This window comes from Alosa sapidissima, chromosome 14, assembly GCF_018492685.1.
Source record: "Alosa sapidissima isolate fAloSap1 chromosome 14, fAloSap1.pri, whole genome shotgun sequence".
Lineage (NCBI taxonomy): Eukaryota > Metazoa > Chordata > Actinopteri > Clupeiformes > Clupeidae > Alosa > Alosa sapidissima.
In genome coordinates this window covers 26,056,788-26,128,299 of record NC_055970.1, presented here as the reverse complement: position 1 = coordinate 26,128,299, position 71,512 = coordinate 26,056,788, and the positions used below count along the sequence as shown (strand labels likewise).

At 42.4% G+C, this 71,512-nt stretch overlaps 5 protein-coding genes across 9 annotated transcripts in view; 4 read left to right on the top strand and 1 right to left on the bottom strand.

Annotated features, from left to right (window-relative positions):
* Positions 1-17,434: 17,434 nt before the first annotated feature.
* On the top strand, positions 17,435-33,050 carry aga (aspartylglucosaminidase). 2 transcript variants are annotated; one of them, XM_042062032.1, is made up of 9 exons: positions 17,435-17,664; positions 18,886-19,039; positions 19,925-20,037; positions 21,444-21,556; positions 28,921-29,035; positions 29,708-29,783; positions 30,139-30,246; positions 31,229-31,362; positions 32,819-33,050. In XM_042062032.1, exons 1-9 carry the CDS (start codon positions 17,556-17,558, stop codon positions 32,917-32,919), a joined length of 1,023 nt encoding a protein of 340 aa, XP_041917966.1. In that variant the 5' UTR covers positions 17,435-17,555; the 3' UTR covers positions 32,920-33,050. The 2 variants fall into 2 exon arrangements, with proteins under 2 accessions (XP_041917966.1, XP_041917965.1); XM_042062031.1 differs by having other exon boundaries at positions 29,708-29,804.
* A 113-nt stretch (positions 33,051-33,163) lies between these two features.
* On the bottom strand, positions 33,164-48,441 carry neil3 (nei-like DNA glycosylase 3). 3 transcript variants are annotated; one of them, XM_042061994.1, is made up of 11 exons: positions 48,211-48,441; positions 46,000-46,133; positions 45,449-45,555; positions 41,469-41,603; positions 40,326-40,539; positions 39,842-39,916; positions 39,163-39,329; positions 36,996-37,162; positions 36,105-36,486; positions 35,520-35,694; positions 33,164-34,463 (listed from the first exon to the last, which is right to left on the bottom strand). In XM_042061994.1, exons 2-11 carry the CDS (start codon positions 46,102-46,104, stop codon positions 34,281-34,283), a joined length of 1,710 nt encoding a protein of 569 aa, XP_041917928.1. In that variant the 5' UTR covers positions 46,105-46,133; positions 48,211-48,441; the 3' UTR covers positions 33,164-34,280. The 3 variants fall into 3 exon arrangements, with proteins under 3 accessions (XP_041917928.1, XP_041917929.1, XP_041917930.1); XM_042061995.1 differs by lacking the exon at positions 48,211-48,441 and adding an exon at positions 46,758-46,802; XM_042061996.1 differs by lacking the exons at positions 45,449-45,555; positions 46,000-46,133; positions 48,211-48,441 and adding an exon at positions 43,680-43,943.
* asb5a (ankyrin repeat and SOCS box containing 5a) lies at positions 46,770-55,442 on the top strand. Its single transcript, XM_042062025.1, has 7 exons — positions 46,770-47,115; positions 50,093-50,172; positions 50,613-50,720; positions 50,921-51,074; positions 52,768-52,902; positions 54,508-54,699; positions 54,885-55,442. Exons 1-7 carry the CDS (start codon positions 46,770-46,772, stop codon positions 55,010-55,012), a joined length of 1,143 nt encoding a protein of 380 aa, XP_041917959.1. The 3' UTR covers positions 55,013-55,442.
* On the top strand, positions 55,397-61,193 carry spata4 (spermatogenesis associated 4). Of its 2 annotated transcripts, XM_042062053.1 has the most exons (6): positions 55,397-55,611; positions 55,860-55,989; positions 56,185-56,303; positions 58,815-59,035; positions 59,403-59,507; positions 61,042-61,193. In XM_042062053.1, the coding sequence occupies exons 1-6, from the start codon at positions 55,511-55,513 to the stop codon at positions 61,113-61,115; spliced, it is 750 nt and encodes a 249-aa protein (XP_041917987.1). In that variant the 5' UTR covers positions 55,397-55,510; the 3' UTR covers positions 61,116-61,193. The 2 variants fall into 2 exon arrangements, with proteins under 2 accessions (XP_041917987.1, XP_041917988.1); XM_042062054.1 differs by lacking the exon at positions 59,403-59,507.
* Positions 61,194-71,498: 10,305 nt separating this feature from the next.
* The window catches only part of gpm6aa (glycoprotein M6Aa), a 20,575-nt gene continuing 20,561 nt past the window's right edge, over positions 71,499-71,512 (top strand). The window contains exon 1 of the mRNA XM_042062051.1: positions 71,499-71,512. This exon is cut by the window's right edge and continues 242 nt beyond it. The gene's annotated coding sequence lies outside the window, so the exon portion shown is untranslated.

Genomic DNA, 71,512 nt, shown 5'->3' with positions numbered 1-71,512 from the left:
ACAATATAAAATATTAAGAAGAGCTCTTATTTCAATGAGTTAAATCGAAACAATGTATTCTATTGTTTGTGCATTGATAGCCCTACTGGTAGGCAATTATTAGGCTACATCGCAGTGTTTGCAGTGAACTAACGTTATCGTTTTTTAAACGATAAAATGGTCCCACGCAACACTTCACCGTGAACTCTTCATAAATCAAAACGGAAACTTGTAGGTAACTGAGTAGCCTATGGCGTAAAATATTGTCCCAGGGTGGTATAATGTTTAATTGCTGCCACACAGTGAAATTCATTTAATTGCTTCAAGACACACTATGTAACGCAACCTACATTAGTTTAATCGACAACAAATTAACGTGATCGAACGTAATTCTTAATAATCAACTATCGATCGTCGATTAATTATGCCCATCCCTAGTCAGGGCTATCTACTGTGATATTGAAAGTCTTTTGAAAATCAATGGAAGCCTTAGCGCACCTTTCTAGGTTAAAAGAGGGGTCAGACAGGTGTGTCCCATGTCAGGCATGCTGTACTCCATTGCAATTGAACCCCTGCTACATAAGCTACGTAGGCCTACTGGTCTGAGGGGTGTCTCTTTACCTTTCTGTGCTGACCGTTTATTTTTGTCTATGCAGTTTTTTGTCAGGTCGATGGTCCAGTGCAGTGAGTGAGTCAGAGATGGCAGCACGAGTGTGGCGAGTGGTGGCGACCCACAAGAGCTAGAGGACCCGCCGGACTCTTTAAGATCCCAAGTTTGGTACAACTTCGGTTTCCCAGTCAGTTGGAGTAGCACAGGTGAGACAATGGTGGACAAGACGAGGACTGTGTGTCGGCGTTGCTCAGCAGTTGTTGGGTATGTGAGTGATAATACATCTAACATGCTAACGCATATCCCACATCACTGGAACGAGACGAAAGAAAACTGTCCAACTTCTCTACCGTACAATGCTTAACCAGCCATGCAAAAATACAAATAGGTCCAAACAAATCACTGAAGCAATCGGAAGTTACATGTCATCTTCTATGCGCCCGTATTCACTCGTAGAGGAACCTGGCTTAAAATATTTGCTATATGTACTCGAACCTTGTTACAATATTCCATCCCGTCAACACATGGGTCAAACTATAGTCCCTTCCATATACAACCGAACACGGACGTTGATGGAGCACGAGTTGTCAGCTGCACCCTCCATTTCACTAACGACTGATGGTTGGACTTCTCGTGCTACGGAAAGCTATCTCACCGTGACTGCTCATTTTATTGACTGAGTAGGAAATAAAAAGTGTCAGTTCTACAGACGCTTCCCCTATATGAGCAGCACACAAGCACTCACTTAGCTGAGAGGCTACAGGAGGTTGTGGCAGAGTGGAAACTAGAGAGGCCTGGAACAACTATTTCAGTGACCACAGACAATCCAAAAAATATTGTTAATGCCATCAGAGAAGCAGGGCTGGGTCCGCATGTAGCATGCTTTTGCCCATACTTTAAGTTTAGCCACACAAAAAGCACTAGCAGTCAACCAGGTATCTCGATTACTAGGACAAATCAGAAAGATTGTTACTTTTTTCCATTGTAGCACGACAGCTGCGCATGTTTTGGAGTGTAAACAGGTGATCCTCGACTTGCCAAACACTGCCTCATACATGATGTACTGACACGCTGGAATTCCAGCTACGAAATGGTCGAGCGCTATCTGGAACAGCAAGTTGCCATTTACTCTGCATTGACAGACAAGTCAGTAAAGAACAAGGACGCCTCACATCTGTCAGATCAGGAGATGAGCGTTGCAGAGAGTGTGGTTCAGATTATGAAACCTTTCAAGACCATCGCTACAATGTTGAGCACTGAAACAACACAGTCGGTTTTTAATGATCCTACCACTAAAAACAACGATAATGAAGTCTATGGAACGAAATGACGACGATGCTCCCATCGTCGGGGAAATAAAGCATGCCATCAGAGACATCATCCTCCCCACCTCCTCCAAATAAGTCAGCCATGGAAGAAGTCTTTGGCTCCCTCTTTGCAACTGGTCAGAGGAACCATCCTGATTTGTGTGCTGTTTGTGTTTCACTAATTCAATGATTGGGTTAAATGCAGAGACCAAATTTCCCTCACGGGATCAAAAAAGTATATATACTTACTTACTTATACTTAGTTAGTATAGTATACTTAATAATACTTAGCCAAGGAAAGCACTTCTGTAGAATCCGACCCTCTTGGTTGGTGGAAGTCCAATGAAACAATATTTCCAAATCTAGCCAAGTTGGCCAAATGCTACCTGGCAGTACCTGTCACCTCCGTCCCAAGTGAGAGGGTTTTTTCAACGGCAGGTGACATAGTCACTGCCACAAGATCTACCCTCACTGGTGAAAGTGTGGACAAACTTGTGTTTCTGAAAAGAAATTAATAATACAATGAAGCTACCTTCATTGTCTTGTGATACACCAGATACACTGCCTCTATTAAGCACAAATAGTTATTTTCTATAGTTTTATTTAACTTCACCCATTAGAAATATGGACTATGGCACTATTTATGTTCACCACAGCAAGCAGTGGTTTAACTGTAATGTGGTAATACAAAAAAAGTTGACTCTTTAATCTTTTCTGAAGTTACCAAATTTGCCAGTTGGCAAAGGTATGCCTGTTGCACTTAATAGCAAGAACACTTTCTTATATATTTTGTGGGGGAAGGTCTCGTCTATAAGTAGATTTTTTTATTGCTGATTGTCTTATTTTTTTTACAAGTTACAGATGGAGTCTGGAGATGATGTGGGGTACTTATTATTTACTTCTTACTTTACACACCAGGCTGTTGGCTTCTGCATTTTTGTCTTGTTTTTCTCTCTATTGTACCAAAATCGTACCAAACCGTGATGTCTGAACCGAGGTATGAACCGAACCGTGACTTCTGTGTACCGTTTCACCCCATAGTCTGTAATAAATCCAACTATAAGTGTCATCTGTCCATTTTGTACAGAAAGGCAGACACTTGTTCATTGTTTTATGGAGTGTGATAGGGCAGCCTAACTTCGGGCACAAAAAATGTCCTTGCTTTAAGCCCTGTAATAGCCTAACCTGCATGGTGCTACCAACTGCATGACAGGCCTATAGATATGTTCTAGTGTCTCTGGTAGCTATGTTATTTCATACAATGTTTCAGTTATTTAGGCTACATACTTGGAAAAGGCAGTTAGATAGTGTTGGATACAGAAATCCTTTTTATCAACTAGGTCTAGCGTATTATGACACTGATTCATAAAATTCATCTCGACTTCGACTAAATTCATCCTATAAGGGGTCTGGGGAACACTGTTTGGGCAGATGACTTTCCAAGCCTATGGACTTTTGAATAATATTCAAAGAAAGGTTCATCGGAACGATAAATACTACTAAAATTGAAAATAGCGTTTTTCACTCAGAACAAGTGAATATTAGTTCTGTTCCTGGTTTCGGTTAAGTTCATGCAAACATTTTGTTTGTTTACCAGTCCCTCCAGGAATTGCGAGGATTTTTTGAAATTGTTGCGACCTAAAATGCCTGATTTCGCAACAACTTTTCTAAAAAATTGCGATGGAAGTTGCGGTGATTTTAGCTGTTTGTTGAGAAGAAATTGCGGGAGGAAGTGAAAATTGCAAAAATAGTTGTGATTTTTCTTTTTTTTTTATTGAGGGCAATTAAGGTTAGTAAGACCAAAATAAATCGCTAACTATGTTCGCTAAAACTTTGTTTTATGTGTAGGGCAAGGGCTGAGCAAGCTACTGATGAGGTTGGATGCTGTTTTGAACAATATTACTGGTTAAAAAAATGCTATTTGGGAAGCGTTTCGCTCATGGCCCCTAGCTAATCTACGGTTTGCGATTTGGGGGTGTAGCGTATACTGGAGCAAGCTCTGTAGTGGTTGATCAACGAAAAATACTGTCTCCACAGCTTATTTGATGTGTTTTAATGCAGAAAAACATTATTGGGTCAATTTCCGATGGAATTACACTTTATGTAGCAGCCCTCGGAACCGAAATGAAGAGGAGTCACGAAAACGGGTGCAATGACATTTATTGTCGCTCTTCCAGCACCGTGAAACTAAAGTATGATAAACACAAGAGCAAGTAAATAAAAATACACAAACAGAGTGCATAGTTTTATGCAATTATTCACTGGATACTCAAAATGATAAGTGCAAACTAGCAGTTCATTTAGCTGTCCATTAGCTCCTTGCAGGTAGTTCACAAAACAGACTTAACACGAACATAATATGCTAAAATGTAATCCGTAACGGTGATGTACACATAAATCTTCAAGTAAAACAATGAGAAAAGGTGTTCCTGTGCGTATGTGGTGTATGTTCACGCAAGAGAGAAGAAATGTCTGACTTGTCTAACAAAGCTTGCCGCGCGCTGAATCTCCTTACCCCTGTCCTGTGTAATTTCAAAATAAAAGTCTCAAACTATGGTCAATTACACTTTAAGTATCTAGTAATTTCATATTGATTTAAACTATTAGATACACTTCTCTTTAATGTCATTACATTGGTGGTGTGTAAGTCTAATTGACTGTCTGCCACTATTTAAGGACATGAGAGTAGCTATTTTTGAGTGGACTGGACGGCTTCCATCTCACTGTTCGGCTATGAGTGGTTTTTTTTTTTTTGCATAGTGCTTATGATATGTGGATGCAATTCGGGATTTTCTTTGTCATTAGTTAAAGGAAAATTCCGGTATTTAGCACTTTGAGTCCCTTTTCTGGTTTGTTTTGGATGAACTAGAGTGGTGGATACCGAAATTTTCTGATTCGTTTTGAATCGCCTTTGACTACTTCAGAGTGGCTGCAACAGGCATGCACAAACATGTCCTAAAACAACCCTTAACAGAAGTTAGACTTCTTTTTAGATACGTTTTTGACTCACTTTGACTCACTTGACACACAGTATAATTAAGCAATATAGCACGAGTGAGAGTGGGGTTGGTCATGGATATTCCCACGGGTGTTGTTCGGCCGTAGCCACGAGGCCGGAGGCCGAGTGGCGCAGGCAACAACAGCCGTGGGAATATCCATGACCAATCCCACGATCACGAGTGCTATATTGCTTTTATACAACAATTCTACCACAAACTAAATAATCTGAAAACATCCCGTTATTGTTTAAAAATGTTAATTTCGACATCGTTCTTAAGCACCAAAAAATAATTCCCTTTTCAATAGACAGCGTCTTGGTTGCTAGGTAACCAACATTCCAGATCCCTCATTACGGGTCTTTGTGGTTTACGTGTCTTCTTGAAAGAAAGTAGGGCTGAAATCACATTCATATCTAGGTTTGCTGCATGCATGTTACAAGGATGGGCCATGTCATGTAAGGGACATGGTACTGCAAAAAAACGGAAACATAGTCTACATTGCAGAACCACTCAACTTTATTAATTTATGGTGAATAAATGTTACACTACTGTGCACAGCCTGACGTGACGATGCTAGCAGGTTAGCAGCGGTTAGCTAACTATGCTAACGTTAGTTATCTACAAGTCTCCTCCAAGTGACAATCATATTATACACAATGCTGGCAATGCTGAGAACAATTAGCATCCTCGTTTATCTTACTTACATTGAGTTGACTGTGTGGCTTAATCCACAGATGTGGTGAAGCACTGTTTCGTTATGGTTTGCTAAGGAGTAACCATAGACAGTAAAAGATAGGGACCCATTGCTTGAAATAGTGGAGAGCTGGGATGAGAACATTGTGTCAAATCTTTGCATTGTATCGCGGAATGATTTATTATTAGCTGTGCAAAGTCTGAGTTGAAATGTCCAGGGATATTCCAACTCATGGAACGTCTCTCGGCCAATCAGAAACAAATAAATAGTTCCATAGAACCCAATTGTTGTATAATGGTGTATTTTTGCTACGTTGTAGACAAGATATTTGGACTTAATTTATGGCCCGAGTCTGAATATCTGATACGACACTGCCTCTGTCTCAGACATAATCACTGACACACAGTGAGTTACATGAGATGGTAAAATGGAATGCCAGTCAAATCAGAATGCCATCCCATAAGATGTTTTGTAAATTATAGTCATCCTTTCATGTGCCAGGCATATGAATGTCATATTTTTACTGTTGTCAATATGGGGTGTGAACGATGTAGTTGCCTTTTTCATGTGTGAAATTGATATATGTCCTTTTCATGACAGCTATTTATTCAGGGTGGCATACTGCCAGGGCAGACTTGAGTTTTCTTCCTGATCGATACTCCATCTGTGGTTCATTACTTTAGTGAACTTCACATTCACTGAACCACTCAGAAGGCTGTCCTGTCATTCACAGTTCTCGGCAACCAGCAAATCACTTTAAGAATGATAAAGAATGTTTAACAGCATTCACAACAGGCACAGAGGGTTGACAATCTTTCAGTAGTTTATTTAGTAGCCATCAAAGTTGCTGCTTTTTTTGTCAGTGCACATGATTAGATCACAATGTTTTTTTATTTCTTATTTTATTTTATTTTTTCAGACGATATTCCTCACAGGCTTATGTAGAGATTCTCATAATTTGTTAAGATATGACTGAGACATACTCTGCATCATTGGTCTGATAAATATCTAACACATGTATGACCATACTTGCCTCTAGAGCCAAGGTGTGTTAGTGCAAAGCCACCAAACAACCAGTGTTCTCCTGTCCTTGCTATCTGGTTCTGTCCAAGATCACGGGCCTGTCCTCAGTGAGTTTGTGGAATGGTGTGATAGCTCCTTTTTGGAGTTAAATATTACAAAGACCAAGGAGATGTTCATTGACTGCACCAATCATGAAGGATGCAGGACTGCAACCACAATCCATGGGGAACCAGTTGAAGTTGAACATGAATAGAAATATACCTGGGCACTGTCATCGATGACAAACTGCGTTTTAACACAGAGGTGATTCTTAAAAAATGTCAACAGCGGCAGTATTTCTTAAAGAAGCTACACCTTTGGAATGGACAGGAAGATTCTCAACATATTAAACGAGAATAAGAAACACCTCCAGAGCATTGTGTACACATGTTCTAAAATCATTGCCCACCCTCTTCAGTCTCAGACATCACTGCACGACAAGGCATCATTAAGGAAAGCCAACTGCATCTTAGAAGACTCTACCCATGTCCTACATAGAGTTTTGAATGGCTGCCATCTAGCAGGCGTCTGCGCTGTCCTCTGGCTAGGACTAACAGGAGGAAGGCTACCTTTACTTTTGAGGCCATTCGCCTTTTGAACTTAATATGCTCCCAGCCCCCTCCCTCTCCTGGGACTAATCCCCCTTACACCCCTGTCTGTACTGTTCTTTCTTTTGTCCTGTCTTGTATGTTGTGTTATGTCTAATACGTCACTATGCTTGCATGGGGAAATTGCCCCTCGGAAATAAATAAAGTTTTTTGAATTCAATTAAATTGAAAGTATTATCTCAGTTAGCACTATGCAACCTTCTGTTTTCTTAAGAAACATAGATAGTACAGGTAAGGATGAGTGCAGACATACAAAAGCTATGTGCCCTTTTACTCCATGGCTTGGAGAGGTAGAGGCAAAGAGAACAGGTTTTCATTGAATCATGCATTTGTTTACCACAGGGTAAAGTGCACTAATGAGTTGCCTTGAGAGAACAGAGGGTAACAGAACAGCCTTGGCGCTCAGCAGGGGATGAAAGCGCTCAGCTCTGCCATAGAGTGTGGGTCTCAGTGAGGCTTGTCGTCTATGGCAACACATCTCTGCTGTGACCACACCGAGCAGTGGGAACTGATGGCGGGACACATCCAGCTCTGATCTAGAACTACTGAAATGCTACTAGTTCTGGTCCACCTCTGTCGGCCATTATCAGAACCACAACCTTGACCACTGACATAGCAACACTGATACTTTCATTCTCCATCCGAGAGATCTAAAATACCACACAGCACCTGTGAGGCTTTGGGCTATCATGAATCCTGTGATCACCTAATTTGAAACCAATAGGGGACATGTTGTGTACGGTACTTGGCGCAGAGTGGACGCAGTATCTCGTTGTGTTGTCTTTTAAGTTGAAGCAACGCCCGAGCACCATGTTGTGTGAGGCGAGGCGCATCGGAATGCTGATGAGTCGATCAGCCTGAGAAGCCTGCGCTCACCTTGCAGGGCGGCCTCTCCTTCAGAGGATCCGTGGGTGTGGGTGTAGAGAAAGTTTCAAAGAGCTTGTCTTTCAAAGACCCCCCACTGCCTGTGCTCAAATGAGAAATCTCTGAGGCGCTAGCGCCTAGCCGCTAATCTCGGCTGCCTCTGCCTGAGCGGGGAGGCCTCGCGCACGTTTGACAAAGGCTAGACGGACTTATCAAAGTACATCAGCCATGATCCCGCAGTCTCTCGCATCGCTGTGAAGCTCCGACAGCGTGTACGCAAGAGTTCCTACCCGACCTTCTCACAGACACTCTCAGAATCCCAAGAGGCTAAATCCAGACAAAGAGGGAGGGAGGGAGAGAGAGAGTGGATAGGGAGGGGAGACAGCTGAGGTGAGTGCAGGTAAGAGAAAGATAATGGGAAGTGTAGAAAGAGAGAAGACAGCGTGAGACAGAAATGGAGAATGAAGGAGGGAAAGAGAAAAGAGAGAGAGAGAGACTGATGCGTGGTAGAGAGACACCTGATGGAAGTGCAGGTGAGTGTACATATTCTCCTCACAGTTTAACAAACCAGGCAAATCTCAGCACGACCTCACCTCACCCCGAGCCCCCCGCAGGCGTCACACTGGGCGTCTTCTATACGAGCCATCACTATGGCCAGAAGCCCTGCTGCCTTAACGACATTCCAATTTCCAGCGCAAATCACTTCACTATGGAAGATGGTGGGAGGCTAATGGTGACCATGTATAGGATGGCAGGCAGTCCACAGCACAGCAGCTTTCCTATCACACGATGAGAAGGAAATAGTATTAGCCACATGGAAAGGCATTGGGCTGGGTTGTTTGTAGTGGTGGTTACCATCAAATGTCCAGCTGCAATTCATCTGCTACTGAATCAGTATCTGATGACTGGCTCTGTGTTTCAAAGCAGTAAAAAAAGCCAAGGTGATAAAGACACTCAAATGTTAAGACGTTTTAACCAAAACTACACTCCTCTCTCTTTCAGCAGTAAGACAGGGTGAGCCCTCACTATCAATGCCTTCTGCCTGCCTAAAGCCTGCATAAAATGAGATATTGACCTAAACTCTCATGTGAAAATCACACCTTGTCTCCGCGAGGAGGATTGACCCTCGGAACACTTAATAAGAGATCAAAGGAGACGGTTTTTATGAGGAAAAGGGGGGAATTAAAAAGGCAGGAGATAGCGCTCGGTGCGCGGCTCGTCAGTCGGGGTCTGGCTGCAAGCAGGATGATTTCCTGAGCTCATCAGGTGCGCTACGCCTCTGAGAGCGACAGTTCATGTAGAGTTCAGACCAAAGACGAGAGGGAGAGAGAGAAAGAGACAGAGAGAGACAGAGCAACTGACAAGAGAGAGAGGAGAGAGGGAGGGATGGCGGCGCGAGAGCAGCTGCGCTGGTGAATAATTACTGCCTCTTCTCCTCTGATCCGCATGGAAGGAAGCCTCTGATTTACATGAAAACAGCTAAATAAACAAGCCTCTTGACGTCGCTCCCTCTCAAATAAACTTGTCTTGTTTCAAAAGAAGTGCCACTACCCTGCCAATACTGCTGCCCACAGATTCTACTGGTTTTAAACTCAGAAGTTTGGTTGACAGTTGAGCTAATTGTTGATCACATCATTGGAAGAAGAAATCTGTTGATGAGCAATCGTTATATAAATGTACAAAAGATCTGACAACATGTCTGTGTATGTTTGAATATCAAATACTTTAATGCATATTAATTAACACTGATATAATTTCAACTTCAATCACCATAATGTAGAACGAGTAAATGACTGTTAATTATCAAAAAATAATTATACAGAGATAATTAAGATACTGAGCAAAGACCTTTTCTGAGTGTAGCTTATTAAAGCTGGTAAGGTTTTTTCATTATGTGGTGAGCAGTGCTGCTCTAATTGAATCCGGAAATCAGTCTTCCTCGATTGGCTTTACACCCGGTTTCTAATTGTATCTCTCCGGCTGCGTTGTGCCTCTCATTCCAGCGTGAGCCTGGGAGGACGTGAGCCATCCTCCGCAGAGGAACAACTCACCCAATAAACAATCCAATTTCACAAGGGCCACCGCAGCCGCCCAGCGCCAGCCCATCCTGTCCCATCAGAGATGTCCACTTTACACATGTAATCGCCATGCGGGACGACGTGAGCTTGGGCTCTCTCTTTCTCTCTCCTCTTTCTTTCTTTCTCTCTCTCTCTCTCCCCCCTCTCTCTCTCTCGCTCATCTCCTCTCCTCTCAGTTGCTGTATTCTCCCAGGAAACAACTCTTGTGTTGGACAGACAACACTGCTATTTACTCTGCCACAGTTATTGATTCTTGGTGCAGTCTCTAGAGAGTTGCACTGATGTGTCTCACTGTGTTGCTGGGCTCCCATCGATGGGATGCTTTTATTATGATGATGTGCTAATAATGTATTACAGGCTATTTCAGTAATCATCTTTAGATTGCAATGTGTGGATGATCTGTAGAACATTCCCAGAGAGATTCAGTTATGAAGCAGATGTATGTACAGTGAAAAATTATTCACCCTTTTACTGCTTTTGTAAATGGAATCTTGATCAATTTTAACTATGATTTACAAAAATCCCCTCTTTAATGTCAAAGTGAAAGCAAAGTCATTTTAATTCATTAAAAAATAATGCAAAATAAGCGATTGCATAAATGACTGACTTAAATCAACAGCAGTCCAGCCAATTAGTGCTAGTCTCACAATTAGTGAAATGGAGATCGCCTGAGTGCGATCTCCATTTTAATCTCTAATTTGAAGCATGGTGCTGGTAGCGTCATGGTGTGGGGATGCTTCTAGACAACAGACCCTGGAAGGCTTGTAAAGGTTAAAATAAATTCAGTGAAATATATGGAAATCCTGGAGGACAATCTGATCCAGTCTGTAAGAGAACTACAATTTGGAAAAATATTTACTTTGCAGCAAGACAATGGGTCTCATTTATTCTTCTTAAGAATGTTCTGTGTTCTTAAGAAGGTCCTACGAAAACTCTTAGCCAGATTCACAAAGGTGTTCTTAAACCTCAGAATTGTTCACAGTTTTGTTCTTATCATGCTGAATCCCATTTCTTCTTAGGTTGACAGGGCGTGCCAATTGTTCTTAATTAGCATAGGTAAACGCCCTTTCAATCACCATAAAAGGGCATGATACTGCAAGATTCCATTTATAAAATCAGCAAAAGGGGAAATATCCATAGGGGGTGAATATTTAATAGGGACTGTATGCAAGCAAAGTTCAGTGAGAGGATGCAGTATCACTTCTTGACAACCTGCGTACAGATTAGCAACTTGCCAATGTTATTTGATGTTATTTTGATTTGTTTGGTTGATGTCTTAGCCTGATACGTGTTTTCAGACCCAGCGGTTCAGTTGCCGTTTCAGAGCACACCTACCTGCCCCGTGCATGCTACGCAAGCATTAACATCTGTTCCATAAATGAAACGGGCTCTTTGAGCACAAACGCACTGATGATGTCATGATCGTGTATAATTTTAGGTTAGCTGAGAAGGCTGGATCTTCACCAAGCCATCTGGAGTGCTAATTAGTGTGAATTTATGACAGTGGGGTGGAATTAGGGTCTTGGGACTCTTCATGAGATTCTATGAAACTTCATCAGCACACATACACTAATACACACACACATATCACAGAGAGAAATATGCAACTACATTATCATACACACACAGAGACACAGAAATACATTAACACACACACACACACACACACACACACACAGAGACAAGAGATATTAAGTTCAATACAAAAAGCATAACATTATTGCACTAACCTTTCTTTTTTAGCAAAACATGACAGATATCTATAACAATACATAACAATATATAGCCATAACAATAGAAAGGATTCAAAAGTGAGATGATGTAAAGATTGTAACACTCTTAAAACACATTAGATTACTAAAAGTAGGATTGATAAAGGATGGGCAAGCTGAAAGTTCTGAATTCATACGTTATGGAAGATCACAGTGCGGGGCTCCACTAACTATCTGTCACACTTTTATTCTGCTTTGTGCACCATAGCCTTTGAGGGAGGGTAACATAGCAAACTTCAGGCTGACACAGTGTACTTAGTGCTGTCATACTGCCGTCTGATTTATCCATTGTTTTTGTGTGTAAATGTAAAGATTTTCAAGAGTTTTGTTTCTTTTGTAGCTTATCTGGGTAACAACATATTAATCATCTGGATGCAGCTGAGACATAGTAATTGATATTTTCATTAATTAGCTTCTATTAATTTTGCCCAAGATGCTGTGAAAAGGGAATGAAAAAAATAACTTGGGATACATGGCATTTCAGAATGAATGAATATGCATTTGCATTTCTTTCTGTGATGGCACAATTATATTCAGAACATTTCCTTGCCAACTCCTCCCTAAAACTTCATCTAACTGCCGAGTCTTCGCCAAGCTCATTTAATGGAATTAAGTTCCTTGACTGCCAAGGCAAATGTTCTGCCACAAACACAAACTTTTCTGTTTTTCTTTGCTTCCTGCTGGGATTTCCACCAACTGAAAAGATTTTCTTTTGTTAATTTGTTTTTTTTTTGTGCATCAATTAGGTCAAATTTGCAATGGCTGACCAGATTTTATTTGAGAATAATGACATGTACATAAGCTTAACTGAAAAATCCTGTCCAAAAAGATAATTTTAAAGTATTTTTTATTATTTATCAACCACACCTCCACTATCCAATAAAAATGTTTTTCACTTGTCCTAAAAATCATCTGTGTCTGAATGCTGGGATGGAGAAGACTTAGATAATTGAATCCTCATGCAATGTATACATAGCCCAAATCCTGCCTGTGTACTCCACTCCCATACAGCAGATCACTCATTCCCCTGATCCCCTCCCCCAGCTTGGGATTTACATCCACAATGCAGCCGTTTGGAAGAATAGGATGTAAACATTCCATATGTTGATGTTGCTGCGTCTTATGTCATGACATGTATGTGTATAGTTATGCATTTTTTTAAACCTCTGAGGCCGTTCAAATGTGTTTAAAATTCTACTTTTGTTTTTCTACCATACTGAGCTCATATTGAATACAATTCATTTGTACATTTACTTTAGCCTACATTATACATTTATTTAGTAATTTAATCAGATGATATTTATATGTGAGTAAGGGAGAACACCCTTTCTATGTCTTAAGGATTACATTACTGTATAAGGTCTGGGTTTCAATTTGAGAAACTATTTAACTTTGTCACCACCAATTGGTCTCTCTATCCATACAATACTGTTTGGTATAAGACAATAGTGAGCAAACTTCCCTGAACCAGGGTCTCCCCAATTCTGACAAAGACCATTAGATGGAGTTATTTAATGAGTAGAGTATGAGACCATTATAGATGTTATTTAACGAGTACAGTATGATACCATTATAGATGGAGTTATTTAATGAGTAGAGTATGAGACCATTATAGATGGAGTTATTTAATGAGTAGAGTATGAGACCATTATAGATGTTATTTAACGAGTACAGTATGAGACCATTATAGATGGAGTTATTTAATGAGTAGAGTATGAGACCATTATAGATGTTATTTAACGAGTACAGTATGAGACCATTATAGATGGAGTTATTTAATGAGTAGAGTATGAGACCTTTTTAGATGTTATTTAACGAGTACAGTATGAGACCATTATAGATGGAGTTATTTAATGAGTAGAGTATGAGACCTTTTTAGATGTTATTTAACGAGTACAGTATGAGACCATTATAGATGGAGTTATTTAATGAGTAGAGTATGAGACCATTTTAGATGTTATTTAACGAGTACAGTATGAGCCCATTATAGATGGAGTTATTTAATGAGTAGAGTATGAAACCTTTACAGACCATTACAGATGGGGTTATTTAGATGGCACACTGAGTAAATGACTACAAATCTATGAATTAATGCTTGACTTTTATATTGTTGTTCCAAGTGTGTCTAAAAATGTGAAGTAAGCCTGTCTTGATAGTCAATTCCAGAAGGAATGAAGAGATGCAGGTAAAACCAGGTAAGACCATCTGCACAGGTTGCAGAGAAAATATGTTATCTCAAAGAGTTCAGAGAGTGAATTAGACACACCTGAACTGAACTCCAGTCAATAACCATGTTGGACTTGAATTATGGATGTTGTCAAGGCTTCATCACTTCATGGGTCAACTAAATTGATCGACAACTAAAGGTCACACGTACCACAAACACAAACATTACAGTATGTCTGCTCTAAACTTGTGCAAATAGGGTTAGATGAGGACAAAGAAGTTTCTCACCAGGGTTTCTCTCACTTCTCGGAGCTTGCCTTGCCGTAAGGACAGGGATATTATAGTCCCCATGTAGGTTCTCTCTAGTCCACCACATAAGATGGTAAATACAAAGAAAGGCATTCGCAAACATTAAAAATAAATGCTTACACTGAGATTGCCAACACGGGAAACCATCTGGTGGAAAATAAAGGCCCTCTAAAGGGTTAGATTAGTCTCCCCGTCAGTGGTCCTCTGCAGGTGGAGCAGTGGGCTCTAAGCCTTTTACCTTTCTCCATCTCACTACGCACTACTTTAATTGGCCCCCCGGCCTCAAAGGAACCGGAGGGAAACTTCTTCCAGATAAACACACTAGCACACACACACACACAAACACAACTCTTGCAATTAGCTTTACTTTTAGTGTTGCATTGGCAATATTTGAGAGCTAGGAGTCTGGAGAAGAGCCTAACTACCTCTCCATGTCTTGGAGACATCACTGTGCAACTGATAGATGATGCCTCCTTGGATGGGTGGATCAGTCATTTCCACTTCATTTTATCTGTTGGCCATTTGTTGTTGTCACATTCAAACCGTGTGTCAGATGGTTGATCTGTCACGTTCGTCAGCTTGTTCACGTGCCAGTCGGTAAAATGGGACGACACGCCTCTTTCTTCTCGCTCTTTCCCTGGGAGGACATTCTTTGCCAGCGAACCTTTACCTTGGCTTTCCGCGTCGCCCTACCGGTCTCGGGTCGAGTGGCAGACTGCATTTTGGCGTCACCGTGAGCAGGCTGGGCCCCTGCATCTCCCCTCGTACCCTGGCACTACAAAGCCCGGGCACCACTCAAACCTCGCCCAGCCATCTGTTACTGGGTCACGGCAGTTCCACTGGCCTCCATAGGAGCCCTACAATTCTTTGTTGCAAAAACAGAAAAAAAGTCTAAAGAAATAAGGGGAGCTGAGCCCATGCACCTTTTCCTATGTCCAATTCCTGATTTCCAATTAGCGCCATTTCACACCATCTCCATCTGGCAACAGCAATAACTTTTATTAAGGAGGCCAAACTCTGGACACATGAGAAGTTTCACGGGGAAAGTTTTAGTACAGAAGTCGAATTCAGGTAGCCCAATCAATTAAGGAAGATGCACTATAAAAATGAGTATTTATGAAAGTCACTGAAAAACTTATCGAAGCTCCTTGTTGTAGTGGGCCTTTGAAACACCCCTCCAGTTATATGAAACAAACCTCACATCTCACAGACACTGCACCTATACCACAATCATTGAAGACATGAGGTTTATATGAAACAAACCTGACATCTCACAGACATTGGAACCTACCACAATCGCTGAAGACATGAGCTTTACATGAAACAAACCTGACACCTCACAAACATTGGAACCTACCACAATCACTGAAGACATGAGTTTTTGTCAATCTATACATTTAGTTTCCATCATGTAATACTAAGGGCAAGATTCCCAAAGGCAATATATGACTGGAATTTGTTCTGAAGCATTTTTAAACCAAATTTTTCATTCCCCCTGCTGTCTGGTCCCACACCGGCAAACTGGATAGGGTAAGTGATGGGGGTAGAGAGCAATAAGGAAGACATAGAGAGAGAGAGAGAGAGATAATTGCATTATTTTTTGCAAGCCCTGGCAGTCTGCTGCTGGCTCATCCCAGTCAGTCAGTCAGCCAGCCAGTCACGCGTTCATTTATACTTGTGTTTGTTTTCCACTGAAGTATGCTGTTTTTTGCTTGCTTGTTTGTTTGTTTGTTTGTTTGTTTGTTTGCTTGTTGTTACCCTGAACGAAGAGGCAGTAACAGCATTTCCGAAGACAGACCTGATACAGCTTCGCTCTTAAAGGGCAATCTGTTCAGTCACCGTTCCTTACAAAAAAACAGTGAGAGAGAAGTAATCCAAACCTACCGTCTTTCCTGGTAGCCTACTTTTAATGATGCTGCAATCATCTCCATGTACTTGTTTTGTTCTTGGCTCTCTCTCTGTCTGTAATGTGCATTTTCTGCCCTGTGCTCTTTGACTCATTTGTCTTGAAAAGTGATGTTTAAGGACAAACCATGAATAAAATATTGAAGAAAATTGTACCTTTCACATGAATAATGCAACAGTGAAAAAGTGCAATATTGAGGAAGTTCTTTCAAGGTTAAGCTCACACTTTGACTAAGTGCATTGTTTCCATTGGTTGTTTCATGAGAAGTTACGATTCTGCACTTTCTCAGTCTTGCCATTGTAACATCCCTGGAGACAAAACAGTCCCTTGATAAGCCATGGAGACTGAGTGATTGTGTGATTAAAAACACAGCGTGTGTATTCTGCCTTGTCATTGAGGTCAGCATCATTTCTGTTCACAGATTTGAGTTTCAGGTCCGTATTTGTTGGTTGAATAGGTTGCATTGCTGCATTTGCATCAAAGATGCACAACAATAATTTGCCCAAGTTCAGTTGTACAGCAACTCAATAAAAGAGTTTAAAAATCGCATGCAGCCAAATCCATTGAGTGTGGCCTGTTTATGAGAAGTTAATCTAAACAACGTTTATGAATTCTTACTTGACTAATGACTAGACTAGATTGTTTCATTCATTAGGCCAAATCTTGGACAATTTTGGGACAATATTAAGAAGAACAAGTAAAACAAACATTGATTATTGACAATTTTCAATATTTTGAATAAAACATTGTTTACAAATATATAATTCCACAGAAGATAATCTTTACTGTAAGAAATGCTGCTACAGGCTGTGATCACAGGAGGGAGGTCCACTTTCTACACACAGTCAATGAATGCATACACTGGCTAATAAGCTGATTAGCCTACAATGAACAGGACGAAAACTCACCTGGACACTTTCATTGCACCCCACCCCTGACACCCTACTTTAAAAGGCAGCTGGCAGAGAGGGGATACGCGTTGAAAGAATAATTCAAGTTGTCTCTTTCATTCTTTTTTCCTTTTCTTTCTTTTTTGAACGTGGCCCCTTTAATTTGTGTCATGTGTAGTCATGTGACAAAAGTAGGAAGTTATTGAAACCCGTATGCCGCTCTAGTTTGTAGAGGACTTCCAGGTTGATTTTCGACTTTTCTTACATCTACTTTTGCAAACATGCCCTTAAGATAGAAGAAACCTTTGGAAATGCACTATCTACATGTATTTGCCTTGTCTTTGTCTGCGTCGCTGTTTGCGGAAGCTTCACTCCCTCTAGTCATAAACACTTGGCCGTTCCAAGATGCAACTGCAGCAGGTAACTTGTCGTTACACTTAAATCTATGATGACTGGAAAAGTAGATACCCAACTCGATGGTCAGATTCATTTTAAAAAGTAGATACCAAAATCAGTGTCCACGATAAAAAAAAATTTAAACAAAAAAAAAAATGGTCTTACTATGTAAAAATTTGTCTCACTATGTCTAGATGTGTGCGTTTTAACCGCATATGCCGTTTTGACAGCATATTCGTGTGTTTGCTCTGATGCTGTTCTCTAATGATGACAACTCGGCCAGCTTTGACCACCTCTTCGTGATCTTCTCATAATAATGACCAATTAAGCTGCTTCATCATAGCATCAATTCACTGGATGCCCTATACATCTGGCTTTAAGTAGGCCTATTAGTCATGCAAAGCTTGGCTTTTAGGGTTTCTGACAGACAAAGCTAATTAGAAGAGTCAGTTGCCCTTTTAATTGTAGGCCTATAGTTTTCCCGTTCAGCTTTAGTGACTTATCTGTGATTATATGACATAGCCCTATTAACTTACATAATATGTCATGCTTCATGCATTCTGTAGGCCTATCAGATAGTAAGTAGCAGTGAGGAGTGAAGTAACAGGGCTGAGGGATTTAGGAGGCACAGCATTGGACAGGGACAGTATTGCCAGACAGTAAGCCAATATATTTGTGATATTACTAATATGTTCCACGTCCCTTACACAGTTCTCACAATACACTGATAGTGGGCAAACCTGTTAACATGAGTGTTGCTTGTCCTGTCAGAATCAGAATCAGCTTTATTGGCCAGGTTTGCGTAAACAAACAAGGAATTTGACTCCAGTTAATCTTTTTCTCTCAAAGTACAACACTCACTTAACATAAGAATAAAAACAGAAAGGACAGTAAGAAATATAAAAAAATACTATGACGTATACAGTATAACAATACAATAGAATTTACAATAACAATTGAAGAGAGGGAAGGAATAGTGCAATATCAGTATAGTCTGAGATGTAAGATTTAAATATAAACATGGTTATGGTTATGGGATTTGGCAGATGCTTTTGTCCAAAGTGACATACAAATACAAAACAATATAATACTTAAATTTAACAGGGAACAATTTAAAAATATAAAATATAGTGCAAGGCAGTTCAGTGCAATAGTAATTTATGAATAACAATAATATTGTAATTGTAAGATTGAAATATACATGAGGTAAGTGAGCAGAACAGTGTCCTGTGTGTGTGTGTGAAGCGTGGAGCGCCTTGCAGAGGGGAGAGAGTGTGCTGGACGCGGTGGAGACGGGCTGCGCGACCTGCGAGCGGGAGCAGTGTGACGGCAGCGTGGGCTATGGGGGGAGTCCAGACGAGACCGGAGAGACAACGCTGGACGCCATGATCATGAATGGGTGAACACATACACACACACATAGCTGGACGCCATGATCATGAATGGGTGAACACATACACACACACACAGCTGGACGCCATGATCATGAATGGGTGAACACATACACACACACACACAGCTGGACGCCATGATCATGAATGGGTGAACACATACACACACACACAGCTGGACGCCATGATCATGAATGGGTGAACACACACAGTCCCACGGCTTGAACACATTTAACTGTTTAACTATTTAATACACATTAAAACTGTATTTAACCATAGTAATGAGAGAACCACCCTTAAAACTATGTGTTCCATCAACTAATGAAAGTGATGTATGTGTCCAACAACTAATGTGTGTGTTGATAAGTACTTTACATTTGGAATAATGTTGGGGGTATTCCGTATCATTCATTTTTTGTCCAATCAGTCTCTCATGACTATCATACGAAAATGTCAGCCTGATATCTTATTTCGTTGCTTAGATATTGCTTAGATATGCCTTTTCAATTATGTATAGGCATGGCCTAGAGAATTGCCGGTATTTCATGTCTAGAACCTTTTTAAAAAAATATTCCTCTCTGAACAAAACCACAGTTACACAATTAGGCAGCAGCGTGCATAGATTTCTAATCTCGTATTACTGTCCTACCCACCATTGATGTGCTATTGATTGAAACAAACCTGGATAATTGTTTTCAGCGATTGGGAAATAGCATATTTTTTTTAAAGTGTGATTTTGAATGCCGAGAAAATCTGAGATGGTGTCAAGGCTGTTTGAACCGATATGGAATTTGTAATACAAAGCTGTGCAAAACAATGTGTCCATGTATAAAAAAGAAAAGAAAATGAATACTATGGTTTACATGTATGGTGGCATGTTTCCATGGTTTCAGAGACTCAATGGAAGTGGGTGCAGTGGCAGATCTGCGCAGGGTCAAGAACGCCATCAGCGTGGCCCGAGCCGTGATGGAACACACCACACACACACTGCTCGTAGGGGAGATGGGTAAAGTATAGTAAGATGACCTGAGTAGACCACACACACACCACATACATACATACATACATACATACAGTACATACACACACATATACTATGCAAACCTTGCAAATGGGTAAACATTTACATAAATACATTTATTAATTTATCAGATGCGTTTATCCAAAGCGACTTCATAATATCAGTTATATAGCAAGGGCCATTGTGCCAGGAGCAACTCGGGATTAAGTGCCTCGCTCAAGAATGTGCCCTTGTGGGCTGTGCAGTGGAAGCCACGATACCTACAACTTTTCAGGCTACTGCATGCTACAGTAGCCCAGATCCTTAGCCACTACGCTACCATCACCGTATTATACTAAGTAAGTTTATTTTGGATATCTAAACTTGGCCCCCTGTTGTAGTATACTAAGTACATTTATTTTGGATATCTAAACTTGGCTCCCTGCTGTAGTATACTAAGTACGTTTATTTTGGATATCTAAACTTGGCTCCCTGTAGTATTATACTAAGTACGTTTATTTTGGATATCTAAACTTGGCTCCCAATTGTAGTATACTAAGTAAGTTTATTATGGATATCTAAACGTGGCTCCCTATTGTAGTATACTAAGTATGTTTATTTTAGATATCTAAACTTGGCTCCCTATTATAGTATACTAAGTACGTTTATTTTGGATTTAAACTTGGCTCCCTATGTGTTCCCTCCTTATACCCCCTATAGTCAGTTGCACCAGTCCAGTGTTAGAATACCTATCTGGACCTATCAGGAGCCAGCTGAGCTCTCCCTCACACTGGGCCTTAGAGGTGCATTTCAAAACATTTGAATATCGTGGAAAATCCATTGCCCATTGGAGAGATTTAAGGGCTCGGGTGTTTTGACTTAATCAGCTGATTACAGCTCTTCTCAGAATGACATTTCTATATTATAAATTCTTTATTCTAATATTTTCAGATACAGGAGTTTTGATTTCCTTGAGGTGTAAACCAAGATTAGAATAATCAAGATAAAAAAGGCTTGAAATATTTCACCTAATGTGTAATGAATATAGATAGTATGAAAGTTTCACTTTTTTAAAATAAATTATGGGGAAAATAATAAGCTTTTCCACGATATTAAATTTATTTGAGATGCACCTGTATGTGTGTTTAGCACCCACCATGTCATGCTGTCACGTATGGCCCTCAGATCTCATCCAGTGGAAGAGTGCAGGCCACCCTGGAACAGCACATTTATTGCATATGATTAATATGATGGACCCCTACTGCAGTCCTCCATTAAGCCTGATCATATTGTGTGTGTGTGTGTGTGTGTGTGTGTGTGTCTGTGTCTGTCTTTGTGTATCTGTGTGTCTGTGTGTGTCTGTGTGTGTGTGTGTGTGTCTGTCTGATCTTATTGCCTTTGTGTCTCTGCAGCGTCTGTATTTGCACAAAATATGGGTTTCAAAGCCGAAGACCTCACGACAAACACCTCCAAGAGCATATTTGCCAAATGGCTGGGACAAAATTGCCAGCCCAACTTCCGGAAGGTATGTCCACGGACCACCCCCAATGCGCCCTTCAATCATTCCTCCGTCTCAGCCTAGCTCTGTGTCAGCATCCAGGAAATGTTCTCGGTTCTCAGATGCAGTTGGCATTGTGTGGTGGTGTGGTCAGCTGTTAGGCTACTGTATTATGTGTTTAGTATTTAAAAGGGAGTCTTGAGCACTTACATGTGACGCAGGGCGTGGTCAGCTGGTCTTACCAGCCTGGTTGTGCTCCTGGTCCATAGAAGTCAGTAGTGAATAGACTGGCGTGGGGAACAGACTGATGGACGTCGGCCCTTGTTCTCATTCTATCCAGTTCAGACCTGGAATGATATTATCATCAACATAATCAATCATTATCATCAGGCCTATCAACATTATAATAGTAAATAATAATTTTCATCATCCTTATCACCCCCCCCCCCCCCCCAATGACACAATCATCATGATTATCTCCGCTTTAATAAATACACACTCCAAGGAACGTGTTGAGCGTTTTGAGTGTGTGTGTGTGTGTGTGTTTGGTCTGTGTCGAGCATGTGTGTGTGTGTGTGTGTTTGTTCTGATTTGCATGTGTATCCATGCAGCCTTTTCTCTGAACATTTGGAGGGATATTAACTTAATCAGAATCTCAGAAATGTGTGTGTTAAAATATGCACAATGAAAGGATGCCACAATGAATAATGCATTGTGGGTATTATGGGAGAGGACGTCAGATCCCTGCATGCTGCTTCTTCCAAAGCCCCCTTCTCTCTCTCTCTCTCTCTCTCTCTTTCTCTCTCTCTCTTTTCTTGAGATGAGACGGCCAGCCCTCCCCACTCATGATTCACCCACACCGCTACTCACACCCAGCACAGATTAAACACAGTGCTGCCCCCCCCCCCCCCACCCCACACACACACACACACACACACACACTCACACAAAGACACACACATACACAGACAAACACACACACCCCTCTCAGTGTGGATACAGTCACCTTTAACAAATAACACTGCAAATCTCTAGGGGGAGATAACAACAAAAGAGATAAGGAAAAACTACAGCTGTCATCAAGATTCCCAAAAGCCATATGAAAAAGTGATTCAGTATGTCGAAAGTGCTTTGTACACAAATCTGTTACGGAGATGAAGTCATACTTTGAACATCTCTCCTAATTATTTCTAGTAACTACGCTACATGCAGGGGCGGAGTGGCGATCGGGAGTTTTCCCGGTGGGCCGGCCAATGAGTCTGCGCGGTGCGGGCCGGCCCATAGAGCTTTTATCGCGGCCGTGAGTCGACCTGATAGATGCATTGAGAATTTTCCGCGAAAATCTCCGAGATCTACACTTGAACGTTTGGCAAGTCCAACCAATATTTATACCACTCGGTCACTGTCTATATGTCATTCATGGTTACCCTGCACACTCATCTCTCGCATGCTGATTTTTGTGTAGGCTAGCCTTCATTTTTTTATCTTAATTCATTTTTGTCTTATTCAGGCGTTACTAACTTTCATCACAAATAAAAAAAAATGACAATTTAATTTGTTTGTTTGTAGCCTACTTAAATTAACGTAAGCCTAGGCTAGAATGGAGCAAAGCCTCCTGGTAATGGGGAATGTGTTTCTGGTTTATCCAATGAACCGATTGCAGGTCAAGTCTATTTACAGAAATGTATAGGGGGATACATGAGCGGCCCCTCGTTTAATGGCATGACCCTACAAACGATTAAGTTCGAGGAAAACTACAGAAGTTTTCACAGTCGACGGATTTGCGTGGTTGCTTGCTGTTTTACATATGGATGGAAGGCAGAGAGAAAGGTTAGCGGAGCTAAAGCATTGACGTTATACAGTGCATGAAAATGCACTGTTCTGTTATCCGAAGTCTTCTTATTATTATTATTACAGTGCATGAAAATGCACTGTACTGTTCTTCCTAGGCAACAACTTTTACAGTGCATAAAAATGCACTGTAGCCTACTGTTCTTCCTAGGCAACAACTTTTACAGTGCATGAAAATGCACTGTAGCCTACTGTTCTTCCTAGGCAACTTCTTATTATTATTCCGCTTACCACTTTTTCCGTACGCCATTTATCTTGAACAGTTTAACTTAGAAACTTCATTCAAACTTTGTAAGGTAGGTCTTCAAACAGATCGGGTTGCTATGTCTTTTCAACTTTGAAACTTTTATACTTTTTAAACTATTAAAGAAAAACTTTTTAAAAATCCCCATAGACTTAACATTGCCGATTGTGACATCATAATACGGCCGCTAAGCAATTAGAATCCTATGGCAGGTGTTCAGGCCACCTGGATCAACTGCCAGTCTCAGGCTTTAAGCATACAAACTGGCCCTATTAAGACTACACATCCTGTTCAACTGCTTCCTCTGCCAAAAACTGTTTCAAAATAAAAATCCTCACTACAATATTTCACTATTAAACAATTTAACCCTTTAAACTACTGAACTTTACTTTAACTGTTCAGCCATTGTAACTGTTACTTGTCATCAGAGCCATGAAAAGAGAGTTGCGACACTCTTTGAAGTCGCCGCCAAGCGGTCACGTGGTTCACGTACGCTTCAACAGCTCCAAACAGCTCTTTGCGTGTCGTGTTATTTCAATGGGATAGGCAGCAGCGAGTGGGTTATTGAACGGGAAACATTACAACAAACCAAAAACGAGTGTTATTAGTGTTAGCATGCTTGCATTATAGTGTCAATTATATATTGCGAGTATAATTAGTTTGCAACATCGATCTAAAATATGTTCTTTGGTAGTTCTAACAACGTTTGTTTCCTTGCTGGACATTACTACATTTGCCTGTATCACGCTATACTTTACTTACATTGTCAAAACGTAGGCTATGCATTTTGTATCCTTTTTATGTGTGGACATTAGATCCAGTGTCCTTTTCAGTTCGTTTGATGAGATGAAGATGAAGGTGCCCCCCCAAATCTACCACACAACTTTGATCATTGTAAAACTAGCAATAAACGTCTATCAAATATATAAATATTGGCATTCAGTAGCCTAATAGCCTAAAAGTTTGATCAATGCATTAAATCTGTTCAGTTCTTTTAGAAAAATAGCATAAAGGTGGCCACCACACAGCCTTGGTAATATTTTAAGCCATAAACATGTCAAAAACACATAGGCTAAATAAGAATCAATAACAACTTAAATTTGAAAATGTTGATTAATACTGCAAGATAAGACACCCACTGTTTCTATAACACACTTGTAACTCGATAAGCAATCAACTATTTCAATAAAATACTTATAACTTATATTTCAGCCGGCTGGTGAGACTATATGAAAAAGATGACTGATGCATGTTTTCAAAAGAATTTTTATTAAGTTTTCAATGTGTGTTTAATACAAGAACAGGAACAAATGCAAAAAAGACTGGGAGGAAGGTATGGTGACACTGCAACATAAAAAGGAGGTCTGACACTCATTTAGGTTTCCAAAAAATAAAAAGATTTCAGTTTCAAGTTTGAACAACACTTGTGTGTGAACTACACAAAAGACACAATGTGGAAGGGATGGGTAGCCCTCCGACTCTGTACACCTATAAGAGGGACATGGTAAGGAGGATGCAACATTTGGCTGGAGTCGGGAGTGTTATGGGAGGTGTGGAAGATGCTGGATCAACACAACTCCGTTTGTGTAAGGGCCCCATCGTGTGGACCTCAAACCTAAAAAATGATCTTATCTGACCATTCCAGTCATATATCGCACACCCGTCTTGTCCTCTGCATCCTTGGTCCTGGATAAGCAGAACAAGCACAGTGGAGAATGGAGGGAGAGAACAGAGCAGGTAACACTCAGTGGATACTTGGGACAAAACATTAAGTAAGTAGCAGAAACCTAAGCAAGAGGCCATCTCCAGCAAGAGGCCAGCAAGAGTTTTACATACCCATACACAGCCAACCATTTGCAAGGCTGGTTGGGGGTGCCACAAGTCCAAAAAAATATAACAATAACATGAAGAATGATTTTGTTGGGGATTACTTTCAGAGTGATCTATGCCCTATTAACCTGACTACACTTTTCAGTTATCCCAAAAAAGACATTTGTCCTACTTACAAAGATCACTGACCTAATGAAAGGCAATGCCCTCTTGTCACGTCAGTCTCTTCCATGCAAACTTCGCTATGTATTTGACAAATTACTTGGCAGATAAAGCAATCAAAATTATTACACCAAGAACACCAACACGAAATGTAAAATTACTGAAAACTAAATGAACTGAAACCGATCATCAGTTGGAGCAAAAACTCCTAATGTGGGGTACTATACAGACGCTATACTGTCCCACGACCACGCTCGTGCAACACTCGCCTAGCTGCTACTGCTTGTGCCACTGTCCCGTTTGGAACAGTGATAGTGGCACAGGACTGGGCTGGCAAAGGACACAAGAGCCACGCACTAGTAACAACAACAATAACTTATAATAGTCTAGGTTTTGCTCCTACTGCTTCCCCTGAAATTCATAACTGAAATCCCCTCGTTCACGAGTCGTGGACGCTAGCCTACTTCATGTCATGTTCAGCCAACGGTTCAGTTCATAACGCCAAAAAACTCGCCATCTAGCAAGCTAATCTATATCAGGTTTAAAGACAATAATCACATTCATTTCATCCATTTTTCACCTGAAGAGCGTTAATCACAAACCCATTGATAACTAGCACATCTGAATATAGAGTTACCATGCCGTATGAAATGTATTTTATCAAGATAAAGTTTGTGTTCCCCCTCAGCATGTCTAACGTTAACACTATGTATGTGAATGAGCTGACTGCTAGCTAATGTAAGCTAGTAAGCTAACGCAATCAGGTTTGAAAAATATAGCATTATAAACATAATAAAAACCTGTTGACAACCAACCTATCCTATCCTCTAAAGTTGCCCTACTACTAATAGGCTAACCAAATGTGTTTTGTCTGAAATTCATTATTGACGTAGGAACATTATCTTTAAGCTAGCCTCTCTCCACATCAAGGTTTGCAGGCTAACTTTTGGCTTTAAAATTTCTGTCAACATTTAAGCAATAAATATCAGTTAAACAAGCAGCACAAAAACCTCAAAGAACAATACCAGTATCTACTAGTGCAGTTGGAATAGGAAATGCATATGCCAATTGAAAAAACGTCGTATCTTCGTCTACTTACCACTGACAATATCAGGCAGAAAGCAATGGAAGTGAATGGGGCTAAAGCCGTGAATGTCAAATTTAGGAACTTTTGAGCTCTGCATAACGCCGATGTAGCCCTGAAAAAGCGCCGCCATTGTTTCCTATGGAAGTCTATGGGAGTGTCGCCACTCTGTTTTTCTACCGCTCTGCTTGTCATCAACTATGACTCCTACCCACTGTAGCTAGTTAGCATGGTTAGCATAGTTAGCATGTTAACATTTTTAGCAAAACTTCTAAAAATGATTAGCTAAGTTAGCTAAGTAACATGGTTAACATAGTTAGCATTGTTAGCATGCTAGTTAGCATTTTTAGCAAAACTGCTAAAAATGATTAGCTAAGTAACATGGTTAGCATTGCTAGCATAGTTAGCATGTTTAGCAAAACTGTTAGAAAATGTTAGCTAAGTAGCATGGTTAGCATGTTAGCATTGCTAGCACTGCTATAAAACATTAGCTAAGTAACATGGTTAGCATAGTTAAAAATCTTAGCATAACTGCTAGCAAACATCAGAGCCATTCCAACTTTCAGTTATCGTCAAATATCTACCTATACACAGCCATTAAACTATTTGAATATCAACATTCATTAAACTGCTAGAAAACGTTAGCTAAGTAGCATGGTTAGCATGTTAGCATTGCTAGCACTGCTATAAAACATTAGCTAAGTAGCATGGTTAGCATAGTTAAAAATCTTAGCATAACTGCTAGCAAACATTAGAGCCATTCCAACTTTCAGTTATCGTCAAATATCTACCTATACACAGCCATTAAACTATTTGAATATCAACATTCATTTAACTTCCAGTCGGTCAACAACTTTTAAACTATTTACCTTCAACTTTTAAACGGTCTACTTTTAAACTATCATTAAACTATCTATTAAACTAGCTGTCTATCAACAACTTTTAAACTATCTACTGTCTATCAACAACTTTTAAACTATCTACATTCAGCTTTTAAACAGTCTACTTTTAAACTATCAACTTTTATTAAGCTATGCAACCACCATGACTATCCTAGCATCACCGTAGTAACCATCTCTGTATTATCTGTTTTAACTATACATGATATTTTACATCACAACTTTAGCATTTTCATGCACTGGTAATTCCTTGGAATATCATTTCTAGTTAATCTTCCCACCAAATTTCTGTGTCTAATTCAGCTTCAACCGTTTAACGTAGAAACTTCGTTCAAACTTTGTAACGTAGGTCTTGAAAAGGACACTTGAGGAATGTATTTTTCACTTTTTGTAAACTTTATACTTTTGGAGATATTAACAAAAAACAAGCTTATTTTTCCCCATAGACTTTGCATTAGCACTATGGCATCACAATTGACTAATTAACTTGATTTGCACCTGTATCAACTTCCAGCTGCTCAACTAGGACCCATCAAAGGGCCAGTTAAACTGATTGCACCTGTACTGTATCAACTGCTTTCTGCTTAACTAGGCCAACTCTCTCTGTGTCTCTCCATTCTACAAGGATATAAGGCACATTCCATCCAACTTTCTATCCATTCATCCTCTTCAAACCATTCACTCATCCACCCATTAAACTATCCTATCAACATTCATTCAACTTTCTATCTATCAACATCCATTACACTATCTACATTCAACTTTTAAACTATATACTCTGTCTCAGGCTTTAAGCATACAATATGGCTCTCTTAAGACTACTATTTCCTCTGCCCACAACTGTTTCAAAATAAATGTCCTCACTACAATAATTCAGTATTAAATAATTTAACTATTTAAACTACTCAACTATTTAACTGTTCAGCCATTTCAACTGTCAGTTGTTATCAACTATGACTCCTGCCAACTGTTTCCAAATAAAAGTTTGTTTGGCATTTTATGTTAATATACAGTATGTTTATATTTTCATGCACTGGTAATTTCCTCGAATTTTCAGAATTTTCCCGGTGGATTTTAGTGCCTGCCCCTGGCTACATGGGTGCATTGCCTTAAATCATTTTTCTAAAATAACGTTTTTATCATTTCTAGTGTAAATATGCTATGAGAGGATCTCTGACTTACTCTTCAATTATTACATCTATTTTAACTTTGTCTCTGCATAATGTATGAAGTGATTCCACCACAGCTACAACAAAACGCCTTTAGACAGTACAAACAACCAGCTCCTCAACAGAAGTGACCTATTTTCCATCTCTCACAGAATGTGTCTCCTGATCCCAGAACATCTTGCGGGCCCTACAAACCCAGTGTGGAGGTGAAGAGGATGGATGAGCAGAACCACACCAGGCTGGACGTCCACTCGCATGACACCATCGGTACTGGGGCACAGCTAGTCAAGTCAAGTCAAGTTTATTTATATAGCGCCCTTTCATACACGGAGGTCATTCAATGTGCTTTGCATAAACAAAAGCAAACAAAAGCATAGAAGGGCAATAGTCAAAGAATAGTTTAAAAGGTAAAGATCATAACAAAAAAAGAAAACATAAAACACAAGGTAAAACCATTTAAAAAACTAAGAATAATTAAAAAGACAAAATAACAGACACAAGGTAGAATAATTTAAAGGCAGATTCAGAATTTGTGCAGTTAGCAGAAGGCATCTGAGAACAGTTTGGGCTTAAGTCTAGATTTAAAACTGGCTACAGTTGGGGCCTTTTTGATGTCACAGCTAAGCACTCTGGGAGCACTGCCTAATGCATAGTTAAAAGAATACAATATCATAATGTACAATGTAATCTATATTAGATAGATATGATAGATAGATAGTATTTTAACAAATGCAATACAGAGCCTATATATCATAAAGTGTGGCTACTAAATACTCAATCATTAAATTATCATTATATCATTATGTTATGATCTGATGAACTAACTGTCATTGTGCGAGGTGTAAAATCTACCAATTCAGTCAAGACATTCTCTTTAGATAGCTGTGGTGTACTAAGCAGTGTACAGGCAAAGCTGTGATTGGCTTCTATCCTCTGCAGGAATGGTTGTGATTGGTCGTAATAGGAGTGTGGCAGCTGGGACATCCACCAATGGAGCCAGGCACAAAGTTCCCGGGTATAAGCCCATTCTAACTGTGTGTGTACGGGTATAAGCCCATTCTAACTGTGTGTGTACCTGGTATAAGCCCATTCTAACTGTGTGTTTACCTGATAGTATTTTATATAGAGAAAAGAGTGCATGAATATTTGGTGCACTTCTCCCTTTTGTCAGTTGCTCATGCGTGTGTATATTCTTTATGTGTGTGTTTGTGTGTGTCAGTTGCTCATGTGTGTGTATATTCTTTATGTGTGTGTTTGTGTGTGTCAGTTGCTCATGCGTGTGTATATTCTTTATGTGTGTGTTTGTGTGTCAGTTGCTCATGTGTGTGTATATTCTTTATGTGCGTGTTTGTGTGTGTCCTGTCTGTCAGTCGAGTAGGGGACTCTCCTATCGCTGGTGCAGGGTCGTACGCAGACAGTACTGTGGGAGGAGCCGCTGCCACAGGCGACGGTGATGTGATGATGCGTTTCCTGCCCAGGTTTTTGTCGCCTTGATCCCCATCTACATACAGTGCTGGCCAAAAGTATTGGCACCCATGCTAAAGTTGACTGAAAAGAGGAATATAAAATCATCTTTTGGAAATTGATCTTAATGCCTTAAGTGAAAAATGAGGAAATATCTAACCTTTAAGGACACCAATTTTCTTAGTGAATGAATAATGTATCATAAATAAATAAATGTTCTTCCTTAAAATACAGGGGTCATAAGTATTGGCACCCCTATGTTAAATTCCCATAGAGACAGGCAGAGTTTTATTTTTAAAGGCCAGTTATTTCATGGATCCAGAATACTGTGCATCCTGATAAAGTTACCTTGGCCTTTGGAATTAAAATAGCCCCACATCATCACATACCCTTCACCATACCTAGAGATTGGCATGGTGTTATTTCAGTTAGCCTATTAGCTGGTTTGATTTGCATTGAGCTCAATGAGCATCAAACCAGCTAATAGGCTAACTGAAATAACACCCATGCCAATCTCTAGGTATGGTAAAGGGTATGTGATGATGTGGGGCTATTTTAATTCCAAAGGCCAAGGTAACTTTATCAGGATGCACAGTATTCTGGATCCATGAAATAACTGGCCTTTAAAAATAAAAATCTGCCTGTCTCTATGGGAATTTAACATAGGGGTGCCAATACTTATGACCCCTGTATTTTAAGGAAGAACATTTATTTATTTATGATACATTATTCATTCACTAAGAAAATTGGTGTCCTTAAAGGTTAGATATTTCCTCATTTTTCACTTAAGGCATTAAGATCAATTTCCAAAAGATGATTTCATATTCCTCTTTTCAGTCAACTTTAGCATGGGTGCCAATACTTTTGGCCAGCACTGTATCTGTGTATTTTTTCAATTTGTTGTTTTCAACTCTCCCCTCCACAACTACAGTCTGTGTTGTTTTCTTACTCGCTTCTTTCTGACACCTGTCTTTTGTCTTCTCTCCTGTCGTGCAGCTTCCTTGCGGTGGAGCTGATGAGAAGGGGCATCGATCCGGCCAGCGCGTGTAAAGCTGCCCTGACCAGAATCAAGACGTATTACCCAGGGTTCTTTGGCGCCGTCATCTGTGCCAACATCCAAGGAGAGTACGGTGAGTGAGTGGGGCCGACCATATTTTTACGGCAAAATCAATTTATTCACTAGGCTCCCACAGTGAGGAAGGGCTCTGCAAAACCTCTTCATCATAATATGCCCCTTTCTGTCCTGTTGGACCGTTGGAAAAAGCCTGAATTATTGTTTGGTTGTTGATTTTTTCAAATCTATAATAGAGCTGTGATCATAAGCAGATACATGTGATATCAACATTGTAATTTGTGCCAATGTTCCAAGAATCATTAATAGGTTTTGGAATTGATAAATATTATGTAAGGGATAATGTTTTGTCCTGACAGAGCGAACAGGACCCCGACGCACAGCGTTTATATATTTATATTTAAAATGTGAGTGAATACACTGTGTGTATTAGTGATGGGAACACCATAGTCCCGTAATGCTGCAGTAACACCGTGTGTTCTAGTGATGGGAACACCATAGTCCCGTAATGCTGCAGTAACTCCATGTGTTCTAGTGATGGGAACACCATAGTCCCGTAATGCTGCAGTAACACCGTGTGTTCTAGTGATGGGAACACCATAGTCCCGTAATGCTGCAGTAACACCGTGTGTTCTAGTGATGGGAACACCATAGTCCCGTAATGCTGCAGTAACACCGTGTGTTCTAGTGATGGGAACACCATAGTCCCGTAATGCTGCTGTAACACGACTTGTCCCCTTTGTCACCAAGGCTGGCTCTCGTAGGCATGTCCATGTGTTGTAGAATCAGATGATGTCAGCTCAGTTACAGCCAGAAGGCCTGATGATAGATCCCTGTGTGTGTGTGTGTTACAGAAAAAACGGGGGCAAAAAAGAAATGTGTGTATGATGGAGCCCTCAGCCCAGTGTATAAAAGTAAAGCACCTCAGTGTGCATAAAAAAGGAAAAAAACCTTGTGTGTGTAAAAGAGGAAAGTGTGTGCTTGTGAAAGAGGATAAGAAACCAGAGCCAACACGTATAAAACTGCCCTGCAGGCTGGATGTCAGGGAAGCATGTAAAGCCTGCAGTGAGTTCACACAATCCACTGTGATTGCGTGTGTGTGAATGTGAGTGTGTGTGAGAGGGCATGGCGAGGAGTGAGGGATGACCAGGGACAGAGGGATGAGAAATCTCTACAGAAGTGAATGCAGTGATGCCACACACAGAGAGAGAGAGAGAGAGAGAGAGAAAGAAAAAGTAGGGAGGGAGGGGGGGGGGGGGTCTTTACAGAAGTTAATGCAGTGATGCTGGTACACTGCCTCATGTCAGAGAGAAGAAAGAGAGAAGGGGGGAGGGAAGAGAGGAGTGAGAGAGAAAATAAGAGTGGAACAACAAGAGAGAGCAAGAGAGCCACAGAGCAAGTGGAGGATGTGTTTTTTGGGCTGGGAACTGAAGCATACATCTCTAGACTCGAGTGGATCTCTGATAATCTGATAATCCCCTGCAATGCCTAATCCTTATCCAAATGTTCCACAGGTGCAGCCTGCAACCGTGTGCCCGGATTCAGTCAGTTCTCCTACATGGTGTCCACCCCCCTGACCAACAACCCCCTCCTTAAGAAGGTGGACTGCTTCTGATCACTGAGCAGGTGGCTTATCTGTTATGTAGCTGTAAAATAACTGTTGATTTATTTTTTAATGAAATTGTGAAAATTGTTTAACTGCCTTTTAACTAATAATGTTTTAAATAAACTTTTTTTTTTACAATAGACCTTTTTTTTTTTTGCACATTTTCTGTTCTCTTGTGTGTAATTCATATTCAATATAATGGTAACAACATATTTAACTTCAGTAAATGAAAAGCAGTCAGCCAATGCAAAAGTAATCTAATGAGTTTCAGCTTTATTTGTATGAGATCTGAATTGTACAGAATTTATGCACTTGGTTAAAATATGTCAACCAGAGGACGGGGCGCTGTCAGATGAGCCTCGCTGATGATGCGTAATTTCGAGGTGCTACATTATTCATTATTTCAAACACACACAGTCTCCCGTCTTTCCTGAGCAATGTTTGGTTGAAAGAGAGAAGGCTGGATGGCCTCCATCAGGATACCATTGCAACTGCAATGAGTGTGGCAAGGGCCCACACACACTGGGCCAGATCAGTCTGAGAGTCTGCTAATATTCGGGACAGTTGAGGGTTCTTTGCAGGGTCTTTCTCCTGCATCCTTCACACTCCTGTCATCCAGGCAGCCTAGGCTCTAGCCCACATGTCTGCCAGCATGTGTTCCATTCAGTCAGTAGCACAGCTCAAATGACTAATCAGTCCAGTGAAAAGTGTGTGTGTGTGTTGATGAAAAGCCTGAAACTACACTGATCTGAGTTTGCACAGAATCCAAAACCACACCAGGGATTTTAGGAGGGTCAAGTGTCCTTGTTTTGCAGAATTTTCATGCTGTATGTAAGCTTGTGTCCTTTTTCAACCAGTAGCACGTCATACATTGCCAGTCAGGCCAATGAAGGGTGAGACTGTATGTGTGTGACTATTTGAGTGTGTGTGTGTCTTTGCTCTGTCAGAATGACAACCTGCCACCACGCTGGTCTGACCACTACACGAGGGGCCGTTCCACCCTGCGCCCCTTCAGTTTGGCATTTTAAATGGAGCCAACAGTGCTAAGTCCCAACGGGAGCTTTGTGTGCTACTCTTGTGATATGGCAGCTCACGCTGTGTGCTCTGAACTGCCCAGGGCATCAAAGATCGGTCAGATTGACACTTCCTGATTAAAAATAACAGTGCAGAATATTAATTAACATCATTGCATTATTTGAAACAGAAAACACGCAAACAAAAACGTGAGTGTGTGGGAAGGAGGAAAGAATCATACTGTCCATCCATGTTTCTGTAGATGATTGTGTGTGTGTGGGTGTGTGTGTCATATCAGCCAAACATACTGTCCATGCCTTTCTGTAGGTGCTTTTTTGGTGTGTGTGTGTGTTGTCTTAGCAGCCAGGCAGGATGCCGACTCCCGGCCCATTCTCTGCCCACTGGAAGAAGTCGCACTGCTGACCCTTCCTCATGGGGCAGGTGTAGAAGTTGCGGCCGTTGTTGGGGCCCAGCTTCAGCACCGTCCTCATCAGGCTCCGTTTCCCGTGCTGACAGGTGGGGAAGTGCAGGTCTGCCCACTGAGACCGGGAACGAGGTAACACACCACCATGGGGAGGGAAGAGATGAGGAGGTAGAGAGTGTTAGTGAGAGAGCGCAAAATATGCTGCTTGTCCTATTCTAGTCAACAATGTCGAAATACTTCCTCAGAGCTTGATGTACTCTGAGACCACAGGGTGAAACTGTTTAACCTCCACACAAGCTACAGAGAGAACCCCAACACAAGCTACAGAGAGAAACCCCACAATGATCACATTTGTCTGTTTTACGATACAGTCTTTGAAACTGCACCATTTTTCTGAGGTTCCTCCCCTCAGGTATCAACAGGACCAGACAAAGCTGGTCGCCTTGTCACATCCTCATGATGCATAGAGGTGAAGGACTGTCTGTTCCCCTGACACTGATGACCACATCCACATCTGTCTCAGCCCCAATCACGGTCAGAAAAACTCCTGTCCCTATTCAGCCACAGAGTCTAAGAGCTTTGGAGCATGCACAGGTAGAGCCCAGTAGGAGCTCTGAGATGGTAAAGGTGCTCGCCATATTTAACTGGGATAACAGAACACAGCGGATGTGAATCAAAGTAGGTTGATGTGAATGTCAAAGCAATAGGGATCACAGTTCCCCCTAGGGGCCATTGACTGGTACTGCACAGGGATCAGACACCCAGGAACACCCCTGCACCCTTTGCTCTCTAATAATAAATTAATAGTCACCAAGAGCCAGAGGCGCAGTCTGATACACACAACAGTCTGCGTATGCAGCATGAACAGCACAGGAGAAATCAACACAAACAGCAGGAGCATCTGTTCTAGGGCTTTTTACTGCAGCATGGCAAAGCCTGAATCCGAGCCATAGCACTTGATCTATTGGCCATAAGAATGCTGTAATGGGGCACTTTTGGACATGGTATCCTCCAGAAGTACATCCCTACAGCTGACTAATGAAATTGGTCGGAGTTGGCTAGTAGGCTGAGCTTGGGGTGTGTGTGTTTCTTTTCTGTACTTTAATCCTGTCCCCCCATTCCTACGGTCTCTCCTGGTCACCTGGAGTTCTGTGGTCGTGGCCAGACTCACCTCAAAGAAGTTGCACTTGGTGTCGCGCGGCAGAGCGCAGCAGTAGAACTGTCGTCCCCTGTTCTCCCCATCTTTGTTCACCACGCGCAGCACGCAGGGCCGGCCGTGAGACGCACAGCTAGGAATTCTGGGAGGAGAGGAGTGGCCGTCCTGTTTCCGTTTGGCTGGAGGCGCACTGGTGACATCAGAACAGGAAACGGAATTAAGACATCTGCTTTCATACGTACATTCGGTCTGTTCACTTGGTAATTGATCTGTTTGTTCATTCAGTTTGCTGGGTCAACTAGGAATGAGTCATCACACAGTATCACAGCTCTGCACACAGACAAGCAGCATCACCATCATCAGCATTACTACACCCCCCCCCCCTCCTCCTCCTCCTCCTCATCACCACCTCTGCAAAATGTCTCCTGTCCAGCTCATTTGTGTGCGCTAGTTGTCTGCTCAAGGGAAAGCTAAACTAGGATTTGGTCTTGTGGACTATAGCTGAGGCACACATACAGCCCCTTTCATTATCTCCATGTTCATCTTGATACCCTTCTTCATCACTCAGGTGAAGAATGCTCACTGATTTTATCCACTCACCTGACGGGGCTGTGTTGGGAGTTTGACGCCGTGTGACTGACCAGAATCGACCCGCTGTCTGTTCTCACACGCTTACTCGGCTGGGTGTACGATCCGTCCGCACCGGTCATCGACCCTGCCCTCCTGAGGGCGTTGCCATGGCTACCTGACCACGCGGTACCCTGCGCTGGGCTGCCGTTACAGGTAAGCGGCGCTGTGGTGGTGCGGGCAGGAGAGGGTGCTGTGCTGAGGTCTGACAGGACGAGGGTGGTGTGGCCGAATGCAGCCCGGCGGTTCAGCTTCAGCTCCTGGGCAGGCTTACTGAAGGAGTTGCACGGGTACTTAATCAGGTGCGGGGAGAACGCTGACGAATCACACTGCTCCTGCTGGCCAGGGGGTGGAACTGCAGATAGGGGACACAGCAGGAAAGGTGCAAGTCAGTGAGATGTTGTCAAAGGCAGGGTCATCTGATGTGGTCAAAGGCAGGGTCATTTGATAGTATTAAGCTAGACACAACGGAACTGGCAAAAGTTTCTAGTGAGAACCCATAAAGTTGAAGTGCATGAGTGGTGCTTAACTGTGGGCTTTTTGCTGAGTTTCACACAGCACTTTTTCCATTATCACCTAAAGGATTCCCAGAAGCTTGCTGATTAGTACTAAATTTAAACAATTCCAGACTGAGGGTATATTTCTCAGCAAAATTAAGAGCGTGTTTTTTTTCTGCTTTAGGCTAATTACATACCACCATTGTATGCATATTAAACAGTTATGGGACCTAAAGAGATTTCTAAAGAGGTTCCCTTGGGGTAATTCACATTGTCTGGAAAGAGAGTCTTTTAAGGAAGTTACAGCTAAAATGCTTAACATGGCAGACAGTGGGGCTCTGAGTCTAACCGACCAATCAGCACTCACCCTCAGGTCGTGGGGTCAGGCATGCCTCACAGGACTTGCTGATTGGTCGGTTTATGAGGGTGCAGAGGTTACAGGCCCACTCCTCTTCCTCCTTCTTCGCTACATGATCATTGGTCCCACCTCCCTGGTAAGCCCAGCCAATCAGAGTGTTCCTGGTGGGGAGTTTGCTAGAAATTTACAGAAGAGTTTGATTGATAATTGTGTCCACTGTCCAATCTGTGCAGTGCGTACTGTACAGACACTTGTAACAATGACCCATTAATCGTAAATTAATGAACATCTCTGAAAAGCAAGCTTGAAGACACACTAAAAATGAGCAGAACGGGCATAAGACGACACATTAATAAAGTCAACGTGTCGTATTAAAGACGCCTTGGTTAATACAAGTAATGTGTCACAGATCTGTGCACTCACAAATTCATTAACACTGGAGATTAAAACTGAAGTGTCAGAGCAAAAGCCCAAAATGAAGAGCATCAACATCTCTCACCCCTGTTGTGACTTCTTTATGGAACACTATTAATGGGTAAATCAGCACTCTATGGAGACTCTTTATCACCACTAAACCACGACGGTGTTGAAAAAATGGGGTGATAAACAAGGACAAAACTTCAAATGAAATATTCAGTGAGATCCATCGGTGTATGTGTGTGTGCTGCTAGCGAGAAATATGTGTGTGTATACAGGTACAGTATGTGAGAAATATTTGTGTGTATTCTGTGCGTGTGTCACACATCTCACACACCCCAGATCAGCAGGCAGGAAAACAATTCTGACTATTTTTAGGGTGTTGAACAATAACTTTGGCTGAAGTACAAGAAAATGTCTTCCACTCTCAGTTCTGTGTGTGTGTGTCAGTGTGTGGTAGGACTTCAACTCCACTCTCAGCTCTCTCTGTGTGTGTGTGTGTGTGTGTGTGTGTGTAGTAGGACTTCAACTTCACTCCCAGCTCTGGGTGTGTGTGTTGTGGTAGGACTTGCCACATGCTTATGTTCACAGAGCCTTCTCAGCACCATATCCGCAGAGCCTTAAAAATGACAATAAGATTGAACCAAAAGCACTGCTGCCAAAAGCCCCCGTTTAAGCAGTAGTTTAATAGATTACGTTTTAATGAGGACAATGAATAAATTAACACACTGTCGAGCCAGAGAGAGGCTGATGGGGCTGGCAGAGAAGGGCCTATGGAGCAGCTGTCTGTCTGCCAGACACTAGTGGACTGCAGGGCAATGACCAGAACACACCGTTCCATTCCAGAATGTTCCTGAGAGTCCGCAATATGGATGCAGGATATTGCACAAATGGATCTCCATCAGGCAGAACCTGTCAGACTTCAGTGATATTCTTTTCTTTCAGACTTTAGAGTTTTTATTGAATTGGTCCAAATCTAGAGCACGGAGTGAGTTAATGGGCCCAGAAGTAAACAGAGGCAGAGGTAAGAACAAACTCTTTTAACAGGGGGAGTTAACCTTGAGCAGGTATGTCTGAGGCTGGATAAGGGGGTGCTGGGGGTTTGAGGAGGAAAGAGGTCAAAACAAGAAACAGGTGGAGGAGGAGGATAAAAAAAACACAGATCAGAACGCTTGACGGTCGACTTCAAGACAGCGCTGCCATACCTAACCCTAACCCCATCCAGGCAGCGCTGCCTGGAAGTCGACCGTGGGGGCCCAAAAGCCCATATATCAATCTGAACACACTAACTAAGAACGACCTGAATACCCTTCTGTACCCCCATGGACACACAGGGTTCTATTTGGCCCTCTACCCTCTAGGAGAATGAGACCAGGGCCACCCACGGGTCAGACTACACTGCTCGCAGAGCGGTGGCCACCCCCGGGTCAGCCTGTGCTGAGCAAGCATAAAGCCTGACAGAGCTAAAATGACTTAATCAATGCACTGCTATTACCCCCATCATTCATTATCAGTAAGCCATTGCCCAAATGGGACTCCGCAAGTGTGTGGTAGACTGTAAATTATGTATGTACATGACTGTTTGAGAGAGAGAGAGAGAAAGAGAGAGTGTGTGTGTCTGTGTGTACCAGTGTGTGTTAGACAATGAATTATGTATGTGAATGTATCTGTGTGAATACAAATTGATCTGCATGTGCCTGTGTATGTGTGTGTGTTTTGCATGCGTGTTGTGTGTGTGTGTGTATTTTCTATACCTCACCTGATGTTCAATAGGTTTGGGTCAGCTTTCTGACAGTGCTGACAGTAGTAAGTCATCCTGCCGTTATCGCCTAGGCGACAGACTGTGATGCTCCTGTTGCATTGGCCACACTGAGGACGCTTGTAGACTTTGTAATGCTTGTACAGGGCCGAGCCAGTCTTCCGACACTAGACAGAAACAGCCCGCGGCCATCATGGATGTAACATAAATAAATAAATAAAAAAATAAAAAAATTAAAAAAATGGAGCTCTAGCAATGATACATGCATGGTGTACATGTCCGAAGGCCTGTTCTCACAGATGAAGGCGGTGCAAAGCCACACACATCCTGCAGCTAATGGGTGCAGGATCTCGTACCAGTATCCAAGATAGTCAAAGACAAACCTCAGGAAGAGCCGCACGGCTCCATACATCACTACTAATAAACACTGTGAATGGGAGGTCTTTGGTGTGCGGATCGTCTTTGACTTTCTTGGATACTGTCCTCACAGATTTCAAAGTCCTAGTATCAAACACCCTGGATATGAAGGAGAGCTAATACAGGCTATACATTATGTTGCATTCCTCTAGCTTACGCTTACTTGGACTCATACCACCACTTTTATCAAATGTCAAAAATATGAACAATTGTCATCACTGGATTTGAAGGTTTACTAGCTCCAGTCCAAACCCAAGCCTACCTTATAAAACAGCAATGTGAAGTCCCGAGTCATCTTGACCAGATGGCGCACTTGCTCACTGGACAGCTGGGACACCTGTGACATGACATTAAGAATCTGAATGAGCTACATATCTGTGTGTGTGTTTATAGATTCATCTATGTAGAAAGTGGTTAAAGATTGTCCTATTGTCAGTAGAGGAGTTTGTCAGAACCCCCCCCCCCCCCCCCCCCCCCCAAAAAAAAAACCCAACAACAAAAAAAAAAAAAAAAAAAACAAGACCCACCCCCCAAAAAAAAAAAAAAAACACTATCTTTATTTTTAAACTCCTGCTAGTTAAAAGTGTAAGAAAGTGTGTGTCAATGACAGAGAGTGCCCTGGAGGACAACACTAAGAAAGGGTGCTGACTGTGGCAAGAGTAGCCACCCCCCCCATACTAACTAAATCCAGCAGCACTAGACTCATCATATCGCCTGGGTGACAGAACAGAAGTGGCGATGGCTACCCTGACAGCAGGATGAAGGCCACTGTCGAAGAGTGCTTCATTCTTGATGATGTTCCCCACGCCGGGCAGTACAGCCTGGTCCAGCAGAACGTCACAGAGCATGCGGCCACCCTCTGCTCTCATCGCCTCCTCCGCACGGGACGCACTGAACTTCTGTGAGCAAACGTCCAGACTCTCCATCGCATGCACCCTCTGCTCACAGTCAGCTGTAAGCCTGCCGACACACACACATGCACACAAATAAACACACACACATACACACAAAGACCGACAGACACATACCCACAAAGCCACCAGGACAACACAAAGACACCTGTTAATTGGTAGCCTAGAAATCTAGACGCACCCTAGCGCAGCAAATTGAATTTGCTGCCAGGGCTAGTCTAGCAACTCTCCGTTGGCTTGTGAGCTCGAAAAATTAAACTTCTATCAGGCCAATCAAATCGTGTATAGAGTCGTTAGGCAGGCTTAACATAATGAATGATGGAAGAGTTGCAACGGTTTGGCTTGAATTCCCTGCTACTTGAAAACAAAGAAGATGGATGTTGCTGTTGGCCAACAGTGTGAGTTAAGCTTGTTTTAAGATGGCAAAAGTTTGAACTAGCCAACTAGCTCCGCTGGTGGGAAAACGCATGGGACTCAGCGCTGTCCGATTGCGTGCAGAGGGAATTTGAAAGACAACCGAACATTTAAATGTCTGTCTGTCTCGTCGTCAGGCTAGTTAATTGGTCATTTGACAAGCCTACAATTCCACAAATCATTGCTTTAATTAAAAAGTGTGTGTGTGTGTGTGTCTCACTACAAATCAATTTCATGGAAAAGAAGAACAAGGCACTTCAGAGCTCAGAGCAGGGGCCAAGAGAAAACTCCATTAAATGTGCAGATGCGGGTATTGATCTGTGAGTGAGTGTAGGTATCTGTTAACCAAACACCCCAGCCAGCCCCAAGCAGATCGGCCTTCCCTTATAAGTTCAGCGTTATTCCAGTTAATGTGAAGCTGTGATAGTTAAAAAAAGATCACATGCCCGCGGGACCACAAGCTGAGAGCTGCTCCCCGGTTCTGTAGGCTGCATTGCAGAACACACACTAGAGGACAGATCTACACACTGAAGGATAAGTATGTGTTAGCTGTCGCTAGGCTACCTGATGTCCACTGTGGAGTCAAAGAAGCAGATGCAGTCATTGGTGAGCTGGACCACCAGCACAGGCAGAGAACCCCTCTGGTCCTTCCTCTCTGTTGGATTGATCCGCATAGAACCGTTCATGCCGAAGTGAACCCTGCAGAAGGCAATTCAGTCAATACAAACATGCAGTGTTGCCCTTGCTCTAGATCATTAAATAATTTAAGATTACAAATCAGGTACACATTCTGCATGCTTATAATGTTGTCATAGCATAAGCTCTAAACCGTGCAAACAATGATATTTCAGAACGCCGAGGAAAGGTGATATGGGGCGCCAAATGTAACATGCCTTATTTCGTGGACAGAATGACTTTCGTGTGACGAAATACATATATTCATTACGAAACCATGTTACATCATAACGCCTTTTGTCCACGGAATGCACAAATTGGTTTGCATTGTGTCCACGAAACACTAAGAGAGCACATCATTTCGTGGACGAAATTGACTGGTGGCCTTTTCCTTTCGTGGACATAATGCTGAATGCAGTATTCACTGTCGTAGACGAAATAAACTCTTTTTTTTGGTCAAAAGTAATTCTGTCTACGTAAATACGGAATGCATCATTCTTTCAATTTCGTCCACAAAAGTATTGTGTTGTGTTACAGAAGGCATTCCGTCCACGCAATAGTAACTTACAAGGATACAAGGAAGTTTATTGTCACATGCATATAGTTACTGGAAGTAAGAAATGCAGTGAAATTATGTCTGGTGTCAGCCTATTTGTGCATTAATGGGGGGGGGGGGGGGGGTAAAAAGTGCAGTAGAAGAGGGGTTTAGTAGATTAAGTGGCAAGGGCTGCATAAAAAAGGTGGGGGAGGATTGGGATTGGGTGGGGGGCACCAACAAGGAGCACCCAAGAGCAACAGGGGCAAGGAAAAACTCCCTTACCAAGGAAGAAACCTTGGGCAGATCCACGACTCAAGGGGCTAACCCAACTGCCAGGGGTCTTGGTGTGTGTGTTGGGGGGATGACAGGGGAGATGGGATAGTGTGCTGTGTATGTGGGGAGAGGGCAGTGTGCAATGTGTGTTGGAGAAGCTTCCTCCAACACACATAACTTAACTTACGAAATGCATTCAGTGACATATGCTTCCATTCTGTGGACGAAATGCATAATAGAATCACGAAATCAGTTTTGTGACCTGCTACAATACATTTCGTGAGTCAGCAGTTTACGGAATGAATTATGTGTCACGATCATTTTATTACGTGGACGAAATGAATAAGACAATCACGAAATCAGCTTTGTGACCTGCTACAATTCATTTCGTGAGTCAGCAGTTTACGGAATGAATTAGCCAGTGGGTCTTATTTAGAAGTGGCACTCGCGCCTCCCGTTATTCACAGAGCTGCGTGAAATGTATTGCAACTTTTCGCCACGAGGTGGCAGCTTAAGTCCGCTGTAGCATTGCCGGTAAACGGGACAACTGGCTGCATTCAGAGGCTTTGCAACGGCAGTGTGGTTGGCAATCCGCAAACCGGTGCCAGGCCGTGCTGGACCTAGCCTAGGTCGGCGAAAAGCAACTGCATAGGCTTTCTCTGAATTATCTATGGTCTATGATCTTCAAACTATAAGCCTCTTCGACGAGTAGATTGCTGGTCCACTGGACCACGAATTTAGGCTAGATTAGGTCTATGTCCGGTGCTTCTGTCTGTTAATTTTGCGGCACAACTGCTGGAACCGTGGACCGAAAGAAAAATAAACTAAATGTTTCCCTGATCAATGCATAGGCCTACTTCTTAATTCATCAAATATAGAGGCATAACATTAGCCTAGGTGGTAGTGATAGGCTGTGAGTGCTCATTCAAAGTCTATGCGTGTCTGTGCAAGTTGTAACAAATCGCCCTTATTCAAAAGAACTGATTGCCACTACGCATTTAAGGTTACGGGCGGATCTAACAAGCAGGAAATTATTCTAGCTCAATGCAGACGAAGACCTCAGTGAAACCCAAACATATGAGATTGATTCACTTTGTATTGTAATGAACGAACTCGCGGCCACTCGGCGCGCAACTGAAGGCCCGACACAATTAACAACAAAGTTTCACAATGCACGAACAAATGCCCCCCAAAGTTCAGTGCCCAATAGTCCCGACATCAAGCAGATAATTCAATCAGTCCAAAACACAAACGTGATCCCCGGAATAAGAAAGAGTTGTTGCGCTTACAGTCTGTTGAGAGGTCGTTCCCCAATACGGTTGCGAAACGCAATCTCACCAAAACACGCACGTTAGGAAAAATGCTCCTTTGCTTGCTGTAATCCAATGACTTTGGGAAAAAATGATGATCGCAGATAGCGAGAAAGAGTCACGGTATACGTTCAGCATGCAAGGCCTCTAACGCGCGTTACTCCATATACCAGCCGGCTTCGCACAGGTAACTCTCGGGGGCGAGCGCTCTCCCCGCGCCTCCATTTAAACAAAGTGCAATGAAAGTCACTCCTACCCAAAACACGCGTTCAACGGTCGGCTGACATCAACATTTTCATACATGGCATATTAAACAGAGAGAAAATACTAATACATTTTCATACAAACAACCATGTAAAAAGGTGATTTTGGCATCCTTTACAAAGTGATACTGACAAATTCGTGGGTAGGCTAAGCAACGATATTTAAAACAGTCAAGAAGTGGATTCCTGTAATGTTCATGAAAACAGTATAGCGATTGGATAGCCTAATAAGTTTATATCGTCTAGTTTATATCGTCTCGCTGGAGTGCGCGCATAATAGGCCTAATCGCTATGCCTACTTGCCCGTCCAAATAAAGGGCTTTCCTTTGTTTCACGGAGCTCTGACTAACGGGAGGCGCGATTAAAGTGGCCACTCCTAAATGGTAGCCTAGTAGGCTACCCACTGGCTAATTCATTCCGCAAACTGCTGACTCACGAAATGTATTGCAGCAGGTCACAAAACTGATTTCGTGATTCTGTTATGCATTTCGTCCACGTAATGAAATGATCGTGACACATAATTCATTCTGTAAACTGCTGACTCACGAAATGTATTGCAGCAGGTCACAAAACTGATTTCGTGTTTCGTCCACGTAATGAAATGCATACCTGTCAACACTCCCGTTTTTCCCGGGTTTCACCCGTATTTCAAGGCCATCTCCCAGAACCCACCCGTTTTGTTATTTCTCCCGGAAAACTCCCGTAATTTACAAGGCCATCAAACTTCAAAATCATTGATCCATTCAGGTTGCCAGATTGTGTATGAAATACACCCTACACATACACGATCACTTAGTTTCAATTTCAACCGTTTTGTCATAGGCTAAATGACAGGTATGATGAAATGACCGTGACACATAATTAATTACGTAAACTGCTGACTCACGAAATGTATTGCATCAGGTCACAAAACTGATTTCGTGATTCTGTTATGCATTTCGTCCACGTAATGAAATTATCGTGACACATAATTCATTTTGTAAACTGCTGACTCACGAAATGTATTGTACGTGATTCTATTATGCATTTCGTCCACAGAATGAAAGCATATGTCACTGAATGCATTTCATAAGTTGTTAAGTTACTATTGCGTGGACGGAATGCCTTCTGTAACAACACAATACTTCTGTGGACGAAATTGAAATAGGACGCACAGAATGATGCGTGTAGGTGCATTCCATATTTACGTAGACAGAATTACTTTTGCCCAAACATTTCGTCTACGACAGTGAATACTGCATTCAGCATTATGTCCACGAAAGGAAAAGGCCACCAGTCAATTTCGTCCACGAAATGATGTGCTCTCTTCAGTGTTTCGTGGACACAATGCAAACCAATTTGTGCATTCCGTGGACAAAAGGCGTTACGATGTAACATGGTTTCGTAATGAATATGTATTTCGTCACACGAAAGTCATTCTGTCCACGAAATAAGGCATGTTACATTTGGCGCTCCATAAAGCAACAGTTAACAAGTCAAGCTTACCTAAGCGTCCTTTCTCCAAAGTACAGGAACAACTCTTTTCCCAAGGTGTCCACCCCAGTGTACGAGCAACCACCGAAGACTTGGTACGAGCTTCTGACATTTCCTATCTACAAACACAGATTCCTTCATGTTACAACAGATCATGCGGCCTCGATCATGGGATCGAAAGGCTTGCTTGCTAGTCTATAATATACTAAGTTAGGCAACGACATTAGCTAACTATCGTAAAAGGACCAATGCCCGCTCCTTCCATTCAAAAAATCGAATACAATGTCACTTGAACCCTATGTTATGCACCTTACGAGAGAGAGCATAGCACTACTATATTCGAGTAAATCTACCTGACTACCTGTAGACATAGGCCAATCTACCTGACTACCTGTAGACATATGAGCGTGATTAAATTCTTTGGTAAAACGTGAGTAAATTACACAGTGTTGTCTGAACAATGTGAGCAATAAAATCGTGGATCGGTTGTTGTTGTGGCTAGCATAGATATATGACTAACCTGTTTGTTGTTGGCTGCATAACAACTTGCTTGTGTAACTTACCGACGTCGGTGTTGCTCCACCACGAATTTCCTTGACACGTTGTCCTTTCTGAACCCTTGAGCGGATCTTTTCTCCGTTCAAAGTACAGCCTGGGCCCTCAACCATTTCCAAAATATCCAAAAACACAACGTACGCTGATTTAAGGAGCAGACAAAATCAGAATATAAATGTTAGCCTACTTCGCCCGCCAGATTATTCGAAAATGCGCATGCGCATCTGCTCTATGCGCAAGAAGACTTTTTGCACATGCGCTGTTTAGCGACTGAGTAGATGGTAAAAGAAGGGCATATCCATAACACAGTACAGGATTGAGTAATCTTCGTAGACTCTTGTGTAGCCTACTCTGGTGGTCAAGGTTCATCTCTATCATCTTGAGCCTATTCCCTTGTTGCAGATATTTAAAATTGTATAACAAAGCCATTCACCATCAATAAAAATAATGTATGTAGGCTATGACATGCTATTCATAATAATAAGAAATACATAAGATAATAATAAAGAAGTACATATTTAATCAAAATACTCATATGGCATTTCTTAGTTATTTGTCTTAGCCTATAATCCTATGGTTGGCTTTGCCTTTATATCCAGAGCAACACTGCCATCTGCTGGCAATACACTATGACGCGTGTAGCATTTTGTCCCAGTTTCAATAATCTGTGCCCTATTCATTCAATGCTTTTTTTGTTTGTTTGTTTGTTTAAAGACTCTGACTGTTCTTTAATTAGTTACATTTATATTCCAGACCGTGTGCTTACTGGACAGAAGAAATGGGCTGTCACAACACTGAACCAGGAATCCAGGCACAGACAACACAGAAACCCACTGACCCAGTTCTGAGGGCTGGTGGTGACATTTGGACGCCGCTCCTAACCGCTCCCCCCACCCAATTTCCAAACATTTGTCCCATTCACGGAGCCATGACTGAATCCTCTGAGTTCAAGCCCTTCGCGGCACAGCTGTCCAATGTTTACCTCACCATCTTGGCGCTGTTCTGCTTCAAGCTCTTCGTCAGAATCACGCTGAACCTACTGACGTACTTCTATATAATCAGGGGGAACCGTAAAGAAGCGGCCAGAATATCCGCAGAGTTCTACGATTCTGGCCAAGGACAGAGTGAGTTGGCAGGCACCAGTCTGCGTCCCTTTGATAATTTCTTTGCAGAATTATTTAGCCTATTAGCCACTCCCTTGTTGTGGAAATAGGGCGTTTGTAAGTAGGCTATACAAGACAACACTTCCACTAATGGGATATTCCAAAGATATTCAGCAGTAGCCCACATTTTCCTTAAAACTTATCATGACAAAATTATCTTGATAGTCTTGATGCGAGCTTATATAGCTTATCATACATCATATAAGATTACATCTCATTTCACGTGATTCTTATGTCAATGAAGACATTAAAAACATAACTTATGATAGGCACATGGGTTAAGTAGGTTAACCCACCTTGTTCTCACACAAGCGCTCATGCAACGGTAGAGGGCGCGCCTGCCCAGAGGGCCAGGTTATTTATAGAACGGAACCATGATGCTCCTGCGCCCTCCTAGCGTTCTCCCTATTGCGTGAGCAGTCGGTCACCAGAGCGCACGGCCAATCTGAACCTTGGAGCAGTTGTATGAAAGCCCAGATCAGTGTCATGCCCCGTTGGTATATGCCAGAGCAAACTGAGATACCAAAATAAACTCAGTCTGCTACGCTAGGACTAGAACGGTAGCTGTTAAACACACGTCCCCAACATAAACTTGACTAGACTGGCTGTCAAAGGGGAGATCGCACATGGGTTGGTTGTCAAGTCAAGTTTTGACATATATTTTTATATTTATATATTTTATATAACGTTTTGACGTATATTTTAGATATTTTCTTAATAGGCCTATATAAACTGAACACAGCAGTCATTTAAGCAGTAGAGCTACATTTCTAAATCACCTTTATTATAGAAATAATGTCTACAGCTCTTACAGAGTAGGCCTAGGCCTACACCAACAGAGTAAACACAAGTTGTCAACATATTCTATCCAGAACTTCCAGGCATAGCCTACAGGAGGTGTAAGTTCTCTTGTTTCTGCAAAAGGAGACTTGTCAGAATAGTGCAGGTCAGCTGTCTGAGCATATGGATTGCAAGGGTAAGCATATGTTATAGAACCTTGTGTTTTGAAATATACAAGCTATTTGTTTGCTGAGGTCAGATTGTAAATATACTTACCTGAGTCCAGGTTTAGAGTGAAGTGCTGCTAGACATATGATCCAGAGAGTTTGGTGGAGCCAAAGCCAGAGACAAGGTGTTCCTTGTCCTGTGTGTGCAGCTGGTTTGGCAGTAATAAAGGGATGAAGGCAGGTGATGACGATGACAAGGATGTGTGGAACGCCACGGCGGGCATTATGGAGATCGACTCAGGTGTGTACTTGGACCCATGCAGACCCAAATCAAGTCCTCACTGGTCAGCACTGCTCATTGACATTGAAACCTATTTGCTGTGAATCTGCCACATCCCCACCAGATCAGGGCCTTTACACAGAGACAGGAGTGTTTTTGGAAGGGGCATACACAAGAGGGGGCCTTACTTTCTTACTGCAATGGTGTGTGTGTGTGTGTGTGTGTGTGTGTGTGTGTGTGTGTGTGTGTGTGTGTGTGTGTGTGTGTGTGTGTGTGGGTGTTGTAGTACTTGAGTCCAGTCCAAGTCATGAGATAAATTTAGAGACTCGTGACTTGACTTGGACTTGAGCACTGAATGACTCGAACTTGGACTCGGACTCGTACATTCAGACCAATATGTCATTAGAATATTATTTGGTATAGGATTTTAATATCTAAATTATTTTTAGTATTACAGTTTTTCTCGATCGTTTTGATACCTGTGTCAACTGTGACATCACGTTCTCAAAACAGTTAACACCCCTGTCTGAACAAAAGCACTCTGGACAAAATGACACATTTTGCTTGCAAAAGGCTGTTGCTCTCTCAAAACACTTAAAACATGCAGCAAAAGCAAATCTTGCCTTCAAACACTACAACTTGTTGCCAATTCAAAAACATTCTTTAATCAATCATTACACACTTGACAACAAAATGCAAAATCTAGTTCTCAAAATGAGCATTTTTGCTATGTCTGTTCCATTACTTTCTCATTTTTCTGGTATCAGAAACAATCTGTGAAAAGACAAAATGTACTGAATAAAAAAATAATTTATTCATTCCTCCCAAGATGTAACTGTCATTGACATGTAAGACATACAGCAAAACACTATAGCAAGATACTGTAAATGTCCTTGAACTACAACTTTCATCGAAATAAACCTACAGTAAAGACCTTTTGTACGGTTTTCTCCACCAAATAGGCAATACAGTACTTTGTCAAATGTGCATTAGATCCAAACTTGCAAATAGCAACACAGAACAGACATCTCTTATGTATAATGAATGATTGCTGATTGAAGAATTGTGCAATTGAGTTTCACACAGGTGTATCAGAGATTCAGACTTATGCATGGAATCTATACCACCTGTGAAAAGATGTTTTCCTTTTGTTTAGCATGGGAAAACCAATAGAGTTTAGGGCTTTTGAATGACACCTGTGTGAACTGTTTTGCAAAAGGGTGTGAGAAATGTGTGAACCCAATGAAAATGTGTGAACACATTCGCAAGAGATGAATTCTGCTGTGCAAAGAATGTAGTCATGAAGATCAAGTGGGTTCCAGTTTACTTAAGCAGGTAAAAGCAATCGAGAAAAACTGTAATATTAGTGCAATGGAGTGTCACGCCATGTTCCTACAATAATGGACGTTAACTTTAATGGCGCCAAATGCCTGGAGACATGAATGCCCCGAAGGTTGTCAGTTTTGCATTTAATAGTGACTTGACTCAGACTTGACTCGGATGAATAGTGGACTCGACTCAGACTTGACTTGGATTTTTTTTTAATGACTTGGACTTGACTCGGACTTGAACACTGGAGACTCGAACCTGGACTCGGACACGAGGCATAGTGACTTGACTACAACACTGGACTGTGTTGTAACATAAAACTAAGTTAAGGCCCCTGTGTGAGGTGTGCAAGTACAAGTGATGACACTGATTTGCGTTGCAGGGCCATGGGTAGATAGGACACCCCTCCATGACGCAGCCTATCACGGAAGACTGCTCTGTCTTAAGACCCTCATCTTTCAGGTAAGACAACAAAGGCACGACAATTACAACAACAAAAACACAATGACAATAATAATAATTATCCTATAGGTCCTGTGGATCACTGACAAGAAGTAGAAGTTTAATGACCAGCAAAATATATTATTTTGCAAATAGATACAGTAGGTTTTCAAAACATTTCACAATTTTAACCCCTAGGGAAGCTTCAATGTATACCTGTACCATGTTGTAATCATTCAAAAAACATTTACAGGACAGCCAGTTTTACTCTTACTGACAATTACTCTGTTTGTGTGTGTGTGTGTGTGTGTGTGTGTGTGTGTGTGTGTGTGTGTGTGTGTGTGTGTGTGTGTGTGTGTGTGTGTGTGTGTGTTTGTGTGTGTGTGCGTGCATGCATGTGTGCGTGTGTGTATGTGTGAATGTGTTTGTGTGTGTGTGTGTGTGCACGCGCCTTTCCACAGGGTCACAGTGTGAATGCCCTGACGATAGACCACGTGAGCCCTCTTCATGAAGCCTGTATTGGCAACCATGTTTCCTGTGCACGGGCCCTCATTGATGCTGGTGCCAATGTTAGTCCTCATACAAACACATTGTTTAAAGGAAATGCACGCATTTCCACAGGCGATGTGTGTATGGATAATTATTTTTGTCGATGAAGATTTTTATTTTTGTTGATGTGTGTGTGTGTGTGTGTGTGTGTCTGTGATCTTTCTGTGATCTGTGTATTACATGTTCTGTATGTGTGTATGTATGATGTGTTTGCGTGCAGGTGAATTTGAGCACCATAGATGGCGTTACGCCCCTGTTGAACTCGGTCATTGTGGGCAGTGTGGGATGTGCGGAGTCCCTCCTGGAGAGCGGGGCAAGACCCCAGGCCGCCGCCACCTGTCAGCCCTCCCCCCTTCATGAGGCATGTGCCCGAGGTATGTCTCACACACCCCGTACACAAACACACAAACACAACCCATACACTCACACTCCACAAGACACATATACAGGCCAAATTGATCATTTTTAGCTTCTGCATTAGCTGAAAATGCTTAGAAAAGTGCACCTGTGTGATTGAAAGGTCACTAGTTCAATCCACTGGACTGGCAGGAGAAATGTGAGAGGGAATGGACAGTGCTAGTCTCTCACTGAGTCACGACTGGAATGCTCTTGAGCAAATCCTCAACTGCTCCTCAAAACTGCTGCTGCCCATTACACCTGCTCCTAGTGCTCACTGCTTGTCACGGTAGGACAGGTGAAATGCTGAGGTCAGAGGTCACTGGAAGTGTAGGCTATGTGTGTGACAAAGAACTTGAGTTACAGTAGCTAAAAAACACCACAAGCAACTGCAGTATTTGTCTGTGGGTCTCCCCTGATGGTACAAATGCAAAGTTTATCTAGGGCTAGTGCCAGTGAGCCAAGATTTGAATTCCTCCTCTTCCCCTTGTGTATAATTCCTTTTCCAAGTAAATGTTTAAATGAATGAACAGAACTTAATCAATAAGAATGGACTTGTCAAGAGAACACCACTTAGTCTTTCATCCGCCTTAATGGAGAGCCTCTCCCCCAGGCCCAAACATAACTCTTGTGGACAAACAGGCTCTTAATGCATCCTGACCCAAACGCACACAGCACACACACACACACACACACACACACACACACACACACACACACACACACCATCATCGGGATGATCCCAGCAGAGGTCACTCATTAAGCCATCCATCCTGTCCTAACTGCGCTAGATAACGTTATGTGCCTATGATCCTCTGTAGTATACATCCCAACACATCCGTGCTCCATATATTCAAGACCTGACCATCCCCATACACTTAAAGACCTGACCACCCCCATACACTTAAAGACCTGACCATCCCCATACACTTAAAGGCAGTAATGGAGATGGATTGAGCAGTGGTGGCTCTTAATAGAGAGTGGGTGGCCTCAGGTGGCATTCATGAAGTCCTGCTCTGCTAATGGATGGGGGTGGACTGTGGTTGTGTGTGGTGGTGGTGGGGGGGTGGTCGATCAGCTCTCCTGTGGCCCAGGAAGGTCGATAGCCTTTCTGCTTCAGCTGCTGAACAGCTGGATGCTAATGATGAGGTGCGTCTGTGCCTGATCACAGGTGTGCACGTGGACACACACACACACATGCGCATACACCACACACACACACACACACACACACACACACACACACACACACACACACACACACACACACACACACACACAAACTCACTCTCACACACACTCACTTGCACTACAAAGATTCACTTGTGATTTGTGCATTGTGTCATGCCTAGTGTAAATACAACAAAAAGACCCTCAATAGGACAGCTTACCATCTTTATTGCAGCAGGCCATTTTGGTTTATTTCCCTGGCAACAGTCAGAAACCATTGTCCAGCCAGCAGTGGCAGTAAGGTTCACAGTTCAGCAGCCAATCAGTGTGGAGAGAATGAATAAGGTTGCCATAGAGACAATGTAAACAGTCTCCATCAAAGATCTAGAAGTCTCCATAGAGATGCTGAATAGATCAATACTTTTGTGTTAGTGGGACTGCTGTGAAGTAATGAGGAATATTTAAAGTGCCCACTGACAGGGATGGTTTGTGCCCCTGCAGGTCACATTAAGTGTGTGGAAGCCCTGATTACCTGGGGGGCGGATGTGGACATGGACCTGCCTGCCAGCGGGACACCTCTCTACACCTCATGCCGTACTAGGCACCCCTTGTGTGCCAAGAGACTGCTGGATGCAGGTATATGGCACCCGTGATCCCACAATGCACCTCTCTCACGTCACTGAGTGAGTCTCACTGTATGAGACTTCTCATGTGTCCTTTGTGTTGTTTCAGTGATCAGAGCAAATAGTCATATTTTGTGTTGAGATAGCACAACAAAACAGAAAAAGTTGGGACATTTCATAAAATGCATAAAAACAGAATGTGATAATATACAAGCCTCATAAACCCATATTTAGCAGCAAATAGGACATAGACGACATATCAAATGTTGAAAATAAAAATTTTGACTATTTCATGAAAAATATATGTTAATTTTTAATTTGTTAACATGTTTCAAAAAAAGTTGGGACGGGAGCATTATAGCTTGTTTAAAACACTGTGCTGCTTCACCTCTTCATTTAACAACATTCTGTAAATGTTTAGGAACTGAGGAGATCATATTGAGTTTTGAAAATTAAATGTTTTCCCATTACTCCCCTATATAGGATTTCAGTTGCTCAACAGTATGTATGGGGTATTCTTAGTCATGATTTTCATTCCATTATGCACCTAATTTGACAAATCTGGACTGCAGGCAGTCCACCTTAGCACCTGGACTCTTCCTCTATAGAGAAATACTATTTGCATATATGTGCAGAATTCATTTTGGAATTGTTTTCCTGAAATATTCAAGGTCTTCCCTGGAAAAGTCATTGCCTGGATGGCAGTATATGTTGCTCAAAACCTGTATACATCATTCAGAATTGATTGTGCTTTGCAAAATGTGCAAGATGCCCATGCTGTAGGCACTAATGCTCCTTCACACCATCATAGATGTTGGGTTTCGAACTGAGCACTATGAACAAGTTGGATAGGTTGGATACTTGGATAGCCCCTCTCCTCTTTAGCCCAGATGAGTCCATGATTTCCAAAAAGAATGGAACATTTTGATTGGTCTAACCACAGGACCTTCTCCCATGTTACCTCAGTCCATTTTAAACAAGCTCAGGCCCAGATAAGACTGTGGTATTTTCTGTATGACGTCTCAATACAATTTTGGCTGTTTTGGCTGTTACAATTTTGGCTGCAATTTTTGAATTGAGCACATAGACACATAGTTATCAAAGGTTTTCCTGAGACACAAAGGTTTTCCTGAGACACACTGTGCACATAGACAATAGTTATCAAAGGTTTTCCTGAGCTCATACAATGACTGGAAACAGATCGGGTGTTGATGCAGTGCCATTTGAGGTCCAAAAGACCACAGTCATTCAATTTATTTTTCAGCTCTTTCCCTTGTTTGCAAAGATCTTTGTTTGCAAAGAACATGTTGGTATCAAATCCAAAATTAACATATTTTCCATGAAATAGTCAAATTTGTCATTTTCAACATTGGATATGTTGCCTTTGTCCTTTTTGCAACTAAATATGAGTTTAAGAGATTTGCAGATTATTGCATTCTGTTTTTATTCACATTTTACACAATGTCCCAACTTTTTCTGTTTTGGGGTTGTATTACCTGGCTGCATGGCAAATAAAAACAATAATAGAACTAATCATGTGACACAGTTGTCTATGGCAGAGACCATATGACAGAGGTCCATTAGCAGCACATGTGTGTCTGCACCCCTGACTGTGCAGGAGCAGACGTTCAGCTGGGCACGGCGATGGACACACCGCTACACATGGCTGCAGAGAGGGACTGCACTGAGCTTGTGCAGCTCCTGCTGGAGTTTGGGGCCGACGCCAACGTGAGAAACGCGGAGTTCAAGAGGCCTGTTGAGTCAGCGCCACCCGGCAGTCTCACTGAAGGCTTTCTGCTTGTGTATGAGGGTGAGGAGAAGAGAGATAGAGAGTGTGTGTGTTTGTGTGTGTGAGAGAGAGTGTGTGTGTGAGAAAGAGAGAGAGAGAGAGAGAGAAATGTCTGAGAGGTTATCTAAATGACTGTTTAGTCAATAACTAAATGAATTAATAACTGCATAATTAATTTGGTCTTTTCTCACACTATCTCTTTTCAGCTACCCCACGTATCTTGAGCCATTTGTGCCGTCAGCGAATCAGAGAATGTGCTGGTCGCCAGAGACTTCACCTGCTCCCCAGCCTGCCTCTTCCTAAAGCTCTCAGAAACTTTGTGTGCTTCAGATAGTGACACCAGTTCTGCTGCTGGACCCCAAAGTAGCCTTTGGTGCCATAGATGTTTGGTTCCCCAAAAGCACTTTCCCATGCATGCATTTTTGAATGTGTGTTCTTATCAAGTTCATTTCAGCATCTATGTTGCTTTAATAAAACTTCATAAAATCTATTAACAATTAAAAAGTATAGGCTACATAGGCCTCCTTTCTTAATCTTTGAGCATAGGCTATAGCCAAAGAATGTAACTATAGCACTGCTACTACAATAACAATGCTACTACAATAACACTGCCATAATGCCAACTACAAACCTCTGGAGACTTTTCAACGTTTGTATTCCAAGCCAGAGGTGGCAGTAAAAGGGTTTTCTGGCGCCAAATCCTTGAGGCCCGATGGAAGTCCGTTGTCATAGAGATGTAAACAATAAAGTCTAAACTCTCACCCCGTTGGGTTTTTCTAAGAGTTAAATCTGTTTATTTGGTTGACAGTGCTACTTAAATTTAAGCGACACAATGGCTTATGCACAAACTCCTAAGAAGACGGGGCTCCCTCGAGAAGTTCTGAAATGGTTGCAAAGTCTTGATTTATCCTTTTCTCCAAAGAATGTACGCAGGTGAGTTTGTTGACGTTCTTGGCTAGCTAGCTGACATTATGATAGCTCATCTATGATGATGATAGCTAGGCAGCAAACCTTGCTAGATAAGGATTTTCCTAATTTAGCCCATGCTTGATTGGAAGTAGGCCTAGGCTTACCTGACCAAATAGCCAGCTCCACAGTTTTGCTAGACATGGTAGTGTAGCCTTTTATTAATTTACGCAGGATAGTGCTACATAACGTTAACAAAATGGATATCTTTACAGAGACTTTTCCAATGGCTACCTTGTAGCTGAGATTTTTTCTTGGTACTATCCTGAGGATTTCACCATGCACTCGTATGACAACGGGACATCACTGGCCGCCAAACTCAGCAACTGGGCCCAGATAGAACGGGTATGAGAGGGAGACAAACGCATCCTCCTTTGGCTCACTGTTAGCTTAAACGTCAGAGACTATTAAACGAAGAAGGGAAAACGAAATCTTTTGGTGTGGATTTGGCAGTTTGTGTTTATGTAATTGACCAAAGTAGAATGCAATACGCATAAAGAATACATATTTTAACTTCCTGTATTGTTTCTATATTTGAAGTTTTTCACGAGACAACACATCCCTTTGCCAAAGGAGGTCATAGATGGCACCATTCACTGCAAGCCAGGGGCTGCAGAGCTTCTGGTGCAGGAGATCTACAGTATCTTGACCCACAGGCGGTAGGTGGAGTCTCTTTAACACATGTGCTATTGGGCGGGTTCGTCTTCAGGTAGCCGCTTACAGCACTGGCTTAAAGCAGTGCATGCTGGGCTTCACACAGTACCAGATGTGTTCTATGTCCACCATGCCTTGCTTTAAGCCAGCGCTGTAAGCCTCTGCATGAATCTGAACATACCCATTAACATTTCGGGAAGGGCAATGGGGGTCAGATAGGCAACCCTTAAAGCAGCTGTCTCTGGCAGTATGAGGTGAACGAGGATAGAAGTGGATGGGGAGAGTTATAGAGCCGGGGTCCCCAACCTTTTATGTACCATGGACCGGTTTGATTCCTATTTTTTATTCACGGACCGGAACATTCCATGTTCCATATGTGTTGTGCATGCATTACTTGAAAAGAACTAGCTCCAGTTATGTATGAACAGTGAAGGTAACGATCTCTTGTGAAAAACGTGAACTTGAAGAAGTGAAAATTGAACAATATGAACTATGAATATTGAACAACTTGAAGCTACATCTATAAGTGTGAACATGCTTAACAAAATATGGGAACAAAACATGGGAACTAAACGTGCATTACGAATATAATCAGTGGGAGCCCTGCTTGTTTCCCTGCAACAAGAAGCTTCCATCTGGGGGTGATGGAAGACAGTGACACCCTCAGTGTGTTTGAAATGTCCAGTCGAAGTGAAAATTGAACAATATGAACTATGAATATTGAACAACTTGAAGCTACATCTATAAGTGTGAACATGCTTAACAAAATATGGGAACAAAACATGGGAACTAAACGTGCATTACGAATCAGTGGGAGCCCTGCTTGTTTCCCTGCAACAAGAAGCTTCCATCTGGGGGTGATGGAAGACAGTGACACCCTCAGTGTGTTTGAAATGTCCAGTCGATTGCGCAATTTGGTCTTAGTTGCAGTCATTGCCGAAAACCCGGTCTCGCATAGATACGTGGTGGGAAACGTTTTCAGCGCTTTTACGGCTATCTCGGGATATTCTGCTTTGGATTTGATCCAAAAAACCGCCAGAGAGGTTTCCTTATACACACTCTTAAGACCACCGTCATTTGCAATTTCGATCAACTGCTCTTCCTCCTGCGCTGACAAGTTAGGACTATTCGGGATATTGACAAATGGGTTGCGGACCCACTCATTGGTTTGCCGTGGATCTTTGTTTGGAGGATGGGAAGTAACGCTCAAACTCATTTGAAAGCGCAACAAGGTGATCGCGCACCAGCTGCGAGAGAAAGGGCCCTGCCTCAGTCTCTCCCAAAACCCCCACTACTGTTTGGAACATATCAAATACACACCGGTCCACTCGTCGTCCCCACAAATCAAGCTTGGCTTTAAATGCAGCGACTTTATCTGCCAGTTTAAAGACAGTCGTCATTCTCCCCTGGAGTGACAGGTTGAGGTAATTAAGCAACCCGAATATGTCACACAGGTAAGCGAGTTTTGACACCCAGTCCTCATCATAAAATGTGCAGCTGACTTTTTTTCTGTAAGAAATCTCTGCAGCGGCTCTCGCAACTCAAACACTCTGGTGACCTGCTAAATATGCTTGTTTTTTGTTGCTCATTCTAGCAGTTTAGCTAACTTTGTGTGACACTACTGTTCGCCAAGAACTGATCAAGTGAAGTGAGCTGACCTGAGGCTGCGCAGCGCTGAAGGCAATATGTAAAAGTGTTGAAGGCGGGACAGACAGACGTAAGAAAATAGACCTTGCAAAATGCAAACATGCGTGCAATCAAACAACTGCATATAGGCCTAAGCCATGTAAAAAAGTGACCTTATTGCGGATTAAATTTAGTTTAGTTTGCATGCATTTTTTTAAACTCATGTCGTAGGCTACGGCCCGGTTAGGAATGTCCTGCGGCCCGGTGGTTGGGGACCGCTGTTATAGAGGACAAGAACAGAGGGAGAAAGGTGAAAGATAGAGCCCTCTCCTGATAAGTATGGATCCATCCCAATTCCCAAACTCTACTAAAAGTGCTACGGCCACAGGTTTAAACTCATTACACGTGCGGACCACTGCTGCCCGCAATGTGCACAGAGCTATGCCGTTGGCGTTGGTCATGTCCTTTTCACAAAGGTCTAAGGGTTATACCACAGGAATTTTTTGCTGGCTTTGATAAAGTATATTGACGTGACTACTAGGAAACGAACGTGCTGGGCTTTACAAAGTGGGCGGTTTCCCTCCCTGCCTGTAGACCGACTGTTCCTTTCCCTGACCATAGAAAGGCAATGGTCATAATGGACAGGTGAATAGATTTTGCAAAAACATCTCAATGTTATAAAATGAATGAAAAGTGTATGGCATGACTCCTTCAAGGTGTTTTTCTGTCATGTTTTAAGTACATTACAGTACAGTAAGTTAATATGTCTACAGTACAGACATAATCTGGCAGTGGGCTTTAGCTTTTATTTTCAAGTGACTTCAAATATATTTAATTAAAGTTTCTCTTGCTTTGGTCCCCGCTGCTTTTGTCAACTTCCTGTCCTGTAGGTTGAAGACGTGGCTCGGGGGAGATGTCGACTTCTCTGACCGTGGCTACCAGGTGCAGCTTCCTATGGTGGCGCGCTCCACAGCCTCCAAGGCCATCAAGAACAACCTGCGACAGTCAGAGATGGTAGCTGAGCCCAACATTAACACCATCCAGGGCAAGATCCAGGCCATTGTACAGCGCCACCTAGAGGACAGGAGACTGGAACGCTTACAGGATCCGAGTAAGATGGCTCAGACATGAACACATACTGCACATGAACACATGCTGAAGCCTACCCACACATGCACACACACACACACTCACACACACACTCACACAGTACACACACACACAAACATATGCAACACACAAATTCACTCACAGCTTGCATACAACAGTCATCAATTGCCAGCACCTTGACCCACACCACAAATAGGCACAGGTGGTGTCACAATAAAGGAGCACTTAACAGACACTACTCCAACCAATCCATGCAAGTCATTTGTGCAGATATCGTGAAGACATAGGTGCTGGATGTGCCATCGTGTCACACATGTAGATGTTCTGTTCACCTCAGTCCTGTCCTGTCCTGTCCCCCCCCCCCCCAGAACGTTTCGGTGTGAAGCCCACCCTGGGGGAGCGTGCGGCTTGCCTATCCACCTCGTCCAGCCGGTCCACACAGGGTCCAGATTCCCCCTTCATCTCACAGCCTGGTGAGCAACACTCCAGTAATGATAGCCTGCTACTGAGGGTCTCTTTTAGGGGCCGTCTACACGACGCTGTTTTTTGTGAAACCGGTGAGGTTTTGTTATCGGTTACGCCTTGCGTGTACACGACGCCGGCAGTTTAGGAGACTGTAACCGAGAGTTTTTGAAACCGGCTTCCGAAGTGGGAATTTTTGAAAGCGCCGGCTAACTTTCGCCGTGTAGACGCCTGTAGGTGCGAAGCCGGCAATTTTATGACGACACAGCCCCACCTCTCAACTCAGCCACGGCACTCGACCTGACACGCTGCTTGTCAAAACAAACCAAACCATTTATTTATCATATTAAAATGTTTTTTCTTTCCCCTGTCATGATTTATGTGCACAATGTAGCCTATCAGCCTTTTGTGGCTAAGTTAGAAGCACATATTAGCTTAACTTAATTAAACATTAGCTTACTGCATGTACATTTTTTCTCCAGTGGTGCTCAGACCTAATGCAATGCGTAGACTAGGCCTAAGCATTTGAAATTTCACATAGCAGTCACATACCTTGAAAATGAACTTTATTAGTTTAACAGTTGAATTGAAAACCGAATTGTCTGTAGTCTCCTTATTTCATGCAACTGCTTAACAAACTGTTTCAACAATGTTTTCTTCTTCTACACGATTCACGAGAATTAAACGTGAAGCTTATGCACGGCCGGCGCCATCGACTGGTCTTCTTCTTCTTCTTTCGGGTTAGTGGCGGGTTACACCTACAGGCGCATACCACCACCTACAGATCAACATATTGCCAATGCAGGTTATGGCGTCTCAGCAACAATAAATAAAAGGAGAAAGGAGAGCATCGACTGGTCTGGCACTACAGCACATTTAGCCGGTTACACCTCTGTGTGCACGTTTTTTCTTTACCGGTGTCGTTAAAGGTGTGAAAGCGGTAAGAGAAAATTCACCCGGCGGTTTCGTGTAGACGTACCCTTAATGAGGTGCTCTGTGTGTGGAGGTATCCCATTACACCACTGAAGTCATTTACTGACTCTCCCATGCCTCACCTACTGAGACATTGCAAGAAAGTAAAGAAACTACACAGAGCTGCTGCTACTGGTTCTCTTGCTGGGATACTCCATAACACATTAATTAGGTGTTCTAGTGTTTCTTTCAGACACTGTGTAATATTGCGGAGATACGGTACCTCTACTGGTTATCTCATTAAGACATCTAATTGAGTAGACACGGTAAAAACAGTGAAATAAAACCAGCAAAGAAAATCCACTAGTGTGCGGTGATCCTTCACTTTTTTAAATTTTATTATCAATTGCACCGCACCAGCTCCTGGAAGGCTGTGCATAGGAACTTTATCCTTAGTAGACACGGTACTTACTGGAAAGCTTTAAAGGGTTTTCATACAGAGGGTGGTTCTCCTTACAGAGACTCTACTGAGGTTTTGAGGTTCCATTTTGCCTACCCAAATGCCCCATACCATGTTACATAATGTAACGTCACATTACAGTAACACTGACTGTTGATTGGTCACTGTTCCAGACTCGAGAGGCTCGTTGATCAGGAGCAGAACCAGTGTCCACTTCAAGGAGATGGACAGGACTCTGTCCTACTAAAGATGGCCGCTGAGTGCTAACTTGATCCCAGTGAGTGAAGCGATGAAACAAGCTCAGTCTAATAAAACTCTAACAGAACCACCATGTCAGTAGCACTCATAATAACTACAAATGGTTTCATAATTGAATCTTAGAATTATGTTACAAATATTATTTTAAATTTTTTTGTGATCTTATTACATATTATATTGATAATGGGAATCTTGGTAGTAATATGGTAATAGTAAAGTTAATATTAAAGTTGAAAGCTAGCTTGAAGTTAGTGTTAAATTAAAAGTTAAACATTTGAGCATTTGTTTTGCCTCCCTGTGTCAGCCAGTGTAAGAATAGGTTGGCCAAGAGAGGTGGTTATTGGTTAGGCCTTCTGTACAACAAGTATCTCTTGCTATTGATTGGCTGAGAGATGATATTTGGGTCCTTAACCACAACCAGACAGATTATGACAAGCAGATGAATCGTCTTCTCTACTCCACAGTCGTCCAGCAGGTGGCAGCATTTCCTCCTATTTAGTACCTTACCACGGCTAGGGTGGTGACAAAAACACCCAACCCATTTTATCGTGTGCGTGTAAATATCAATTTAATCACCACAGTACCATACACATGACAACGAGTCATGAATAAAATGTAGGCTGTGATAACTAAAGGATTTTACAGATATGAAAGCTAGTATGTTGTGTCTAGTTTCTTCAAACTATAGGTTGGATTTTTATCACTACATGTCTAATAAAATACAAATATTTACATTTGATTGCTCTTTTTCTTTTATTTTTAAATGTTTTATAAGACCGTGTGTTTCTGTGTGTCTATTGTGTGCATGTGTGTGTGTGTGTGTGTTTGGTATTTGGAATGCTCTCAAATGCTTCATTCAAAGCACCAAATGTCCATGTTGTTGCCATGGTTATTCAACAGAATAAGTTGCCATGAAACAAACATCACTGGCCCTGAACCAGAGTTGTCTATTCAAATACCACCCCCCCCCCCCCCCCTCTCATTTTCTCTCGTTTTCTCTCCTCTTTCTCTCCCCAACCCCGTTCAGTTTTTTTCTCTCTCCGGTAGGCTACATCTCTCTGTTCTCTCTGCTCTTCTAGCCAGTCTGTGTTTCTCGTCTGTGTGGATGTTACCTCTCTCCTCATCTCTCCACCCCTATTTCTGTCTCTTCCACTCTGAATCTATGCTCTGTATCAATGTGTGTGTGTGTGTGTGTTTGGGGGGGGTGCATGCTCAGATGGTGTAGAAATGACGGACACACCCAGTTGGCTTTGTAATGTGGCATAACCCTGCTGCCATCGCCAAGCCTCTCTCTTCATATCTCCTCTTGTGTGTGTGTGTGTGTGTGTGTGTGTGTTTGTTGCAGCGCTCTGTGTTCTACTCTGGTTTTCATGAAATGATCAAATACTGTAGGTTGAAATAATAATTTCAGCCATGCATGAATTAATGATAAGTAGCCTATGGAAGCCTTTGTGTAAGAGCTGTCTCTGTGTGACAGTCGCTGCACCGTGTGAGATTTCAGAGGTGAGATAGACGATAGGCTTGTGTGTGTGTGTGTGTTGATTTTGTGCGTGTGTGTATGTGTGTTGATTGTGTGTCTGTGTGTGTGTGTAAGGTGACAGAATAGTGTATGTGTGTTTTATTCACTATGGAATATATTGGAATTTATGAACAAACATGTGCTTAGTGTTTTACCTTGCTAATCCTGTGTGTGTGTGTGTTTCATGTTTTCTTTGTGAAAGGAAGATAGGATGGTGATGAGTATGTGTATATGTGTGGTTATGATATACAGGCAGTAGAGAGACAGTGCAGAAATGTAAATGTGTTTGTAAATGATACAATAGTTTATGTGCAGAAATGTAAATGTGTTTGTAAATGATACAATAGTTTATGTGCATGTCTTTATTTTGTGTGGATGCTTTTTTTGTAAGACAGGGTAGTGTTGTTTGTATGTATGCATATGTTCATCTGTCTGTTAAATGTTAAATATGCTTTACTAATGATAAGACAGGCGAGTCCTGTGTTTGTGTGTGTGTGTGTGTGAGAGAGAGAGAGAGAGAGAGAGAGAAAGAGAGGGGGGGGGTGGTAGGGTGTGGCACGCGGTTCCGAGTGTTTGTTCCATTTCTCTGGGAGGCAGCATCTCCGGTTGGTTGCTATGGTAACAGTGAAAGGCCGACCAGGAGACTGTAGCAGTCAGGCTGTGTGTTCCTGTGCATCGCCTTTTCCTCGCATGGAATACACTCACACTAAAACACATACAATACACATGCACTCACACACACACACACACACACACACAGTAATACACACTTTTGCATGCACACACACGGACTTCACACACACACACTCGTCCGAGTCATGTTTTCTGAAGCCAGTGAGCAGCACGTAGATGCCTAGCCATCTGCTCAGTGTTTTTTTCTTCTCATCTGTGCCCGCTGTGCCGAAAGGAGGGGGTGGACATGTGTGTGTTTGTGTGTGTGTGTGAGAGAGTGTGGACTGAGGGCATGACTGCTGATACAGTACACCCACTGCCCCCCCTCACACGCCCATGTCATCAGCCCACATTTAAGATTCATCACTGTTATTTTTAGCATCCTGTCTGCAGCTATGAATGCAAATGAATTATTTAGATGGGACAAAAGCATATTTCTGACATACCGGTAATTCCCAGTAAACAGAGCCGTACCAGTTGCTTTCTCCTCAGCATTTGAGAGACCGGTGAGGTAGACATCAATGTTTACCGCTCGTATGAATCAACACTAGACAGGGCCGTATCAACTCTAGACAGATCCAACCCAGACCCGTGCCAAACCCAGGCCAGACCCGCTCCTGTTCAGCCTTCTGTACATATGCGCCGACGAGTACAGCACACTCTGCTTTCAAAGTTCGATTAGTAATATTACGACTAGTGGAGAGTTATATTGACCATCTATGACTACTCGGGATCTCTCGTAAATTTGTGAGTGTTTGTACGATGTTCTTAAGCAACGATGGCTTCGGGAAATGGTCTGAAAATCGTAAGACGTTTGTAAGAGGGACTTCACAAACTACTCAGGCTTGCAATGCTGTTGGAAACTGAGCTCAAGTTCAGACCCATGACTGTTGGACCTCCTCTAGGCCAGGTTCAGACCCATGACTGTTAGACTCCCTGTAGGCCAGGTGCAGATTGGCCAAAGATAATTTTATTTCATATATTTCCAATTTTTCCAATTTTATTTATACAGTGCTCAGTGCTTTTAGACTCATACTAGATCAGTCATCACTGACAGCTCATTGGAAGCTCCAAGATGCTGGAGGTAGCTAAAGGCAGGCTGTCTCTGCACCCAGTAGTGATGCTCTGACATTCTGCTCAATCAGTTTGTGGGCGCACATGTCTTGAGTTAACACAGGCTGTTAGGCATCATGTCAGGCTTTCACACATTCACTGCCTTTCCTTCTTTTGGAACAAACAATACTATATTTGCAAGAACTGACAGCCACTTTCTCCATCCTTCACGAGGACCTCAAACCCAACACCATCCCCCAAACTCCTCTTAGGGGTGAGTGGATGTGAATGTGTACCACTCAACCCAACACCATCCCCCAAACTCCTCTTAGGGGTGAGTGGTTGTGAATGTGTACCACTCAACCCAACACCATCCCCCAAACTCCTCTTAGGGGTGAGTGGTTGTGAATGTGTACCACTCAACCCAACACCATCCCCCAAACTCCTCTTAGGGGTGAGTGGATGTGAATGTGTACCACTCAACCCAACACCATCCCCCAAACTCCTCTTAGGGGTGAGTGGATGTGAATGTGTACCACTCAACCCATCACCATCCCCCAAACTCCTCTTAGGGGTGAGTGGATGTGAATGTGTACCACTCAACCCATCACCATCCCCCAAACTCCTCTTAGGGGTGAGTGGATGTGAATATGTACCACTGAAGCCGCCTCTGCCCACATCCTCTGAGAAGCTGCTGTCAGCATGCCATAGTCATTAACTACAGCATCACCACCTGGTCTGAGGCCTCTCCAGATTGTTTGGATTCAGGGGAGATTACGCTCCACTTTATCTTAAAGGCACACTCAACCTTAGCCCTGTTTGTTGATGTATTTAGGCCCAAACTTTCAGTAGGGACAAACACAATGAGAATTGGTGCAGTATGTAACTAGCACGCTAATACCGGCAATGGCTAACGGCTACAGTATGATCCTGTGGGGCATGTCATCACATGGCTAACGGCTAAAGTACAATCCTGTGGGGCATGTCATCACATGGAAGTAAACCACTTTTTTTCGCCACTACTGACTAGACTCAACAGGTGGAGCCCCCAGTGTCATGGAGCCCTATGCTAACCCCGTAACCCCTTGTCAGTCAATAGTGAAAGTTAATAACTAAGTGTAAGACTTTGTTTTGTTGTTGCCTATGTGTTCAAATACTAGGCGAGTGTTGATGCTTGTCACACACACATTTTAGCAAAGCGAGCTTCAGTGGAACCCTGGTATTGCATACACTGTCTCGTGTGCAGATTCCTTGTGCAGAGATGCACTCACTTTTTAAAAACTACTAGAACTTCCAAGGTGGTCATTTTGATGCCCAAAACACACCCATGACTAATGAAGAAACATAAGAACAACCCTTTTGAACAATGCACTTGCCGTATGATCACTTATTGTGCCATCAAACTAGCAAATTTGGACTGGACACGCCCTAAATGTGCTTAAACCATATGCTTCAGTCCATGCATTTCAGACAGTCAAAATAGTGCCCGTAGTGTTGATTTGATATAGCCTAGAAATCTAGACGCACCCTAGCGGCGGCAAATTAATTTGCTCAGCCTGTACGTCTAGTAGCAAACCATAGGGATTTCTATTGGCTGACGCCGTGGACGTCATCCAATCACAGTGCTCTATTTTGTTAGAGAGTCTTAAGGCGGGCTTAACAGGATGACGACAGTCCTGCGACGGTGAACAACAAGGAAGGTGGCTATGGCGAACGAAGAGCGGTTGTTTGAATCGGCATTGGCGTCATCCTGCTCTTTGTTCTGATTGGTCGTAGCGCTGGCCTATTGCATGCCTAGGCAGTTTGAAAGACAATTCTCTGCCCGCCCCTTGGATTAAGCGAGGTGAATGGGTCGATTCCAGACTGTACATTTCAATGATATAGGATGGCCCGCCAGGCTAGGTTTGATGTGCTTTCCCTCACAATACTTTTGCATGCTCTCATCATCTCATAGTTTTGCACCATACTATTCCATACATTTCCCATGGACGGTTTAGTAGCTCATTGTCTGTCAGACGTTATTTATCCAGGTAGCTTAAATACTACTACCACCACTCCTACTACTACTCACAGGATTGGGCATCACATCTCATAAAGATACATATTTCACAATATACCTCTCTACATTCCAATACACAAAAGTGTTACTGCAAAAAGTAATTACAGAGCTTAAGATTTACTAAAGCATAAAAAGAACAGTGAAGGCACCTCTGATGTTGTTGTTGTTGTGGTTTTTGTTGATGATGTTGTTGTGGTGGTTGTGATGATGGTGGTGATGCTGGTGTATTTGTAATGGCTCTTTTGCCCTGAGATAACCCTGGTGATCTCAGTGTTGGCCAATATTCCCCGGCCCAGGCCCAGCCCTCCACGCCACAGGGACCCTCAGCAGGCCGTAAATAGCAGAGGCCTTCATTCCCTTTACTCGTCCTGCCAACGGCCTCCTTTACTTTCTATAGGACACATCCATCTGGCTGGGGAGAGGAGAGGCCTCTTATCTGACACACACACACACACACACACACACAAACACACACACACACACACACACACACACACACACAGACACACACATACAAAGAGACACACACATACAAAGAGACAGATACACACACATACAAAGAGACAGATACATATACACACACACACACACACACACACACATACAAAGAGACAGATACACACACACAGGTATAAACAAGCATGCATTCAGACACACACACATACACAGACTGGCAGTCTCTCTTATGTACACACTCTCTCTGTTCCCTCCAGCTCACCATGAAGAGCTTAGGTTACATCAAGACCTTGAGAGGTTGTCAGCATGTTGTTTCCATCTGTGTACGTGTGTGTGTGTGTGTATGTGAGTGAGTGTATCTGCATGTATACGTAAGAGTATGTGTGCGTGTATGTGAGTGTGTATTTGCTTGTGTGTGTGTGTGTGTATGTGAGTGTGTATCTGCATGTGTACTTGAGTGAGTGTGTGTGTGCTTGTGTATGTGAGTGTGAATCTGCATGTGTACTTGAGTGAGTGTGTGTGTGTGTGTGTGTGCCCCTGTTGTGTTTGCCCATGCAGTCGTGTGGACCATGACATGCTGCATTTCAAGAGCACTGGGTTATGTAACGTGCTGATGCACAGTTCACAATAAGGTGACGTTTCCACTGAAAGGGAAGATGAACCTTCTCTCAGGGTATGACTGCTCATGATGGTGACGTCTTCTCTCCCTGAAGCACTCAGTGTATTGCAGCTGATAATGACAACCAACTGCACTAACTACCTACTGCATACAACTGCCATTATGTGAGTTGGTAGTGCACTTAAACAGCTGGTAGGACATTTTATTTATGGTTATGGGATTATGTGACTTACGAATAAACAATACATAATCTTTAAATAGGTATTAATTATCGCTGATAACTTTCTTGTAGTCATTCCATTCATTGAATCTGATTCCTTGCTGAAATCCACTCTTTATCCAATTAACTAATACAAATTCAATTACAGTAACTACTGTCTAAAAAAAACAGTAGTGCCTTTTCAGTGTTTCAGTGTGTGTGTTTTTTGCAACAGAGAGCGAGAGAGAGAGAGAGAAACTGAGAGACATGCTGAACTCTCATACTCTCATCTCAGCGGTTAAGGCTATGTGTTAAAGGGAAGTGACTGGTAGACTCCATCAGTGGGCTCTTCTTTGGACTAAGGCCCACAATGCTGAGGTGAAGGACTTAAGAGTTGTAATGGTGTGGTCATCTGATTTTAATGGGTTTATCCCTGAGTCCCTGACACTGCTGCAGGTCTAGTCTAACCCCCTACAATGCAAATCACATATGGGGGACAGAAGCCACACACACACACACACACACACACACACACGCAAACAATTGGCTCTTTTCACTATGGGGTAAAGCTTCTGACTTTTTCCATTTCTATGATTGAGGCCGGACGGGAGAAGGGCACGGTCGAATCAGGGCTGAACCATGGACTTTTGGAATGGAATACGATGCAACAATAAACCCGGAGAAATGTAAAAACACACTAGAAGCAGAGAGGGTTAAAGCGGAGCTAGTAATCAAGGATCTTTGATCTGCTAGTAATCAAGGATCTTTGCTAGAAGCATTTGTTTAGGGTTGCCTAGCAACAGAAATGCTTAGTTTTGTGAAGAAAAATGATCTACATATAATAATCTTCGCAAAAGAATTAAGGATACTGCTTCTTACAATTTCATGACTTGTTTAAATGTCCTTGTAATTAATTTGACGTATGCTCGTGGTGTCATTGCTACGCACTGTTTAGAAGTTTCTGGAAAATGTTAACTAATGTCCCTGATGTTAAAGCTCTTTATGGAAACAACACAGAGGCCACGCACCGATGTTTAAGAGCGGGGAAAAGCTTTGGGTCAGCCCCCCCACACACACACACACACACAGACACACACACACACACACACAAACACACACACACACCGGTGTTTAAAACCGGGCAAAAGCTTTGGGCCAGCCCTGGTCTTTAATGGAAAAGAGCCAAGTGTGGGGTGGTGTACAGGGACTACGTAAAAGTGGTAATATGTAAAATACGATAAATAAAAATAAATATTTTAGGCCTGTTTTATCAGTACCCAGACACACATCCCTTCATCATATATGTACACACACACACTCACTCTCTCTCACACACACACACACACACACTCCAAGTGCAGGAACAACTGAGTGAAGCCTTTCTAGAGGAGGACATCATCTATGAGAGACATCACTCAATTCACTCTAGCTAAGGACAAATCATATAGCCAGCTTTAAAAACTCATCACCTGTCATAGGCAGATATCACACTATGTCTGGAGTGGTCTGTGAGATCTACCCAAGCATAAAGTAGCTATACTGAGGGGCTTGGCTTGAGTTAAGTGTACGTAGTGTATTTGACGAGGAAAGCTAGTTTCCACTATTCTAGAAATGCAATGTTAAAAATCGAAACAAATTGTCTCCCAAATGTGTCATCCCAAGTGCAGGGGAGGGGTTGCCCTTATTTGACAGGGATTGTCAGGAAGTGAATGCGAGAGAGAGAGAGAGAGATGGGGGTGGGATCAAAAAATGACCTCGAGTCAGGTGGTCAGGGGGTAGTCAGACCCAAATGTGGCCAGATGCTGCAGCAGTGTACTACACAGTTTCTCCCGATTCCATACCATACTTTAATCTACAGTTTTCCCCAATTCCATACCATACCACAGCTGCCCTGATTCCCCCGATTCCATATCATACTTTAATGGTAAACATGCTCTTATTATTCCACCATACACTAATGTATGAAACCACGCTTTGTTCCAATAGATAGAATGATCCATGTGCCCTAAATTGATGTTAAATGAGCTGATGAACAAACGGTATAATGAGCTAACTGGTGTTGCTCTGCGACTAGCCCTAGCGTATAAGCCTGCCAAAGCCTGCCTAATGACTGCAATCCCTGTGTCCCAAATTATCCCACCATGTTCCAGTTGTGCTGCCCACAGTGCAAATGCACACAGAGGTTCAAGTCACCCAAAAGGCCCTTGCTTTAAAAACCTTGTTTACCTTGTTTATTGAGTGCGGAGCTATTCCATAGAGTTGCATTTGGAGTAGACCTGCTACTAATGAGCATCAGTCCATAGTATACTGAAAGCTCAGGTACTCATATCATGACAGACAGACAGAGACAGAAATCCCCAAATTCCAAACCTAATCCAGAGAGATTTTATGCTCAGTTTTACATGACATCATTTCAGTGGATCTGAATACAGCATCTTATTGACCTCCCCATGCCAGTATACCATACTGTCAAAGCTGCTTTTCAAATGCGAAAATTAAATATATGAATATGAGGTGTGACAGGTTGTTCTCTGCTGTCTGTTCCTATTGTGTCCTGACCTGGGAATAGCTGCTTTGTAAGTCCCTGTTCCTATAGTGTGTCCTGAGCTAGAAGTGTTGTGTGTGAGCTGCTTTGGTCAGTCCCATCACTCACACACTCATGTGAGTCTCCTGACCAGCAACACACCACCAGGCTCTAAAAAAAGCACAAAATCTCACACTCAAAACACACACACAGACACACACACAAACATGCATGCACCTATTCACACACACTTGCATGCAGAATCAAACATTCAAGTGCATATAAAACCCACACTGGAACATGAGTGTTCATTTTACATGAAGCTCTCACTATTACCCGCTCTCTCTCTCTCACACACTCACACATGCACATTTCAATAGTCCATCCCCATAAAGTGTGTTTCAGATTTGATATATCATATGACAGATTTAGACAGTGTTGTGGCATTGCTGTGGCATTCTTTAGCTGTGTCTGTGTAGGAAATTACCATTTCAGTTGAATTATTACTCATTAAAATAGATTTCAATACAATAGGATCATTTTCAATGGTACATGTATGCCTTTGTGCCATAAATGTGTGTGTCTGTGTCTCTGTGTGTGTTTATGTGTGATTGTCTGTATCAGCACACCCCTCTGTTTGCAGTGTAATCGTCCATGTTTGGAGCACCATTTTGTGAGCATGTGTGTGTGTGTCTGTGGGTGTGCACATGTGTTTTTCTCAGCACCTGTGCTGGCATCATTCCTCCCATCACAACAGTGCACAAATAGTCACATACAGTCACACACACACACACACACACACACACACACACACACACACACACACACACACACACAGGCTATGACAGAGACGACACCCTGATCCCCCTCACACTCAAGACAACTCAGCTGTACGAAATCTGTGTTGACAGGCGATCTCCGTCTGGAATAGACGAAGTAGCGAAGAGAGAGAGAGGGGGGTGATAGAGAGGGAGAGAGAGAGAGGGGGAGGGAGGGAGAGAGTGTGAGAGAGCAGGAAGGAAAATATAGAAAGAGAGAGTATCCATAGAAATAAGGAGAGAAAGGAAGGGAAAGGGAAGGAGAGGCACGAGACAGAGAGAGAGAGAGGGAGGGAGAGAGAGAGAGAGAGAGAGAGAGAGAGACAGAGAGAGAGAGAGAGAGAGAGCATTAAGGGGGAGAGGCAGTGAGCAGGAAGAGAAAGAGAGAGAGAGCATTGAGGGGGAGAGGCAGTGAGAGAGAGAGGGAGAGGAAGAGAGAAACAGAGCAGGCAGGGAGAGAGAAAAAG

Excerpts from the sequence above, each read along its gene's own strand:
- aga (XM_042062031.1), top strand. The coding sequence starts at position 17,556 with ATGCACTATCTACATGTATTTGCCTTGTCTTTGTCTGCGTCGCTGTTT. Across the intron at positions 29,036-29,707 it reads CCACTCGCATGACACCATCG|GAATGGTTGTGATTGGTCGT; the intron begins GTACTGGGGCAC and ends TATCCTCTGCAG. Across the intron at positions 29,805-30,138 it reads TATAAGCCCATTCTAACTGT|TCGAGTAGGGGACTCTCCTA; the intron begins GTGTGTACGGGT and ends CCTGTCTGTCAG.
- neil3 (XM_042061994.1), bottom strand. The coding sequence starts at position 46,104 with ATGGTTGAGGGCCCAGGCTGTACTTTGAACGGAGAAAAGATCCGCTCA. Across the intron at positions 37,163-39,162 it reads CCAAACCTATTGAACATCAG|CAAACTCCCCACCAGGAACA; the intron begins GTGAGGTATAGA and ends GTAAATTTCTAG. Across the intron at positions 35,695-36,104 it reads TCCCAACACAGCCCCGTCAG|TGCGCCTCCAGCCAAACGGA; the intron begins GTGAGTGGATAA and ends TGATGTCACCAG.
- asb5a (XM_042062025.1), top strand. The coding sequence starts at position 46,770 with ATGGGCTGTCACAACACTGAACCAGGAATCCAGGCACAGACAACACAG. Across the intron at positions 50,721-50,920 it reads TCATTGATGCTGGTGCCAAT|GTGAATTTGAGCACCATAGA; the intron begins GTTAGTCCTCAT and ends GTTTGCGTGCAG. Across the intron at positions 51,075-52,767 it reads TCATGAGGCATGTGCCCGAG|GTCACATTAAGTGTGTGGAA; the intron begins GTATGTCTCACA and ends GTGCCCCTGCAG.
- spata4 (XM_042062053.1), top strand. The coding sequence starts at position 55,511 with ATGGCTTATGCACAAACTCCTAAGAAGACGGGGCTCCCTCGAGAAGTT. Across the intron at positions 55,612-55,859 it reads TCTCCAAAGAATGTACGCAG|AGACTTTTCCAATGGCTACC; the intron begins GTGAGTTTGTTG and ends ATATCTTTACAG. Across the intron at positions 59,508-61,041 it reads CCCCTTCATCTCACAGCCTG|ACTCGAGAGGCTCGTTGATC; the intron begins GTGAGCAACACT and ends TCACTGTTCCAG.